Genomic DNA, 72,089 nt, shown 5'->3' on the forward strand with positions numbered 1-72,089 from the left:
ATTAAGAAAGTTGAAAACAAATACATGCATGTGCATTTGCATTTAGACTGCTTGTTGGTTTTATTTAGGACAGTGCATCTAGTGTGTGCTCTCTGCTCTATGTTGAAAGAATATCATCTCTCTTTCTTTAGTAGCTATGATTTTCATTGCAAAAAGAAGATTAAACGATTGTTTATCATCTTAGATTACATTTTAGGAATTATATCTACATCACACGGTGAACCTGAAAGGAAAATTTCTTAAGAAATATCAACTTTATAATAAATTCAATGAACATAAAAACACTTTGGAACCTAACGCACAACATCTAGAAGTCTAGGCTAGAGACGTATTCCAGCGTCGTAAAGCCTGGTAACTGTCGCTTTCACTATTGGTTGGGTGATTCCTCCTCTTTGAGACGAAAAGTGCCAGTACGGATTTGTGCTCCCATGTACCATCGAGTATATATTGGGAGACCACAATAGGCTATATCCTTTATCCATAGGAAGCCATGTCTGCCGCCCTATCGATCGCAATGCACTGAACATAGCATTCGGGAAGATTGACTGCCGTACCGTAAAAAGTATTCTGTAGTTTTGCGATTGGTTTGGTAATCCCTTTGTCTAGATTTCCAGAGTAGTCTCTTTCGTTCCTTTTCAGACTCCTTAAAGGAAAAGGTCCATCTAAGCACTTGTCACTTCAGGCTCATTAAAAATCGAAGGCGACTAGAGTCATCTTTTGTTTTTTCTCGACTCTTAAAAATTGAAAAAACAAATTGTGTCAAAGCTTCTAAATTTATTTTAATCGGAATAATACCACCATTCCTGCGTTGGTCTTAGGTTGAGAAGAATGAAGTCCACTAACCAAGGGTTTCCCCTCGGAGGGAATCCTAGTCCTTTCTCCTCTTGGGGAGATGTTAGTGCACCTCATATGGCCACATTGTCGCTTCCAGGATTGACTATTGGCTTGCCAATATGGCTCTTCTCGACCTCCGTCGTTCAGAACACCGTAATTCCTGAGCAATTGAGTCGGCAAATAGATGATACTAAAGTTACCCCCCAACCTTCTACTTCGTCTGATTCTCCCTCTCCTCCTTCCTCTTCGCTTGATAAAGCTGGTAAAGCCAAAAGTCAAGTAACTAAGAAGGAGAAGAAGGGGAAGGAGAAGAAAGAGAAGAAGAAGAAGGAGCCAAAGGCGAAAAGGGGTAACCGGGCATCGTCTAGTGAAAATCCGCACACTGCACCGTCCAAGCCTAAATCTCCATGTGTCATTTGCAAAGGAGACCACTATCATCGAGATTGTCCTTGCATCCCTCGGATATTAAGGGACTGGTCTCCTCGTTTGCACAATCCAGTGTCATCAACCTCTGAAGATCATGTTGAAAGTACACCATCAACTAGTGAAAGCAAAGCATTTGGACATAAAAGGAAATGTAAATTTCCTTGTAAACTATGTGAAGGCGATCACGTCATCCACCATTGTCCCTTCCTAGATGAAGCGAAAAGAGTTTTGGATAACCGTCTGGCTTCACCACTACGGCTTCCTCCTGGATATAAGAAACTCTTGCCGAGTCCGTCACTAGTTGAAAATCCGGCCGACATGCCATTGTGGTCGGTCGAAACATCTGTCATTGAAGATAAACCCGCTGAATCCATACCAGACGAAATTCAAAAGGTTGAGGTGGCAGTCGACCCAGTCTTGTCTTCGAAAGGTCCATCTTCAAATGACACAATCACCGAAGAGAATGAGAACGACACCGTTCAAATTCTTTTCGTAAACACAGACTCTGATGAACATGGGGGCAAACTACCCGTTCCTTTACCGCAGGAAGGAAGTTCGTTAGAGTCATATCCGACTGTCTATTCGGTCCCACCTCCAAGCAACCTAGTTGTTCCCTTCGATTGGAATCTACTAGGCAGACCCCATGTATCGGCTAATGTACCATTCTGAATCATTGTACAAGCTTACAAAATGATCATGGTCGGTACCATCATAGATGAAGGGGCTTCTGTGATTATCCTTTCCTCAATTGCTTGGGAAGTGCTTGGTTCACCAACGCTTCTGCCGGAGATGAGAAATCTGACAGGCTTTGACAAAGGAACCAGTCGACCGTTAGGGATCCTTCCCAATGTGCCCATAACATTGAGAAGGAAAACCATTTACATGAACGTAATGGTAGTCCAAGGACCTCTAGATTATAATATACTCCTTGGACGCAACTATATTTATAGCATGGGAGCCATTGTCTCCTCACTCTTTAGAGTAATGTGTTTTCCGCATGAAGGCCGAGTGGTCAAGCTCGTAGACCAGCTTTCGTTCCCCGGCTCACACATAGCTAATAGTCAAATGCCATCCCTAAATGGTCTTTTCACGCAAGGAATGTCTCATCAATCTCCATTCCATCCACCTGAAGAGCGCGAGTGATTCGGGAGGACATGACTGAAACCCAAGGGGCATGCACCCTGGTATGTTTCGGCAGGAAAACCTTGGGTATAGGGTAGGTTTCCGCGGAGGATATATGACTAGTCTGACACACCCGTTCGTTTAGGAAAATGGGATTAGACTGGAATAAGATTCCCTCGTCAAAGTTATGTGAGTGGAGGCGACCGCGCCACTCACCTTTTTCTATTTCGGTAGACATCGCCAAGGAAGCATTTTGTCTGCAACGCGGATGGAGAGCTTTCATATGGTAACCTGGAAACTCTATTTCGCTATACCTGGGGGCATGCAAACCTTTTTGCATGCAAGCAAAGAGCGACCATTTATTTTCTTAGTTTGTAGTTTCTCAACCCTTTAAACTCGTAGGATTGGTTGTTCCTAGCTTTCATAATGAAAGGATCCGAAGCAAAGTTTCGAATGGTGCAAGCTCCCTAAAAATTGAACCTATCGATGAGACATCCTTATTATACGACTGGCACAAGCAATTTTTATGCGAAGTTCAAGCTCGTTAAAAATTAAACCTTAGCAATGAGCAAATGTTCCCCCAGAGTTTAAGCTCATTAAAAAAAATGAACAAATTTCTGGTAAATAACCATTGTGAATGCATTATCATCAGCTTTTGAACCCTGGTCGTGTTCTTACCATCACCTCCACTCTGTTTCAGCCAATCATTCACCTCCATTGGATTGTTTACCCCTTTTGAGGAACAACTGCGAAGAGTGATCCTGTTAGCCATCCTTGTGACACTGACGTGGTTGGAAAATTCCAAACCTTACCTGGAATTAGCTACTACCTGAAATTATCACTCGTTCCTCAAAAAACGAGTCTCCTTTAAGTTCTTTTCATCTGACTCGTAAAATATGAAAATATTGCTGAGCAATTGGCCTCTCCATCTCGTTAAAGCTACCGGAAGTGCTATCCCTCCTCTAGATTTTAATCTTTTTGGACCTGAGGGATTATTACACAAAAAGATCGAGTGCTTGTTTTGTTCGGCTCGTTAAAATTACCGAAAATTCATCCCTTTCGTATTATTTTATAATTTTTCGAACTTAAGGGATTATATGACGAAAAAGGATTATTGGAGTTTCCTTTACGTCCCTTTCAAACTCTCTAAAATTGAAAAGGACCGAGTTATCTTTGTCGTTAAACTCGTTAAAACCGAATAGCGACAAACTTGTCCATACAGACAAGAACGAGTTTCACTATCGCTAGGCTCATTAAAACATAGTGACAGGTTTGCCCGAAGGGAAAATATAGAACAAGCATATATTATCCTCGTCAAGCTTGATAAAAATAAAGAGGTACTGTTCAGCAATGACTGGGGAAAATTGGGAAGAAAAGTTGAAGAAAACTTTATCGGTAGCAAGTCGCTCTTGAACATGACACTTTCACTCCGCATCCGAGTCGGGTTGGGTTGTTTCGTTCACTGGTTATATCACCATTGGTCTACCGCACCATCCATATTTGGGGTTAATGCTACCAATCCATGTCAGTGTTGCCAGTATGTTCAAGAGAAGTCGCTCAGAGAATTCACCTATGTCTCATCCGCTGCAATACATTCACGCTCCATTCTTTCATGACCGCCACCCTGAACCCTGTATCATCAGATTGTTTTCACCTCCAAAATCATTTACTCCATTCCATGTCATAGATGTGGGACTCATTAAGGCCCTCCTACGACGGGTCGCTTCTTATCGACATCAACTCATTATCTAAGAAGTCGACTTAGGAACAACCCTTTCAGTACTTTGAAGCTTGCATGCCTCAATGGCAAGTTTCTCACTTCCGGTGACAGGTTTACATCAATGGCCTTCAACCGAAAGATTTTACATGGTGTTCGACACCAAGTCCCTTTTCACACCACGCAAATTCTACTGCAGTACCTTGAGGTTCATCATCATTATTGGTGATTCCTCTCGTGCTTGTTAACAACTTACATCATTGGCTAGTAATCAGACGATGTCTTTCCATGTTCGACTCTAGAACATCTTTCACATGGATCGACTTGTACTCCAAGTGAATATTGAACGAATTTGAAGACCCTGGATCTAGTTTCATCCATTCGGGCTCTGATGTATTCAGGAAAATAAAAACATCAAATGTACATTGGTGCTACACAGATGACCATCCGAACCAAAGGATGATGACTCTATCAGAATCATCAGTCTACCACACAGACGGTTGTCTGTCTTATGTACATAAAAATGAATTTATAAAGCTAAGCATGGGAATGCCCGCCTCATCTAGATCATGAAAAATATTATAAAGATAATGTATTGTATTGTATCTTATTACAGGTCACCTTCCAGCTCGAAAAAACTTTGGATCCTCATGATAAAGCATTTCACCCGACATCAAAAGATTAACGACCTCATGCTTTAGGGGGCAACTGTTATAGATGTTTTTGGGCACTGCAACTCCAATCAAACATGTCCATAAACCAAGGGCTCCTAATTCCCTAAAAGTGTTGCTTCACACCCTAAAAGAACAAGGTCAGCTGATTACATCATCTCCCAGAATTTCTCCACAAAAAACTGCTCAGAACTAGTCAAAGCTGGGCCATACAGACTGCCCAGTGTAGAGGGTGCGATGCATCTCACCTGCCCAGTGAAAAGGGTGCGATGCATACTGAAAAGCCCTTCTGTAGGGTGTGATGTGCGAGAGTGGACAAATGGAAGAGACAGTTTGTAGGGTGGATCGTCATGGAATCTTCCAGAAACTTCTCCTGTGACACTTGCCTCTCTGAATTCGCCTAGGGATGAGTAAGAGATCATCAATCTCCAAGTGGAATCAAGAACTATCAGAGAGAGGACACTAATCAAAATCCTAGAAGCTGACTCACCCCCCTGCAATAATCTATATATGGATCCCTCATCCCAGAGATCCAGAGGCTGGAATTTTGTATCTTGTAAGGAAGTGTTGTTGGTTTCTTGGTGGAATATCATAGTGTTTGGTGATCTAAGCTTTTCATGAGGTGAAAGAAGGGCTTTCATGCTGGAGGATAATGCTGGGACAGAACAATTGGTTTTAATCCTCTTTTCTATTCTTGATATTAATAAAGCTATTCAAGTTTTCCTCCACATTCTTATATGTTTGATGATATATGCATTTGTGTGGTCAATATATATCTGGTCCTATATTGTTTATGATTGTAGATCTCTGTTCTTCGATAGTATTATGTTGCTTTGATTCCACAGGTGCTCTTTAAAGCTGAGTAGACAAAAGAGAAGCGGCAAGGATTTGTCAGAAGGAAGAGGAACTGAGCAAGGAACCAAGCGCAAGACTGAGGTTGGTGTCCTTCATTCCCCTCTTATCTACTTCTCATAAAGGAAAACGAAAGTAGTTTTAGTTTGTTTGTTTCTAAGATAGCTACCAGTCTTAGTGGGACTAGCAGCTCTGAGTGGACACTAAATTTCCCGATAACAAAGAGGCAGACAAACTATTGAAAGAAATGCAATTCAGCCTTAGTTTCACATGGTCATATGACCCATTAGGGATATCTCCAAGTTAAGGGTAGCAAAAAAATCCATTGCTTACTTTCATACATCGAGACCTGAGATTGAAAAGTATAAAAACCATCTAGAATGGATTGAGAACACTCTACAAGAGGCAAAGGATTAGTTGGTGTCCACTTCAATAGTACAAATTACTATCACAAAGGAGAAAACAGCAAAGAGAAGCAGAGAATAAGAGTCACCTTCAATGACTGATATTTCTGGTGAAGGCTTCAAAATCATGTACAGGAAGAAGGCCAAGCTACATTCCAAACTAAGCCTAAGAAAGGAGTCAGATCAAGAAAATATTTTTACCACCAAAGAGCCACTAGTTTCCTCACTAGTGGGTGATTAGACTATACTTTCTCCCACTACCTTGACAACTTCACAAGATCAGTAGCAGGTTATGAAAACTAGCACATCTACCGCAGGGGAGACAGAAAAGAGTATATTTGATATATTCAAGGAGATTAAAGTAAGAAATTAGGCCTTGAAGATCAATACATACAATCCGTTATGGAAGCAGACTTCCAACACTCAAAGCAGACTGTTGTTAGCCTTTGATTCAGAGAAAGGAAAAATGCAAATGGCCTTCCTTCAAGCACAGATCCCACAACCTAAGGCAACATTAGATTACAAGAAGACATCATTTGAATTTGATGTGAAATACATACATCCCATTGACCAAATGGATATGCACAAGTAGATTGGACAAATTATTTCATCTACTCTCACTAACACTGCTATGAGTTTGTCTAAATTGTAGGTTACATTAGCCAATGTTCAATCATAATTGATGATGGAGAAAGTCTCTACACTAGACAAAGACACCAAGATCAAAGATTTGGAGGACTCGGTGAGCAAAGTAGGTTATAATCCTGCAAATATCAATGTTGCAGAAGAGATTGTAAGGAAAAAGAATACAAACATAGCAGCACTAAGGAAGAAGTTAAAATTACCAGCTACAGAAGATCCTCTGGCCAAGGACATTGAAGAAACAAAGTCACAGAAGGGAGACATTATGAAGCTCATCAAGGAGTAGAGTGCACAGTTGAAACAAATGGAGACAAAGATGGAAAAGATAATCAAAGAAAAGGAGCAATATTCCAAAATGGCCATTGTCCCTTTGGAAGCACTTCCTATCACAACAATTCCTACAGCTACATCTTCTACAACAAACAAAGGGGTTGTTGTAGATCATTTGGCAAGTGCAGTGCAAAATATGTCTCTCCAAACTGAAAAAATCAAAATATTTCACGCACAAGTCAATATTGTACAAGACCTAAAGGCAAAGATTAAAACTTTCCATGCAGTAGAGCTATAGAGAGCTCAAAACCAGATAGAAGTATGGAGGAAATTAGCAACTGAGTCCTCTATTGGCCACACACTGGCCCAAGTTAAATAAATTATCTGGAACAATATTATTGAAGCAATGGATGAAATATGTCCTTGTATCCAGATTTTATTTGAGCAGAAAGAGTTGATGGAGATAGCCAAGCAGGGCATTTCCACTATCAACACAGAATTGGGAGAAATGCCTACCACAGCCAACCACATTACCAAATTTCTCAACTCTAAAAACAGATATGAATTGGATGATTTGGGAGTAGTTGACAGTACAAAAACAATCTTAGAAGTAAAGAAAATTCTGACAAAGAAGAATTTGATTGTGCAGCTGACAGAGAAATGTCACAGTTTAGAGGTAGCAGTTAACATGATTCACCAGAATAGAAGCATTAAATAAGAAGGGCTTGCCTTATTTATTCATAATCAATGACAAGCTGATGACCAGGGAAGACTATATGAAGAAGCTGAAAGACATTTCAAAGGATACTGCCAAGTCTTCCCACATTGAAGTTGCTATGACAGGGAGAGTTTTTTACGAAGCTATCAGCGATATGAGTTTCATCCAGCATGAGATAAAGCACATTTTTGTACTAAAACCCACATTTTCTTGGTATACCGAGGTAGATAAGATCTACTGCAAGGTTACAAAAATTACCATTCCAGATTAGGAGCAGTGGGATAAACTGTGTGAATTCCATGATTAAAGAAAATATCAGTTTGACCAGTGCAACACCCAAATAATGGCCACTCAGCAACTGTTCTCCACCAAAGCAGTGCCAGATGTCCAGATAACTTCGCCAAATTCACTTCTTTTGGTCACATTATTTCACTCTGTTAGTTTAAAGTTAATAATATAATTCCATGTCGATGAGGCATTAATTGTAATAATTTTTGGAAATTATGTTTAAATACTTCATTCATTCGATGTATTGAGGGTCGGTTCCTGATCATTGTAACTCTTTTTATCAAGCACTGTATTTTTCCACATTGCTGGAGCATCATTAATGCAAAGACTTTTCAAAGGATTCTTATGTTGCGGTTTACTAGTGATGTTTTTCTTATTGTAGCTATTGTTTCCATTGTTATTCTATGTATGTTTATCATTTGAAATCGAATTGCAAAACATGATATGTGAAAAATAAGATATGTTATTCAACACCTTATTTGGACTGTTTTTACAATTTGTATGTTTTCTTATGAAGTCTGATTGAAAAATTCTTAAATTCTTTTCAATCACTACTGAAACACACTTTTTCTCCATTTCATAATTCAATTTAAAAGATCCAGTAAATGTAACTAGCTTGCTGTGTGATTACTCTTTTAAACATTTGGTGCAGCATCTAGCTTAATTTGACTCCATAGCCCAATGGAAAGAAAGTAATTTGATTAGATCAACCAACCAAACCAATCAAACAAATTCAAACAAACAACCAAGCATAATCATGACTAGCCTAAAATCAACTTAAAAACTAAGCTAAATCATAAAGAGAGATCCCTCTCTGAAGCTGGTGTTGGAAATAATACTGGGGGGGGGGGGGGGGGTGAATCAGTATTAGCAATTTAACAATATTTCATTTCCATAAACAGATTTATATATGCTACTTCTGTTAATGAAACTTGCGTGTATATGCAACTATGTTTAGAGCAACCAGCGTATACCTTGCAAACTTATAATTTAGTTAGTTGATCTTTAATCTATGTATCAGAACCATATAACCAGTAATCAGGTGCAGTAAACAGAATAGGCAATCACACACATGAACACAAGATATAAGGTGGAAACCCAATGTGGGTGAAAACCACCTGCTGCAATCGTCTCTATCTTTCTTTAATAAGAAACTTCTTTTTACAAATTTTGTACTGGTGCAGCCTTATACTAGTATGCAGACTTCTACCTACAGAAGGCTACAACATTCTCTTTTCTTCCAGGGACCACGTTTCATAAATTTTCAGATTGGATCCATTAATAACATCAATCAAACATCAAATATATCTGCATCAAGCAATCTCTTTTGCACCAACCAAAACTGAATCAAACAATCACTTTTCTGAATGTTGTAACCAGAACACAGTAACAGTAACGAGAACCCAAGCCAGAACCCAGAACACTGCAACAACAAATAGAAGTAGCTAAAACATATTTTATGAGGTGTACACTACTTCAATGTGTCGAACCTGCATGCATATGCACTTTCCTCAAGACGGACCTGCGTATACGCAGTTTTGAAATGTCGAAACAGTGTGTATACGTGCCTTTGCTATACTAAACCTGTGTACAGATCTATAAAATATGATTTAACCTTTACCACTATTCAGACATTAGTTATACCCAGATCATCAAATTTATAGATTACAACATGTGCCAATTATTCAGATAAAAGATCAAAACCACACAAAGATACTTCTCTTCAAGCCTTAAGATCTTGACCCATCAATAGAACTTATCCTTCTTCAAGCACTCAGGTTCCTCCTTGATTCAGATCCAGCTATGCACCATAACCCAATGACCAATATTCTAGATCTTGCTCTTCATTAGATATTCAATACTTGAGTGCACTTGCCTAATGATCTCCTCCTTTTATAGTCTTAGGCCTTACTCAATACCATGGTCCAAAACCACTTAGAATCAATACCTTGGACCAAATACCTGGGGTCAACACTTCGGACAAGATACCTTGGACCAATACCATGGGTTAAAATACCAAGGACCAAATACCATGGACCAAAACCAAGTTTTCCAACATGTACATGCTTTTCCTTGCGTGAAAGTGTGTGTATACGCATACACGCCTTTTGGTCTGCGAACCTGCGTGTATATGCGGTTTGGTCAAGGGGAACCTGCGTATACCTCTTTTTCCTTCATTTTGTGATCTTGAACTGTGATCTGTCATCTGAGTGAGTTGCCATCAAGGACAACACCTATGTCATAGCGCCAAACCTGTGTCATAATGCCAACAATCTCCCCCTTTGGACTTGATGGCAACCCCAAGTCATTCTCGCCCTTTGTCATCAAGGGCAAAGGGTTATGCTCCCCCTGAGTACATGCTGAATTCTCTGATACACTGAAGTGTGTTATTCATGCTCCCCCTGACTGTAAGAAAGGTCTGTAAAAGGATGTTATACAAGAAGAACATGACGCTATACATCATAAATGACCTTCCTATCACCAAAGACTCATACATACATCCATCTCCCAACCAAGTGGGGATATACCAAAATTTTATACATGATAAAACATGAACATTACATCATCCATCCTAGGCTTAGTGGGGAAAAGAAATAGGTCATTACATGACCTTGATAATAAAATATATACATGACATAGAGACAAAATATCTAAAACAAGATAGTCATCAGCAACTATCATCAGGATCATCTGTCAAACACCATTAGCAACCATGATCTCCCTCTGTACCTGTTCCACCTGAATAAAAAACAACTGTGAAATTGTACCAAGATTTTCTAAGATAATGCCAACAATGCATTATTAGAAGTATATGCTCCCCCTAAACCTGTCCTGTTGGAAATAATACTGAGAGGGGGGGAGTGAATCAGTATTATCACATCAATAAAACTTTTTCATTTCCATATTCAGATTCATATATGCTACTTCCACAACTTCTTATGATTCAGTTAGTTGATCCTTAATGAGTGCATTAGAACATTATCAACCATATTAACAGTAAACAGGTGCAGTAAAATAGAACAGATCATCACACATAAGCCACACACATGAACACCATGATATAAGGTGGAAACCCAATGTGGGAGAAAACCACCTGCTGCAATATGTCTCTATCTTCTTTTAATAAGAAACTCCTTTTACAATGATTTTGTACTGGTGCAGTCCTTTACCAGTACGCAGGCTACAACCTGCAGAGAGCTACAACTCTCTCTTTCGTTTTCCAGTCTCTCCTGGAAGGGAGCTACAACCCCTACTTCTTTTCTTTCAAGGACCACTTTTCATAAATTTTCAAACTGGATCCAAGAACATCAAAAACCCATCAACTACACTTGCATCATCAATCTCTGATTTCACCAAAGCCAACCCGCATACAGATCTGCAAATATTTCCTTATAACTTTGCAGTTGTTACATCAGACATACCCAAATCATAACATGTGTAAAATAAAACATGCATCAATAATTCAGACCCAGATTATTAGATTTATAGATCAAGCGTATGCCACATATCACAGATCAAAATCATATAGAGATACCACTATTCCAGCCTTAAGATTTTGACCCATCAATAGAACTTATCCTTCTCCTTACGCTCAGGTTCCTTCTTCATTCAGATCCAGATCTGCACCAAAACCCAATCACAATATATTCCAGATCTAGCACTTTATCAGATATTCGATAATTCAGAAGATGCTTTGCCAAATGATCTCCTTCCTCTTTTATAGTCTTAGGCCTTTCACAATACCACGGGCCAAAACCATAGGATCAAAAAACTGTTGGACTAATACCATGAACCAACCATGAAAGTACGTGAGATCAACACTTTTGACGAGGTACCATGGTCCAAAACCATAGGTTCAAATACCAAGGACTAACTACCATGGACCAAAGGTAAGTTCTCCAACATATACGCGCTTTTCCTTGCATGAAAGTGCGTACCATGGTCCAAAACCATAGGTTCAAATACCAAGGACTAACTACCATGGACCAAAGGTAAGTTCTCCAACATATACGTGCTTTTCCTCATAGGTTCAAATACCAAGGACTAACTACCATGGACCAAAGGTAAGTTCTCCAACATATACGCGCTTTTCCTCATAGGTTCAAATACCAAGGACTAACTACCATGGACCAAAGGTAAGTTCTCCAACATATACGCGCTTTTCCTTGCATGAAAGTGCGTGAAATTTTTCTCTACATGAAATAAACTTTTCTCTGCATAAAAGTGCGTGAACTTTTCTCTACATGAAATAAACTTTTCTCTGCATAAAAGTGCGTGAACTTTTCTCTACATGAAATAAACTTTTCTCTGCATATAAGTGCGTGAACTTTTCTCTACACTATAATTTATTATCTGAGATGAGTGGGTTGCCATCAAGTACAACATATGTATCATAATGCCAACAATCTCCCCTTTGGACTTGATGGCAACAACAACCAATCACTCTCCCCCTTTGACATCAAGGGCAAAGGGTTATGCTCCCCCTAAGAACATGCTCCCCCTGACTATAAACCAGATCTGCAAAGAAGAACCATAATCCATGACCATGAAAGAGATAGAGACGTATTGCAGCAATATTCAGACCAGCATCCATGATCTCCTTCTGTACTTCCTCCATAATGCCAACAATGCATGATATGCTCCCCCTGAACCTGTGCCATTCGATCTTTGACCAATCCGCAACCCAGCACATGTATGCATATACTTTAGATGAACCTTGCGTACAACCAACAATCAGAAGAGATTCAACAACAAGATGATGCATCAACAACCCCCAGCTTTTGCCTGAGGTATTCAAAGGTCTCCCTAGGCAATGGTTTGGTGAGTATATCAGCAACCTGTTCCTTAGAAGGAACATACTCCAACTTGACCTTTTGTTCAAGCACTTGTTCCCGGAGAAAGTGATACTTGATTGGTATGTGCTTGGTTTTTGAATGCATGACTCGGTTCTTTGAAATGCTGATTGCACTTGTATTATCACATAAAATGGAGATGGGTGGTGTACAAGTGATTTGAAAATCCTGCAAGGTCTGCATCATCCAAAGGAGTTGAGTGCAGCAAGATGCAGCAGCAACATATTTTGCTTCAGCTGTAGACAAGGCAATCGAACTCTGTTTCTTGCTGAACCAAGATACCAATCTGGAGCCCATAAAGAATGCAATACCACTTGTGCTCTTCCTGTCATCCACGCTTCCTGCCCAATCTGCATCTGTATAAGCATGAAGTGTGAGATCTGTATCTCTAGGATACCATAAGCCATAATTTTGAGTCCCTTGAAGATGTTTAAAGATTCTCTTCACTGCCTGAAGATGAGTTTCCTTCGGATTTGCTTGAAATCTTCCAACTATTCCCACTGCATGCATGATGTCTGGTCGGGTACCTGTCAAATAAAGTAGACTTCCAATCATAGATCTATAGGTTGGTTGATGCACTGCTGCTGATTCATCATTTGCACTGAGACTACATCCTGTGACCATGGGTGTACATACTGGTTTTGCATCTTCCATGCCATATTTCTTCAAAATCTGCTTGAGATACTTGGTTTGAGACAAAAAGATTCCTCCTTCCTTTTGTTGGATTTGCAAACCAAGAAAATATGTCAGTTCTCCCAGCAAGGACATTTCGAATTCTTTCTGCATCACCAAGGCAAAGCTTTGACTCATAGCTTCTTCATTGCTGCCAAAGATAATGTCATCTACATACACAACAAGTATTAGCAATTTGTCATTTTCAACTTTTATATAAAGATTGTTGTCTGCTGATCCTTTTGAAAAACCTTGTTGACGAAGATATTTGTCCAAACAATAGTACCAAGCCCTTGGAGCTTGTTTGAGACCATAGAGAGCCTTTTTCAATCTGCATACAAGATTTGGATCATTTCCAAGAATGAAACCATCTGGCTGCTCAATGTATACTTCTTCTTCCAAGTCTCCATTCAGAAAGGCTGATTTCACGTCCATTTGAAATACTTTGAAGTTTTGAAAGCTTGAGAGAGCAAGGAACATTCGGATGGCCTCAAGTCTTGCAACAGGAGCAAAGGTTTCTTCAAAATCTATTCCTTCTTTCTGCGCATACCCTTTACAAACAAGTCTGGCCTTGTTTCTAATTACTTCTCCATTTTCATTCAATTTATTTTTGAAGACCCATTTTGTCCCTATAACATTCTTATCCTTTGGTCTAGGAACCAGCTCCCAAGTGTTGTTCTTTTCGATCTGCTCAAGTTCTTCATCCATTGCTTTGACCCAACATTCATCTTTGCATGCCTCTTTCACATTTTGTGGTTCAGTGGAAGAGAGTAATGCCAAATAGCTTGAAGCTTCTGCAATTGTTCTTCTTGTTTGTACACCTGCTTCTTTCTGTCCCAAAATCTGAGATTCTGGATGATTCTTCTGAACATATCTGGATGGAGTCTTCTCTTCTATACTTATCTGCTCCTCTGGTTCTTCTTGAGGTTCTTCTTCTTCATCATTTTGTCTTTGAGGATGGCCTTCATCTTCTTCGATATCTTCATGATTTACTTGCCTAGGAATGTATCCCTTCTCATCAACCACTACATCAATGCTGTCAATAATTCTTCCAAGTCTTTTATTGTAGCACTTGTATGCTTTGCTGTGTGGAGAATAACCAAGAAGAATGCCTTCATCTGCTCTAGGTTCAAGTTTACCAAGTTGCTCATCAGTATTTTTAATATAGCATTTGCTCCCAAAGATTTTGAAGTGCTTTACCGAAGGAGTCTCACCATACCAGAGCTCATGGGGGGTTTGAGTGTTGTTCACCCGGACATTTGTTTTGTTGAGAATAATAACCGCAGCATGTGCTGCTTCACCCCAGAAAGTTGCGGGAGTTCCAGACTCATCAAGCATAGCACGAGCCATTTGTTGGACAGTTCTGTTCATTCTTTCCACCACTCCATTTTGCTGAGGAGTTCTAGCTGTAGAGAATTCTCTTCTTATCCCATGTTCTTCACAGAAATCGAAAAATTCATTTGAGGTAAACTCCCCACCTCTGTCGGATCTAAGGCACTTAATTTTGTATCCTGATTCATTTTCAACCAAGGCTTTAAAGGATTTGAATTTTTCGAATGCTTCACCTTTGTGGTTCATAAGTCCTAACCAAACAAACCTGGAGAAATCGTCAATGAATAATATCAAGTATTCTTCTCCTCGAGGTGTCCTTTTCCGGAATGGACCACATGTATCTGTATGTACTAGCTCAAGAGGCATGCTAGCTGATCCTTCCTTCTCCGGAAAGTTAGTTCTGGTTTGCTTTCCAAACTGACATGATTTGCATATGGTGTTGTCTGGAACTTTGATATCTGGAAGACCACGAACTGCCTGATATTTGCATGCTTTCCTTATTTATGAAAAGCTTAGATGCCCCAACCTCCGGTGCCATAACCAGTGCTCATCATCCTTGCTCAGATAGCATTGTTGTTGTCCTTCTTCAAATATGTATAGATTATTTGGAGTTCTTTTACCTTTGATCACTGTTTTACCTGTATCAAGATCACGAACAAGACATCCATTTGATCTGAATATCACCTCGGTTCTTTGATCACACATCTGGCTGACACTTAGAAGATTATGCTTCAATCCATCAACATACAAAACATTTCCAGCTTTAACCTTTTCTTTTAACTGAGCAGTGCCTTTTCCTTTTATAGTTGCAGGAGTATCATTTCCAAAAGAAACTTTCTTTCCTTTTTCTAGAGCAGAATATGATTCAAGTTTTTCTTTATCACCTGTCATATGCTTCGAATATCCACTGTCAATGTACCATAGATTTTCCTGTCCCTCTGCATAAAATGCTATCCCACATCTTTCTGTTTGTGGTTCCTTTATTCTCCATGTTTTGGTGCTTGAGGCTTGTTCCTTTGTCTGCTGAAACCTGCTTCTGCATTCAGAATCTTCATGACCAAAGTTATTGCAAATAGAACATTCAACTTCATTTTCAAGAACCGAAAAGTTGTTATAGGTCCTTTTTGTAATCCCGGTCATACTTCTTTGTTTTTGAGCTTCTCTAGTCATGATCGTTTTATATGCAACACATTGAGCTGCTTTGTGACCAAAGTTATGGCAAGAAAAGCATTGTCCATTGAAGAAATTTCTGCGGTTATCAAATCTTCCGGCCAAACGATTGTAATTTCTATTGTCATTCATTCTTGAAACAAATTGAGAGGATTTTACCTGTGGCTGGTTGTAGCTTTTGTTCATCCTTGAGACAGATTGCCCCTGATTTGCCTGATAGTCTTTGTTTGTAATTGGTCCCTGCTTTACCTGGTGATCTCCATTGTGCTTTTGCTCATTCCTTCTTGCTGCATCAAGATAACTCTTTGAGGTGGATGCTTGAGAAGTTTCTCCATTATAGCCCAGACCTGTCTTGTTTAGAGGAGAACGCTGTACATTGATGATCTCATCCAGAGTTTCAGATCCTTTGACAAACTTAAGATTAATAGCCTTTGTTTTCTCAATCTCTTTTCTAAGACCAACAATTTCACCTTCTAACTTTTCAAGATATTTTTCTTTTTCATCAATTTGAAGTTGTAGAGTATCAATGATCCTATTCTTTTCTTCTATACATGTCTTAAGTCTAGAAATTTCTTCACAAAAGCTATCCACATCTATAGCATCCATGTAATCATCATCTTCAAATTCCATTAAGAGTTTATAGTCATTACCTCGTTCATCTTCATCATTATTTGATAGACCATCACTATCTTCATGAGTGTAGTAGCTTTTCTTATTTCCAATCTGTTTCTTGTTCCATCTAGCAGGTTCCTTTCCTTTATCCTTAGGAGGACATTTCGCAGCATAATGACCTACTCTTCCACAAGCAAAGCATTTAAAAGGTAACTTACCTCTGAACCTTCGAGTACCCCTTTGAAGATTTCTGACAAAATTTGATTCTTCTTCTTCTTCTTCTGGCACGTGACTTGCTTCATAATAGTCTCCTTTGCCTGAAGCCTTGAAAGCAGCTTCTCTTCTGTCTGATGGTCCTCCCTTTCTCATTTCATAAGCAGTTAGAATTCCGTGTAGTTGAGACATAGTAAGAATTCGTAGATTTTCCTTTTCTTCTATTGCAGACACCTTAGATTCAAACTTGGGGGACAATGATCTTAGAACTTTTTCAACCACAATAGCCTCTTTCATTTCTTCACCCAAGTTTTTCATGCAATTAACAATTTCATCTACCCGAAGGAAATAGTTAGCCACACTTTCATCATTATACATTCTGAGATTCTCATACTGAATCCTGAGGGTTTGAAGTTTAGCACGCTTTACCTGTTCATCTCCTTCGTAGCTCAAGACAATCTTGTCCCATATTTCTTTTGCGGATTTATATTGCATAACCTTCACGAATTCTGTTTGAGATAGGCATCCCAGCAGAGTATTGACTGCTTTAGCATTTGTTTCATATTTCTTCTTTTCGGCCGTATCTATAGGAGTAGCTGAAGGAAAAGTGTAGCCTGTATCTATGATATCCCAAACTTCTGTACCAAGAGATTGAAGATAGGCAGTAACTCTTACCTTCCAATAATTGAAGTTTGTCCCATCAAAAATTGGTGGCCTGATTGATGCTTCCCTCTCGTAGTTGCTCATGATGTTAGATCTTCCTTCAAGCGATCAAGCTTCTTCAGAAGGACCTGCTCTGATACCAATTGTTGGAAATAATACTGAGAGGGGGGGGGGTGAATCAGTATTATCACATCAATAAAACTTTTTCATTTCCATATTCAGATTCATATATGCTACTTCCACAACTTCTTATGATTCAGTTAGTTGATCCTTAATGAGTGCATTAGAACATTATCAACCATATTAACAGTAAACAGGTGCAGTAAAATAGAACAGATCATCACACATAAGCCACACACATGAACACCATGATATAAGGTGGAAACCCAATGTGGGAGAAAACCACCTGCTGCAATATGTCTCTATCTTCTTTTAATAAGAAACTCCTTTTACAATGATTTTGTACTGGTGCAGTCCTTTACCAGTACGCAGGCTACAACCTGCAGAGAGCTACAACTCTCTCTTTCATTTTCCAGTCTCTCCTGGAAGGGAGCTACAACCCCCTACTTCTTTTCTTTCAAGGACCACTTTTCATAAATTTTCAAACTGGATCCAAGAACATCAAAAACCCATCAACTACACTTGCATCATCAATCTCTGATTTCACCAAAGCCAACCCGCATACAGATCTGCAAATATTTCCTTATAACTTTGCAGTTGTTACATCAGACATACCCAGATCATAACATGTGTAAAATAAAACATGCATCAATAATTCAGACCCAGATTATTAGATTTATAGATCAAGCGTATGCCATATATCACAGATCAAAATCATATAGAGATACCACTATTCCAGCCTTAAGATTTTGACCCATCAATAGAACTTATCCTTCTCCTTACGCTCAAGTTCCTTCTTCATTCAGATCCAGATCTGCACCAAAACCCAATCACAATATATTCCAGATCTAGCACTTTATCAGATATTCGATAATTCAGAAGATGCTTTGCCAAATGATCTCCTTCCTCTTTTATAGTCTTAGGCCTTTCACAATACCACGGGCCAAAACCATAGGATCAAAAAACTGTTGGACTAATACCATGAACCAACCATGAAAGTACGTGAGATCAACACTTTTGACGAGGTACCATGGTCCAAAACCATAGGTTCAAATACCAAGGACTAACTACCATGGACCAAAGGTAAGTTCTCCAACATATACACGCTTTTCCTTGCATGAAAGTGCGTACCATGGTCCAAAACCATAGGTTCAAATACCAAGGACTAACTACCATGGACCAAAGGTAAGTTCTCCAACATATACGTGCTTTTCCTCATAGGTTCAAATACCAAGGACTAACTACCATGGACCAAAGGTAAGTTCTCCAACATATACGCGCTTTTCCTCATAGGTTCAAATACCAAGGACTAACTACCATGGACCAAAGGTAAGTTCTCCAACATATACGCGCTTTTCCTTGCATGAAAGTGCGTGAAATTTTTCTCTACATGAAATAAACTTTTCTCTGCATAAAAGTGCGTGAACTTTTCTCTACATGAAATAAACTTTTCTCTGCATAAAAGTGCGTGAACTTTTCTCTACATGAAATAAACTTTTCTCTGCATATAAGTGCGTGAACTTTTCTCTACACTATAATTTATTATCTGAGATGAGTGGGTTGCCATCAAGTACAACATATGTATCATAATGCCAACATGTCCCAGATGGTCTCTATCAGACCCATATCAGACTCTTTTCATTCTGAGTCTGGTCCACTATTTTTCTTCAAACCAACATATATGCGATTTTATCCATAGAAACCACCATCTGTACACGGATATGCTTCATGAAACTCGCATACAACCACTTTTCTCTGAACCAGATAGGTTTCAACAGCAAGATGATGCATCAACTACTCCCAGCTTCTGTCTAAGATATTCAAATGTCTCTTTGGGCATCGGTTTGGTGAATATATCAGCAACTTGTTCTTTGGAGGGAACATACTCGAATTTGACCTTTTGTTCAAGCACTTGTTCACGGAGAAAATGATATTTGATAGGTATGTGCTTGGTCTTGGAATGCATGACTAGATTCTTTGAAATACTGATTGCACTTGTATTATCACATAGAATGGAGATGGGTGGAGTACATGTGATCTGAATGTCTTGCAATGTTTGCATCATCCAAAGGATTTGTGTGCAGCAAGATGCAACAGCCACATATTCTGGTTCAGCTATAGATAATGCAATTGAACTTTGTTTCTTACTGAACCAAGATACTAATCTGGAACCCATATAGAATGCACCACCACTAGTGGTTTTTCTGTCATCCATGCTGCCTACCCAATCTGCATCTATATATGCATGAAGTGTAAGATCTGTATCCCTAGGATACCATAAGCCAAAGTTTTGTGTTCCTTGAAGATATTTGAAAATCCTTTTGACTACCTGAAGGTGTGCTTCCTTTGGATTTTCTTGGAATCTTCCAACTATTCCCACTGCATGCATCATGTCTGGTCAAGTACTTGTTAGATAGAGAAGACTAACAATCATGGATCTGTAGGTTGGTTGATGTACTGCTGCTAATTCATCATTTGCGCTAAGGCTGCATCCTGTTACCATAGGGGTACATACTGGTTTAGAATCTTCCATGCCATATTTCTTCAAGATCTGCTTGAGGTACTTGGTTTGTGATAGAAAAATACCATCTTTATTTTGTTGAACTTGTAAACCAAGAAAATATGTGAGCTCACCAAGCAGGGAAATTTCAAATTCTTTCTGCATTACCAAAGAAAAGTTTTGACTCATGGCTTCTTCATTGCTACCAAAAATGATATCATCAACATACACAACAAGTATTAGCAATTTATCATTGTCAATTTTTATATATAGATTGCTATCAACCGATCCTTTTGAAAAACCTTGTTGATGAAGGTATTTGTCAAGACGATAATACTAGGCCCTTGGAGCTTGTTTTAGACCATAGAGAGCCTTTCTGAGTTTGCATACAAGTTTTGGATCATTTCCAAGGATGAATCCATCTAGTTTCTCAATATATACTTCTTCTTCTAGTTCTCCATTAAGAAATGTAGATTTCACATCCATTTGATATACTTTGAACTTCTGAAATCTAGAAAGAGCAAGGAAATTCTAATGGCTTCAAGTCTAGCAACAGGTGCAAAAGTTTCTTCAAAGTCTATACCTTCTTGTTGAGCATACCCTTTACAAACAAGTCTGGCCTTGTTTCTAATAACTTCTCCATTTTCATTCAGCTTGTTTTTGAATATCCTTTTGGTTCCTATGACATTCTTATCATTAGGTCTAGGAACCAATTCCCAAGTATTATTCTTTTCAATCTTCTCAAGTTCTTCATTCATGGCCTTAACCCAACATTCATCTTTGCATGCTTCATTTACATTTTGCGGTTCAACGGAGAAAAGCAATGCTAGATAGCTTGAAGCTTCTGTAATAGTTCTTCTTGTCTGCACACCTGCCTCTTTTGGCCCCAAAATTTGAGTCTCTGGATGATTCTTCTGAACATACCTGGATGGAGTCTTTTCTTCTACCCTTATCTGTTCTTCTGGTGCCTCATTGGTTTCATCTTTAGAATTAGTCTGATTTGATGTGGAAGGATAGTCCTCGTCTTCTTCATAATCTTCGGTTTTTACCTGCTTTGGATTTTTGCCTGCTTCATCAACCACAACATCAATACTTTCAACAATTTTCCCAATTCTTTTATTATAACACTTATATCCTTTAATTCAGGAAGAGTAACCAAGGAGAATGCCTTCATCTTCTCTAGGTTCAAACTTGCCAAGTTTTTCATCAGTCCTTTTGATGTAACATTTGCTTCCAAAAACTTTGAAGTATTTTACAGTAGGAGTATTAACATACCAAAGTTCATGTGGAGTTTGAGTGCTGTTTACCTGGATGTTTGTTTTGTTGAGAATAGTGACAGCAGGAAATGCAGTGTCACCCCAGAAGGTTGCAAGAGTTCCAAACTCATCTAGCATAGCACGCGCCATTTGTTGAATAGTTTTGTTCATCCTTTCTACCACTCCATTTTGCTGAGGAGTTCTTGCGGTATAGAATTCCCTTCTTATTCCATGTTCTTCACAAAAGTCGAAGAATTCATCCGAGGTAAATTCCCCTCCTCGATCAGACCTGAGGCATTTGATTTTGCGATCTGATTCATTTTCAACCAAGGCTTTGAAGGCTTTGAACTTTTTGAAAGCTTCATCTTTATGCTTTAGAAGTCCTATCCAACACATTCTGGAAAAGTCGTCAATGAACAATATAAAGTATTCTTCTCCACGAGGTGACTTTTTCCTAGATGGACCACATAAATCAGTGTGAACAAGTTCAAGAGGCTTACTAGCTGATCCTTCCTTCTCAGGGAAATGTGCTTTGGTTTGCTTACCAAATTGACATGATTTGCATATTGTATTCTCTGGAATGCTGATATCAGGAAGATCACGAACAACTTGGTATCTGCATGCTTTTCTTATTTGAGAGAAACTTAGATGCCCCAATCTTCTGTGCCATAACTAGTGTTCATCGTTTTTGCTTAGGTAGCACTGTTGTTGTCCCCCCTTGAGTATGTATAGGTTGTTTGGAGTTCTTACACCTTTGATCACTGTTTCTCCTGTATCAAGCTCATGAACAACACATCCATTTGATCGAAATACTACCTCATTTCCTTGATCACACATTTGACTGACACTCAATAGATTATGCTTTAGACCATCTACATACATAACATTCCCAGCTTTAACTTTTTCTTTTAAGAGAACGGAGCCTTTACCTTTTATGACTGCAGGAGTGTCATTACCAAATGAGACCTTCTTTTCCTTTTCTAAGGCATTATATGACTGAAGTTTTTCTTTATCACCTGTCATGTGTTTCGAGCATCCACTGTCGATGTACCACTGATTTTCTTGTCCTTCTGCATACAAGGCTATACCACATCTTTCTATTTACGATTCTTTTTTTCTCCATGTTTTGGGACCCAATGAAGCTTGCTCCTTCTGAGATGTTTGCCGAAATTTACTCCTACATTCAGAATCTTCATGACCGAAGTTGTTACAGATAGAGAATTCTATTTCATTTTCAAGAGCAGAAAAGTTATTGTAGGTCCTTTTCATGATCCCAGTCACATTCCTTTGATTTTGTGCTTCTCTAGTCATGATGGTCTTGTAAGAAACACATTGAGCAGCTTTGTGTCCAAAGTTATGACATGAAAAACATTCCCCATTAAAGAAATTCCTGTGATTATCGAATCTACTGACCTAATGATTGTAGTTTCCATTGACATTCATTCTTGAAGAAAATTGAGACTGATTTACCTGTGGTTGGTTATAGTTTCTGTTCATCCTTGAAGTAAATTGAACCCGATTTACCTAGTGATCTGCTTTATGCCTTTGCTGACGATTGTCAACCTGTTCACTTCTCCTTGCTGCATCAAGATAGCTTTTGGAGGTTGATGGCTTCTATACTTGAGATGCTTCTTCGGTATATCCAAGACCTGTCTTTATCAGAGGAGAACGCTGCACTTTGATAATTTCATCTAAATTTTCTGATCCTTTCACAAATCTAAGATTGAGAGCTTTTGTTTTCTCAATATATTTTCTTAGCCCCACAATTTCACATTCTAACTTTTCATTGTGTTTTTCCCTTTCAACAAGTTGGAATGTCAGAGTATCTATAATCATACTCTTTTCTTATAAACAGATTTTAAGTTTAGAAATTTCTTCATAGAGACCACCTTCATCTAAACCATCCAAAAAATCATCATCTTCAAAAGCCATCAAAAGTCTATAATCATTACCATATTCATCTTCATCACTATTTGATAAACCATCACTATCTTCATGTGTATAGTAGCTCTTCTTACTTACATTCTGTTTTCTATTCCATTTTGTCGGTTCCTTACCTTTATCAAGCTTATCTTTATGAGGACATTTGGCTGCATAATGACCGACTCTTCCACAAGCAAAGAATTTGAAAGGTAGTTTACCTTTGAATCTTCCAGAACCTCGTTGAAGGTTTTTGACATAGATTTCTTCTTCCTCTCCTTATGAAATGTGTCCCGATTCATTGAGCTCTTCTCTTCCTGAAGCCTTGAATGCAGCTTCTCTCATATCTGATGGACCTCCTTTTCTCATTTCAACAGCAGTTAGGATTCCATGCAGTTGTGTCATAGTCATACTCTGAAGATCCTACTTTTCTTCTATGGAAAAAACTTTTGATTCAAACTTAGAAGACAAGGATCTTAAAACCTTTTCAACTAAAGTGACTTCTTTTATCTCTTCACCCAAGTTTTTCATGCGATTAACAATCTCATCTATACATAGGAAGTAATGAGCTATACTTTCATCATTGTGCATTTTGAGAGTTTCATATTGAATTCTGAAAGATTGTAGTTTTGCACGTTTTACCTTATTGTCTCCTTCATAGCTTAGAAGAATCTTGTCCCATATTTCTTTGGCGGTTTTGAGCTACATAACCTTGACAAATACTGATTGTGACAAACTCCCTAATAGTGTATTGACAGCCTTGGCATTTGTTTCATATTGCTTTTTACATGCCGTATCTGTAGGAATTGTTGATGGAAATGTATATTCTCCTTCCACGATTTCCCAAACATTTGTTCCAAGAGATTGAATATAGGTTGTGGTTCTTACCTTCCAATAGACGAAGTTGCTCCCATCAAAGATTGGTGGTCTAATGGATCCCTCTCTTTCAGAGCTGCCCATGATGATAGATCTTCCTTCAAGCGATCAAGCTTCTTCTGAAGGTCCCGCTCTAATAATAATTGTTGGAAATAATACTGAGAGGGGGGGTGAATCAGTATTAGCAATTTAACAATATTTCATTTCCATCAACAGATTTATATACGCTACTTCTGTTAATAAAACTACGTGTATATGCAACTGTGTTTAGAGCAACCAATGTATACCTTGCAAACTTATAATTTAGTTAGTTGATCTTTAATCTGTGTATCAAAACCATATAACCAGTAATCAGGTGTAGTAAATAGAACAGGCAATCACACACATGAACACAAGATATAAGGTGGAAACCCAATGTGGGTGAAAACCACCTATTGCAATCGTCTCTATCTTTCTTTAATAAGAAACTTCTTTTTACAAATTTTGTACTGGTGCAGCCTTATACCAGTACACAGGCTTCTACCTGCAGAAGGCTACAACCTTCTCTCGTTCTCCAGCTTTTCCTGGAAGGGAGCTACAACCCCCTTAGCTCTTGTACTAGCTGATGTGTTTACTAGTACGTAGGTGTTGACCTACAGAAGGCTACAACCTTCTCTTTTATTCCAGGGACCACGTTTCATAAATTTTCAGACTGGATCCATCAATAACATCAATCAAACATCAAATATATCTGCATCAACCAATCTCCTTTGCACCAATCAAAACTAAATCAAACAATCACTTTTCTGAATGTTGTAACCAGAACACAGTAACAGTAACCAGAACCCAAGCCAAAACCCAGAACACTGCAACAACAAATAGAAGTAGCTAAAACATATTTTATGAGGTGTACGCTACTTCAATGTGTCGAACCTGCGTGCATATGCACTTTCCTCAAGATGGACCTGCATATACGAAGTTTTGAAATGCCGAACCACCGTGTATACACACCTTTGCTACACTGAACCTGTGTATAGATCTGTAAAATATGATTTAACCTTTACCACTAATCAGACATCAGTTATACCTAGATCATCAGATTTATAGATTACAACATGTGCCAATTATTCAGATAAAAGATCAAAACCACACAAAGATACTTCTCTTCAAGCCTTAAGATCTTGACCCATCAATAGAACTTATCCTTCTTCAAGCGCTCAGGTTCCTCCTTGATTCAGAGCTATGCACCATAACCCAATGACCAATATTCTAGATCTTGCTCTCCCTTAGATATTCAATACTTGAGTGCACTTGCCTAATGATCTCCTCCTCCTTTTATAGTCTTAGGCCTTACTCAATACCATGGTCCAAAACCACTTAGAATCAATACCTTGGACCAAATACCTAGGGTCAACACTTCGGACGAGATACCTTGGACCAATACCTTGGGTTAAAATACCAAGGACCAAATACCATGGACCAAAACCAAGTTTTCCAACATGTACACGCTTTTCCTTGCCTGAAAGTGTGTGTATACGCATACACTCCTTTTGGTCTGCGAACCCGCATTTATACGCGGTTTGGTCAAGGGGAGCCTGCGTATACCTCTTTTTCCTTCATTCTGTGTTCCTGAACTGTGATCTATCATTTGAGTGAGTTTCCATCAAGGACAACACCTGTGTCATAGCACCAAATTTGTGTCATAATTCCAACAGCTAGAAGGGCTAGATCTGAACTTCAAAAGTGGTTTGATGTTGTCCAATATATTTACTCCCTCAACCTCAAAAATATAGAATGATAACAAGTCCTAAGACAATTTTACACCTATCCATATTATCCAAACTACTTCTAAATTTGGAAATATGAAGTGAAATGTTGTGTTACACAACATTTTCTTACTGTCCCTGTACTCCCCATTCGTTGATCCTGGAGGACTTCTATAGTGAAACCCGCATTCTTTTCCTTCATGAAGAAACTCCCATTATGTCCCTCTTCATGAGTAGATCATTTCCCTTTTGCACCATTTCCCTTGAAACTTCTGTTTTGCCCAGTTTACAAGACCAGTGCTAATGGACTTTGTCTTCCCCACACCGATGTGCAGAGATTACAACTACTCTTTGCTTCGACCAAAGTGATTGAGTTGTGTTCCAGTCATGCCAGTCTTGTTATGGAAATTCTTTTAAATTAGAGTCAAAGATTCCAGCTCTAGAAGCTCTTTAATGGAATTCTGGTAAATGGTTTGGCCGGATGGGGTCGAGGATGACAGTTTGGGCTCCTTTCCACTATAATTATGGAACTACCTCAAGGGATAAGTCCTTCTCCCATGAGAAGAGGATCCATATCCCATCCATATTTCCTATATAAACCTCCCTTCTTCCCAAGCACAAACTAGTGTTATAGTTGCAGAGTTTTGGTTGAGTGTTGATGCTATTTTGGTTTGGAGTAGACAAGCAAGTTATTACTAGTTGTAGCTATCTATTTGTGTGAGGGAGAAGTGTGATTTGGTTTGGAGTGAAGCCTAGAGGGAAGAGCTTTAAAACTCTTGCTATCTGAAGCCATCATGGAATGCTAGCAAAAGTGTGTGGGAACCTGGTCTTGTCAGAGGAAGACTGTGACGTCAAGACAAATGGTTGTAATCTCTCTTTGATATTAATATATGAAACTATCGATTGAGTTCATACATGCTTTTTGTAATAGTAGATATTCATGGTTTAATGTTTCTTGACTTGTTAAGTAGGTTGAATTTCAATTTGTGTATTATTATGTTTGTTTTCTGTTGTTGTTTACTTGTTTCAGGAGCTTGACAAAGGAAGCGAGAGATTGTTGGAGCGAGCAAGTGAGGACATCATCAAGCAGGATAAGCGACCAAGAGGTAGTCCCTCTTGATTGATTCTAACCTAAGGAAATCTTCCATAGAATGTATCTGTTGTGGCTAGACCCATTATCGGGCTAGAGGAATTCGTTCATGTCCACACTTATAATTTTAATTCACCAAAAATTGGTGACTCTGCTGGGGATTCTTTTGTTTGTCTTGGATTTCATGATTTCGTGAGAACTTTTCTAGTTTCATGTTTTCCCTTTGGTTCTGTTTCTTTTCTCCTATTTACTGGTCTGAGTCTAAAATTCATAGTAGGAGTTCTAGTCCCTGTTTTCAATTTTTTTCCCCTTAGCTACCTCGATCAGCGTGCTTAATCCATTGACATTCGTACCGACCAACATGAGTTGTTGAGAAACAGTCATGCCGACCAGTGTGAGTTGCTGAGAAACAGTGGCGCTGACCAACCTCTGGTGCTTGTTGTCAATTAGGCAGTCGCGTCGATGCTTGTAAATGAAGATTAGGGCTTGACCCCAATCTGGGCAAGTGTGTTATCTCTCGTGGTTTTGACCTCGTAGGCCTCTTTTAGACTGTTTTCTCCTTGATTAGAGAGCTTCATTCAGCTTGGTTTGTGTGCTTGCTTGGTTTAGCCCACCCTCTGATGTGTTAAGTCTGGCCCTGTGTGAAGTTCTTTTTTATTTTTTCTTTGAATCCATCAATCGGTGCTAGTTGTCAGTTAGGTAGTAGCGCCGATCAGGCCATCAGTGCTAGTTGTAGTACTGGTCAGTCATGCCGATCGATGCTACTTTTGGCCCAAAAGTCACTCTAGTCTTAGGGGTAAAAAAAAATCATAATTTCTCCCATTCCAGTGCCAGTATGGCTTGACCCTCAGACTCTCTTCTTCCTCCCAGAAGTGACTAGGATGCTTTGTTTGCTTCATTTTAAATTGAATGAGTGAAAGAGTCTCGTTTGTTCTCTTATTTCGAGTGTCTCTTTTCTCATTCCGAGAATAGATTACATTACTTGGTTTGTCGATTGAAGCATTTGTGTCTTTGGTTTGTTCGATTCAAGGAAGAAGTTTCTTTTAGTTTTATTTATCATTCTTTGGATTTGATTGATGCTTATTTGTTCATAACTGTGAAATTTTCATTAAAGTGCTTTATGTGAAAGATTCATTTTGCATTTTATGAAAAGAAGAACATCATTCTAGTTTACTTAAGTGAAAATATTGCATTAGTAGTGTTATTGAAAGGCTAGAATTGCATCATCATAGGCATGGAAATGAAATGAAACTTATTTTGTTGTTAAGGGTAGATTAAGTGCATTTAGGACATATCTTAGTGAAAGATTTCATTCTTTGATTTTCGCATTTACTGTGTGCTCTCTATCCCTCAATTAGTGTTGATTTTCATCGAAGACAAAGATCTCTATTCTCATGTAGCTGCATGTAGGAGTTTTTTTCAGGTGACAGCAGTAGGGCCTTGTAATTGAAACTTAATTCAAGATAAACCATTAAAATTTATTGAATTAAGCTAAGGAAGCATTGAAACTTAACGCTCACATTTAGTGGTCTAGGCTAGAGAAGCGTTTCGACGTTTTTAAACCTAGCAATGGTTGTTCGCTTCAGCACTAGATAGCGCTAGTACGGATTTGTGCTCCCCATACCATCGAGTATATAATGGGAGACCCTTCTAGGCTACAATCCTTTATCCATAGGAAGCCATGTCGGCCGCCTTGCAAACGTGATACACCGAACACAACATTCGGGGAGATTGTCTGCCCGTACTTCTCAGTTTACCAAGAGGTATTCTGTAGTTCACGATTTCCTGGTAATCCTCTTTACCTAGATCATCCAGAGTAGTCATTTGATATTTTTGACTCATTAAATTTAAAAGATGATTCGAGCGCTTGTCCTTTTGAGCTCGTTAACTCTAAAAGCGGCTAGAGTCACCTTTCGCCCTTTTCTCGACTCTTAAAATATGAAAAGGCCAAGTTTTTTTTCAGTGTCTTAAAATTAACTGCCCACGAAATATTCCTGGTTAAAGTTATCTTCCTTAGTGGTTATTTAGGGTCGATTTCAATGGCAAAATTCCCAGAGTTTACCAGTCAAGGTTCCCCTCGGATGGGAATCCTGGTCCTTTTCCTTCTTTTGGAAATGCTGGTGCTCCTTATATGGCAGCGTTGTCCCTCCCTAGGTTAACCATTGGTTTACCTGTCTAGTTATTTTCGACAATGGTGGTCACGAGTGTCCCAACTCTTGCCCCACCATATCCTTCATTCGAATCACATCATGATGATTCTAAGGTTGATCCCTCGCCTTCTTCCCCCATTTCTTCACCCTCCTCTTCTACTTTGCTTGGTGAAAGTTTGAAATCTAGTAGCTAGGAGGCTAAGAAGAAGAAGAAGAAGAAGTCAAATAAGCAAGAGGCCAACCACACAGCTATTACTCCAAATGCACCCCCCATCGACAAACCTTCTGATCGTTCGCGAAAGGTAAATTCCCTTGCAAGTTGTGTAAGGGTGACCATCTCCTTCGAGACTCTCTTGGAATTCCTAGGGTATTAGAGGTATGGTCTCAAAACCTGAACTGGCCATCCCCATTGACCTCTGGACATCATGTCGATGTTACACCTTCAACTAATGATGGTAAGAAGATGGGAAAGATTAGATTCCCTTATAGGTTATGTGAAGGAGAGCATCTTCTTCACCTTTGTCCTCTTATGAATAAAGCTTCCAAACTTTTGGAAAACCTTACAGCTCCTCAACCCCAACTTCCTGTTGGTTATCAGAGGATTTCTTCTAACCCTCTTCTAGTTGGTAAAGAGATTGACTTGGATTCATCTCTTGCCCATCCTGCTCTTCTTGAGCATGATGCTATTGTGTCTGTTCTCGACCAATTATTGGTTGAAAAGAGTGTCAATTTGGCTCCGTCTTAAGTTGTTCTCTATGTTCCCAAAGAGCGTAGTGATCATAATGCTCAAGTTCTTCTCATCTCCTTAGATTGTCATGAATCAAAGAGTGACCCTCCCATCCTGGCTATTTAAGAGAGTCCTTCTTCTATTCTTGTACAACATGGGGGCAATCATATGATAACCCCACCAAGTAGTTTTTTCATCTCTTTCAATTGGGGTCCATTGACTGCTTTCCACCTCCCATCTTATGTGCCTTTCCAGATCACAGTACAAGCCTATAATATGGTAGTACCCGGCACTATATTAGATGAAGGTGTGTATGTTAGCATCATGTCTTCTACTACTTGTCAAGCTTTGGGTTCCCCACAACTTGTGCCTGTCACCCAGAATCTATTGGCTTTCAACGAAGAAAATAGTCAACCTTTAGGGATCCTTCCAAAGTTCCCTATTAATTTGGGAGGAAAGACCGTCTATATAGATGTGATGGTAGTACAAGGTCCCTTAGATTTCAATCTTCTCCTTGGGCACGACTATGTTTATGTCATGGGAGCTCTCGTTTCTTCACTTTTCCATGTGGTTCATTTTCTGCACGAAGGGATAATTGTGACTATTCATCAATTGTCATTCATTGGTCACTAGGCGCCTCCTTTGCAACCATCGTCCCCTATCGGCTCTTGTTTGCAAGAAGTTCCTTCCCCGCCATAGGTCAATTATGTGGCTACCTGTCGTGTCTCTGTGTCTGCTGATGATCACATAGATGGTATCATACATTATATACTGGGGGCATTGGAACCCAATCTATCTATGGTACCAATTGACATGTATTCCTCCCAGAGCATGGTTCTTCCGTCTAGTGAAGACATCTTGGGAGCCATGTTTTTATATGGTTCATGAATAGATCTCTGAGGATAGTTCCTGGTCCTATATCAACCTCGTTAAAAAATGAAACAGATGTCGAAGGATAGTTCTTTTAATGTGTCAACCTCATTAAAAAATGAAGCAACTCCCTATTCCAAATCAATTCTTTGATTAAGATCTCGTAAAATCCCAGTCGAGTCTTTCTAGGATCTCAAAAGTGAACCTTCATTCCATCCACCTAGTTGAATGAAATGAAGCTTGGGGGCATGTACCCCGTTTGAGTCATTATGTTGGGGGCATGCAAACTTATAGCAAGCATAGTTTTTCGTTTCAAGCTTGTGTAAACATGAAACTAAATCCAAATCCAAGCAGAGTTCTCCATGGTTCAAGCTTGTATAAAAATGAACCCATGCCCAATTTACATCTCGTGATTGTCATTTTAATTAGCTGATTTCTACTAGATGAGCCTTGGTTGTTTCATTCCATTGCCACCATTTCTTTGGCCAATCATTTTCTTTCACTTGGTTGTTATTCCTTTCCAGAGGGACCATAGTGATGAGTGGTTTTATTAGCCAACCTCTTGATCATTACATGTTTTTAGAAGTTCCCCAATTTCTGGAGCCAGTTGCTACCCTTTATACCACTCATTCCTCCAGGCTGAGTCACCTTTAAGCTATTTTCTCGACTCGTAAAACTCATATGAAAAGATCACCGAGTATTTTTCCCTTTTGACTCATAAAAGAGAATAAAATGGGGGGTCTGCTTTCAAGCTCTTTTTCGACCCTTTAAAAGCAAAAAGATGGCCGAGGCCTTGTCATTTCAAACTTGTTAATGGATGTAAAACGTCATGCACCTAGTATAATTTTATCCCTTTTTCAGGCTGGGAGACATTATTTACGAAAAATGTACTCCTTGACTGGAATGGTCAAGCAATTCTCTCAAGTATTGTTTTATACCTTTTTGGGCTCGAGAGACACAAATGTATGAAAAGGGACCATGTGGAGTTTTCTTTTACATGTCTTTTTCAAACTCTCTAAACATGAAAAAGATACCAAGTTACACCTTTGTCGGACTCATTAAACTATTAAACGACATCAGATTCATCATCATGATGGACATGAGCTTCTCCTTCCTAGGGCTCGTTAAACTTACTAGGTCGGATTCATCCGAAGCATGAACTTACAGTGCAAGCATATGCTATCCCCTTCAAGATTGTGATTAAAAAATAATTGGGGTACCTCCCAAAAATGATGGGGGGAAATTTGGAAATCTATCAGTTGTGCTAGCAGCTCACTCTTGAACATGACACTCTTTGCTTCGTGTTGGGTTGGGACATCCTCCTTTGTATCGTTGACCTTCTTGGGTTTGGGCCATTCATTTTTTGCCTTCCATTTGATCTCTGCTACATCATCATGACCACTGATCCTATGGATCCAAAAGCTACCAAAATTCCAGTTGTGTTGCCGATATGTTCAAGAGTTGTCCTTATGCAGTTACACTTACCTCTGATTCTCTGTATCATCCAAAATCATTTTGCATCCTCTCGTCTCACGTCGATGATGTAGGATTCATTATGGCCCTCCTTTGACACGGTCGCTTTCTGTCGACTTCAACTTATTATCCAAGAAGTTGGCCAAGAGACTCCCTTCCAGTACCTTAGAGCTTGCATACCCTAATGGCAAGTTCTTCGCACTCAATGACAAGTTCACATCATTGGCTTCGATCGAGTGATTTCACGGGTGTTTGACTTCAGTTCCTGTATTCACATTCCGTGAATTGTGCTGATAGTCCCTTGAGGACCATTGTCATTATTAGTGGTTTCTCTTGCGCTTGTTAACAGTTTACATCATTGACTAGTAATCAAGTGACTTTCTAACGTGTTCGACGTCAACACATCTATTCACATGGTCAGATCACAAAAAGTTCAGGTTGAGAAGTGGTGTGACATGGTTATGATGATATGCATGTCTCTTTTAGATGGCTGGCTGTGACTAGACCATGAGTTATCATATGTGATCCTTCTCATTATTGGATGGCTGCGACCATACCTTGGTTTCATTATGATCCTCTTTGATGGATGGTTGCGCCCATACCTGGATCCATTTACATGATCATTCTCTGGATGGCTGCGTCCATGACACGATTCATGTATCATTTGACAGCGATCTCAGTTTATGTATATATATATGTACTTTCTTGCAGGTTTTCTAATGGCAGATCAGTTCCCCGATTTATAAAGCATTTCATCCCTTACTCCAGTTCGGCCTTCATGCTTTAGGGGGCATCTATTACACAACATTTTGTCACTGTCCCTGTACTCACTATTCCTTGATCCTGGAGGACTTCTATAGTGAACCCCACATGCTTTTCCTTCATGAAGAAACTCCCATTGTGTCCCTCTTCATGAGCAGATCATTTCCCTTTTGCACCATTTCCTTTGAAACTTATGTTTTGCCCAGTTTGCAAGACTGGCGCTAATGGCCTTTGTCTTCCCTACACCGATGTGTAGAGATTAGTACTACTCCTCATGCCAACCAGAGAGACTAAGCTGTGTTCCAGTCGCGCCGGTCCTGTTATGGAAAGATATTTAAATTAGAGCCGAATCTTTGAGCTCTAGAAGCTCTGTAACGGAAGTCTGGTAAATGGTTTGGCCGGATGGGGTCAAAGATGACAGTTTGGGCTCCTCTCCCCTATAATGATGGAACTAACTCAAGGGATAATTCCTTCTCCCATGAGAATAGGATCCATCTCCCATCCATATTTCCTATATAAACCTCCCTTCTTCCCAAGCACAAACTAGTGTTATAGTTGCAAAGTTTTGGTTGAGTGTTGATGCTATTTTGGTTTGGAGTAGCCAAGAAAGCTATTACTAGTTGTAGCTATCTAGTTGTGTGAGGGAGAAGTATGATTTGGTTTGGAGTGAAGCCTAAAGGGAAGAGATTTAAAACTATTGTTGTTTGAAGCCATCGTGGAATGCTAGCAGAAGTGTGTGGGAAAGGGTCTTGTCAGAGGAAAACTGTGACATCAAGACAAATGGTTGTAATCTCTCTTTGATATTAATATATGCAACTATCGATTGATTTCCTACATGTTTTTTGTAATATTACATATTCATGGCTTAATGTTTCTTGACTTATTAAGTAGGTTGAATTGCAATTTGTCTATTATTATGTTTGTTGTTTGTTTTTGTTTACTCTTTTGAGGAGCTTGATGAAGGAAGCGAGAGATTACTGGAGCGAGCAAGGGAGGACATCATCAAGTAGGATAAGCGATCAAGAGCGACCAAGAGGTAGGCCCTATGGATTGATTCTAACCTAAGGAAATCTTCCATAGAATGTATCTGTTGTGGCTAGACCCATTATCGGGCTAGATGAATTCGTTCGTGTCTACACTTATAATTTTACTTCACCACATGGTGCTAACTGTCTAGTCTCACATCACATCAGCCAGATTCACAACAAGTTGAAGTAGCCCTCCATGATATGTATGGTTGCAGCCCTCCTCTGAAAAAATGGAGTAAATGGGTATCCTTAAATTTGTTTGTGGTGGTGCTGATCCTCTGAGATAGGCTTCATAGTGCTTGCAAACCTCCTTATTGACTAACCCGCACTTTGGCAACAAAATTGTCACCTTTCGTAGCGCCTTCAAAATTTTGAACATATGATGATTTTCTTGTGGTATGAATGTTGGAGGAATCAATATAAGTATTTTGAAATTCATATAAATCCTCTCATGACAATAAAAAATTCAAAACTCCACTATCTTATCAACATCAAAGACTATATAAATAGTGCATCAAGTCCTTGTTGCGTTTTTGCAGGCTCCACTAAAACTGAATTCTTTTCTGAGCAAAAAGAACAAAACTTTTAGAGATGAGTGGTACCCTCCTGATGAAGATTTATCTTTGTAATAGCCTTTGATATTATGTCCAACTTTCCTCTCTTCCTCTTTGTTCTAGATTTCTTAGCCTCAATGAGCTTTTGCTTTACCAATCTGAGTCTTCTTTTTAACACCAAATTCTATATACAAAAACGTTTCACTTGCCTATGCAGAGGAAAGGGCTACTTTAACTTATATCTGGACTTATCAAGGATAGGATAAACAACTTTTACTTTCTTAAAAAAAGTCAATTTATCCCTATTATCATTTTCTCTAACCTTATCTACCTGTTGTTGAATTCCTTCAAGATGTTCCAATAGCCTTTCAAACTATTTTTTCTCATAAAAAACCACCCTCTGTTCTGGCTGAATAGTCTCTTTCATTTTCATTTTCATCTTGGCAACAGACCTAGTTTTAGGTCTCCTTGATCGTTCAATTATCTCCTTTATCTCTTAAACATCAATGACCTGTTTTCTTTTTCCTTTGTCAACATGTATCGATGTTTTCCTTGATGATTCTCCTTCACTGGTTTGAACAACTTCTTGTGATACTTTATGCCTAAGCTCTCTATTTTATTACTAGGGATAGGTTGTTGTTAAATGAGCCTTGTCCAATTGATCTTGCAAGTCTTTGTTTTTTTTATCCCTTTCATCAACTTCTATTTCTCCATGTGTGCTTTCTAATTCAACAAATTGAACAAGCGTAGGTGTTGGATCTATAGGAAACCTCTTGGCTAAAGCTCTTGTTCTTAGTACCATGGGCACATTTTCTACCTGAGATGAGAAGTAAAGTTTCTTAGCACTCCTTTTATCAACTAATTTGTTCCTAGTCAAGGGATTTTTGACTAAGCTAGCTACTGCAGGTGAGGCCTCTTTGACTACAATTGACGGGGTATCTTTCTTGATCCTCTAGCTATTAGAAGATTGTGTTACCCACCCTGAAGAAAAAAAATCTCCTACCATGACTCCTCCTTCTTTTCAAGCTCCTTTATCACCATCAGTTTAATTAATGAGAAATGAAACAGACTAGGTTCAATAAGACTCCCTTTGGCTTGAACCCTATCAACCATTTTGAAAAGACTCCTAAAGAAGTAAAAAGTAAGATTCAAAGAATTTTAACTTGCAAAATGAATTTGGAGCCTACTATGATAGTGATAAACTTTAGTGAACCTCCCTTCACATCTGAAATACCTTTGAATCACCTCCAACGGTTTACCATGGTGGTCTTGTAGATAGCTTCTAGAAACAAAAAAACCATACCCTTTCCTGTGTTTTGGTTTGAGAAAATATTTAAAGTGAACCAGATAAAACTCCATACCCTTAAAACATTCCTCACCATTCAAATGGATCTCATTGGCCTCAACAATTGATTGGGTTGTGACTGGAAAAGTAAGTGTCCCTGCATTTGCTTGCAAACCATCAAAACCCTTGGCAAACTCCTTAGTCAATTGTAAATGATACCCCTGAATATTTTCACAAAACTTCATACACCCCACCTACTCAAAAGCCACTCTGATGGTTGGGTTTGCATTGATAACTGTGATATATTGTGGCTCAAATCGAACAATGGCACCTCCCTTGTGCTTTTTGTCTTCTGGAGTTGTCATGATTTTTCTGTTACAGTAGTAAATAGTTTAGGGTTATAAGTAATTTGTTTTTTGTAATAGTGGAGGAGTTATGATACTTTAAACCTGTGATGATGACTTAAGAGACAAAAATAAAGTACACGTGATACTAAACAATGTATACTTTCTCAGGAAACCCCTCAAAATACTTTCAATTTCACAACAATTGACAAATAACCTTAATGGGACAATCTCAACGTAAAAAGAAGAAACGTAGCAGTCAAGGTATTTGGGTTTTTAAGACTTTTAACTATAAACACTAAGGACACTAAGCTTCAATTTAGTTTTAATACCATAGCATACATTGCATGTGGAGGCTACATAAAGAAAAACACAGATTTGGTAGCAGAAAATGTAAAATATAGACCAATGTGTGGAATTGCAATGACTAGGATAAAACATAGTGCAAAAGGTAGAAACACAATGATTAAAAAAAATATAGCGACGATTAATGTATCTCTCTTGTGGGATTTTTATGGTTTTTTCTAGCTCCTACATGTAGTTAGAGGATTCATCTAAGGTTGAGGAAAAAAAATAGACTTGGATTTGCACCTGTGAAGAAGGGTTGACCACCGGTATGTGAGAACGACAGTGCTATGTGGATTTGTAGTGCCCCTACCTCCCTTTCACGGCTAATCAAAATGATCATACCACGACTTCTAATGGAAATGGAGAAAAACTGAGTGATGTGGGATGAAGAGGAAAGTTCAAATAATCTTGCAAAACAGTCTGGAATGGAAATAATGGTGATAATCGTGAGTGGGAATGAAAATCATGAATGCGCAACACCTCTTGAAAGAAAAATGCTTAGGGAAAAGGAAAGGAATGCCCTTCTGACCATTATCTTCCCATTGAGAACATAACCTGTCATTGAAATGAATTCAAACTAACTCACCACAACCTCCAAATATTTGCCTAATTTATCTCATGATTGCTTTAATGCATACTAAATCTCTAAAATTAGGTGACCCACTTATGATGGCCAAGGATAGTGACTAAACTATATCAACCAAGGACTTTATGATATGATCTTTGTACTCTTTCCATGGTGACCAAAACTTACTTATGATTACCCTTTAATAAGGATACCTCATGACTTTATACATTTGGACCTTTAGAAAAATAAACAACTTTACATGACACTTAATCTAAATCTAAACCTCTTTGAACCATAATAGTTAGGTCATAGTGACTAATATTTTCATATTAACCTTTGATAAATAGAAAGAATAGCATGACCAAGCTTCCTTGACATAAGACCCTAACATAGGATCCAATGGGGATGGTATCCTCCCTGTGAGGTGCCAAGAACGTTGTAGACTAGTAGCTTTATCCATTGGGTGCTTTATTGACTCTCAACCATCTAAAACTGACTTAAATGACTGTAATTTTTTTACATATGGTAGAAACTCATCGAAAACTTAGGGCCTTCACTTTGGGCTTCAATTTCTAGTGGCATCCACCCACACCTGTAGTACTAAAAATTAAAATGGTATGTACAATGATGTGTTCAAACTAGCTAAATTTAGGTAAAATATTGCTTGATTAGCCTGCCATTAAGAGGCCCTCCAGTAAGTAGTTCCCTTGTCAACTCTTTCAGCAGATAAACATTATTTCCATGGAAGGTTGCAAATTTATAAGGTCCTTTCCTCTTAATTTTCAAATTTTCCATGCTTCCCCTTTTCTTCATCCCTACCATCCCATCTCAACACAAAGTCATCAATATTGAAAGTATCAACCTTTATCCTTTTATCATGAATCCTCTTAATCTTGTCCTAGATCAGTTGAGTGTTATTATAGACCTCCTCTCTAGTATGCTACAACTGTATCATCTGATTACTCCTCATTTTCATATCATTATGTTCCACCTCTGCTTCCTGCAATAATTTCATTACTGGAACTCTTAGGGAAGTAGGAAAAACAACATCAACTCCATAAACCAATTGGAAAGGAGACATCCCAATTTTTTTCTTGGTACTCACCCTATCTTCCCATAATGGATTGATTAATTTCTTATGCCAAGTATTTTTTCTCTGTTGCAACAATTTCTTAATGATATTTACTAAGCTATTGTTAGAGGACTCTACCAAACCATTGCCTTATGGATAATAGGCAGTAGAGTGACCAAGCACTATGTTATTCGATTGTAGAAATCAATCATTCTTTTAGATTTAAATGCAGTAGCATTATCAGTAATAATCTTATGAGGACAACCAAATCTCGAGAGAACATTACCTTCGAGGAATTCCATAGTTACTGTATCTGTGGCCTACCTAGTCGAAATCGCTTCAATCCACTTAGTGAAATAATCAGTAGCTGTTAATATCCATTTGTTATGAGATGTTGAAATTGGATGAATCTCCCCGATGCAATCTAATCCCCACTTTTGAAAAGGCACCTCTACTGAAATAGGATTTAGGGGTAAAGGTAAAACTTTCTTCTTCCCTTCAAATATCTGACATTCATGACGACTAGAAACCCTTTTATGAACATCCACAAACAATGTAGGCTAGTAGAAGCCAACTCTCAAGATTTTATTAGCTATGGTTTTCTAGAAAATATGCCCTCCACAGTCATCTTTATGAAACTCATCCATTATTTTATCTACCTCATCTTCTAACAAACAATTCAACAATATTCTGCCTGCATCTTTCCAATATAAAGACTCATCTAGAATGAAAAATTTAACAACTTTCAACTTAAGAAAAATTTCTCTTTTTTTGTTAAACTAGGTGGAGCTTGTAGATGCTGCAAAACATAGATGATATCATTGTACCAAGGGGTAAAGAGGAACCTTTCTAACACTTTTTGAACAACTTCTCCATCATTATCTTCTAATTGGGAAGCAATGAAATTAATGTCCAATGCATGTAGACTTGACTCAACCATCATTTTTGCTAGTCCTTGACCCTTTATTAGTTTAGTGGGCTTAATTTGAACATCATATTCTAAAATGACTGATATCCACTTACCTCTCCTTCCTTCTGGGTCAACTTGAGTGAGAATCTCCTTCACTACAACATTAGGAACAAAGGAAATTACATGAGAATGAAAAATGTAAACCCTGGATTCATTCAAAGCCTTTACCAATGCAAAATATTGTTGCTCCATTATGTTAGAGAATCATCCCTTAATCCCCTACTAAAAAATGCTATAGGCTGTTTATGACCCTCCTGATTTTTTTGCATCAATACTGTTGCAACAGTGTGCTTCCAGGCAAATGAGAAAATAATGAAATCTTTCACATAGTGAGGACTAGCCAAAACAAGCGAATGAGTTAAGGTTGATTTTACATCATTGAATGACCCCTTTTCTTAAGCAGTCCATTTGATTTCACTGTCCTTTCTCAACATATTTGTGACAACCCTTAAGATTTCAATAATATTTGGAATGAACCGCCTCAGAAAAATAATCCTGCCAATAAAAGACTACACTTCCTTTTTATTCCTAGGATTATCAATATTTTGAATTGCTTCAATTCTTCTTGGGTCAATTCTGATGCTATCTTTTGAAATTATATGTCCAAGTATCTTACCTTCTTCCATTCCAAAAAGGGACTTATTTGGGTTCAAAGAGATACCATACTTCCTGCACTTCTTAAAAACAATTTTTAAATGCCGCAAATGATCATCCTCATATTTAGAATATACAGTAATGTAATCAAGATATGTATGAATAAACTTATCTTTCTCATTAGAAAAGGAAATGTCCATCACCCTCTAGAAGGTTGCCCCTACATTCATTAGTCCAAAAGGCATATTTACATACATAAATGTTCCCCATGGCCCGGTGAAAGTTGTTTTATCCTAATCCTCCGGATGTACCAAAATATGATTGTATCCAGAGAAGCCATCAAGCAATGATATTCTACTAGAACCAACTACTCGCTACAATATGTGATCCATCTTTGGCAAGCGGTAATTATCTTTGGGAGATAACTTATTAAGGTTTCTAAAGTGAACACATAGTATTAATCTCTTCAGTATTTTTCCTCACTAGAACTAAATTTGACAAGAACTTAGAAAACCTCAAAGGGATAATAATCTTTGCATCAAAATTTTTTCTTACCTCCTTCTCAATTGAGGGCAACAAAATAGGGTTAATCCTCCTTAGCTTCTTCTTAAATGGTTTTTGTCCTTCCTTGATAGGAATGGTGTGCTGGATGATGCTCATATCATAGGCCTTCAAGTATTCATACCCCCATGCAAAGACATCAGAATACTCTTTCATGAGATCAATATATTTCCGCTTCTTTTCAGGACCCAAAGATTTATAAAGCTTCACAATTTTTAGTCTGTATTTGGTTCCTATGTTACAGTCTTCCACCTCATTCTTAGTAGGTAGTATATTAGGTTTATGAGCCACATCATTGAAATCAAATAATTCCTCCAGTGGAACTAAGCCTCTCAGGATCACATTATCTTTCAGCTACAAAAATTCCAGCTCTGCTTCATGCTTTTCAAGACTCTCCCTAGTCTGTGTTATGTCAATTGCCTCTTCACCAATATCAAAACCATTTCCATCATCAATGTTCAGATTTGAAAATTCTCCTTTCACTTGCAAAAAATTGTCCAGTTGTTTATCATTATCAAAAACTTACCAATAGCTTATGTTTTCTGGTACAACTGGCCTGTGCTTAGCCTCAATTTCATACTTCTTGTTCAAATGGATAGGAACATTAAATGTAATTGTTGAGGTAGCCAACGCATTAGCAATTGCATTCTGATCTCTAGGAATCATGGACAAATTGTATTCTGGAAAACATTGCAGAAAATATAAAACAACATTTATATATGCCCTCATTCTATGATGCTTGGTTGAATACTCACCTTTAGTTTTATTTATGATCAGTTCTCATTCCCCATGGACTAAAATTCTTTTGGCTCTCGACCTTTTCAACAGATGTAGTCCCAAAATTAGTGCCTCATATTCAACAACATTGTTTTTTCATTCGAAAGTAAGTTTATAAGAATAGATCTTTGACTTGCCTATTTTCAGGCTCATAATCCATACACTAGACCCAACTCCCTCCTTACTAACTACACCATCAAATTCCATGTTCCACATTCCTTCTTCATCATCATCAGACTTTGATTTTGCTTCCAACATTTTACCTTCATTCTTTTCTAATTTTTTGTCCGTGTTTTGAGCATCTTCTTCCAAAAATATATCATTGTATAGTATGAATGGATCCATCCCTAAATGCACAAAATAAATAAGATAATTATTTGGTTTGTCTTGACTTCTTTCCATGTACTTCATGAGAGTTTCCCTATACAAATTCCTAGGTTGTCCAAACACCAGGATAGTTGCATATGACATGTCCTTCTGTAGAGATAACTTCAATTTTTCACCCCAAGATCTCGATAACATCATACCATACTTTGTTGGGATGTCAACAACAACCACATCCATAATTACATTTTTTTCTGGAATTTGTGTGAGAGTGATACATAAATATTTGATCAAACCAAGACACTTTACCTTGCTTGAGTCGAAAGAAAAAAGGTCTATGTATGGCCTGGTTATATCCAAGCCAAGCTTGTCCATGATAGATTTAGGCATTAAGTTATGTGAAGCACCTGAATCTAACATGGAATTATGCAATCTCAAATCATGTCTATTAAGGCTAACATAAAATGTTGGCATGTTACCTTCCTATGAACCTCCTTCCACTTATGGACCAAAACGCAATTCCGTGTGATCATCATTTAAATTGATAGCTGTCAGGCGGAAAGAGTCGATAGTGCGGACACAACCAACCTCCCTAGGAGTCTAAGACTCTCTAGTGACAAACAAGACAAACAAGAGCAATCCTTCTCTAAACATGCATTTACCATACAAGAAATCAAGTGTTTAGATCCTACCTGTAGTCCAACGCTGTTGTAGTAGTCCAGCCTCGCTGATCCGGATGAGCTCCTCCTTCACTTCGAAACCTGCATTCACTAACAATCAAACGATTAAATAGCACTTGATAATCTCATAAAATAAAACATATTTAACATATAGACCAAGGAGTACATGAAACAACTCATAAATAACAAGTTATTGAGAAGAATGGACTCATTTGCATTAATAGGAAACAAAAGGAACAATTACAACCTGAGCCTTGGTGTTGTGCAAGTCCCTCCCAGGGTCCATCAAGAGTTCTCCTTTACTTTGACAAAGCTCACCCACTTCCAAATGAAACAAGAAAGGATGGGAATCTCTCCTCACAAGCTTCTAAATGGGAGTCCTAATTCTAGCAGCATCTACCCTTAGAAATGTTTAGCTTTCAACCTCCCCTCCTTCTGGCCCAATGCCTGTATTTATAGTGCTCAAGAGGAAGTTAATCAGGTCCACCATCAATGGGATAATCCCCTCTTTGGATGGGATAGCTCCTCTCTTGATGGGATAAGTTCCTCTTTCATAGGGGTACATGAACCATCTGGAGGCGCTCAATACACGTCGAACAACCTTCTAGAATGCTCTAGAAATGACCACAAGTAACTTTTTAAAGATGAAACTCGCGCCTTTTGACCTTTACAGGGGTACGCACCTGTCCCTTTACATACAGAGCGTACAAGTACGCAATTTTTGTGAACATTAGGTGTGTACACGCAGGTAAGGCCGAGAGAATCTGCGTACCCAGAGATAAACACATTTACAAAGACTTTCTCTCTTTTTGGAGTTTGACATGGAGAGCAGAGGCATAAGACTTGCCCAGGAGGATAGCATGACTGTTGATAGAGCCATACTAACTGTAAGTAGCCATGGTGACATTTTTTAGTGTAACAGATTGCCCCCTAAAGTGCGAAGCCTGTAGTAGATTAGGGTTTTGTATTATCTAGGAAGGGTGAAGCGCTTTATCATTTCAAGGATTATCTCGTGGAGAGCCTGGTCAGAACCTGCAATTTTCAACACAAAATACATGTATAAGATTATATCATCGCTGAGGTAGGCATTCCCATACTCAGATCAAAACTTTAACTAACAGACTAACTACTCTGATACAGGAATGATCTTGCAGTACATCATAATCATAGACTTGCGTAGACACAGTATGGACGCAGCCATCTGTTCATAATTGGTCTACTATATAATGAATACAAAACTCCTCGCAGCCTGGATGGTGGGAACTAGATCCAGGGTCTTCATTTCTACTTCCCGAATTGGTACGATTCTAGCCATGCGAATAAATGAGTTGATGTCGAACATGGTAGAAACCACTTGATTACCAGTCGATGATGTAAACTGTTAACAAGTGTGAGAGAGACCACCAGTAATGTCAATGGTTCTCAAAGTACCCAGTACAATCCATGAGATGTGAATGAATGAGTTGATGTCGAACATTTCACGGAATCCTTCGATCGAAAGTCAATGATGTAAACTGACGTCAAAGGCGAGAAACCTGCCATTGATGCATGCAGACTTCAAGGTACTGACGATTTCTAAGTCATCTCTCTAGATAATGTGTTGATGTCGATAGAAAGTGACCCGTTGCAGGCAAGCCCACAACACGAAATCATAGTCCAAGTTGGAGAAAATGTTGCTGTAAGGACTGACTCAGGGATGGTCCAAATGGATGACAAGTATTTTGCAGATGAAAGTTTTGTTTGCAGACCTCTTGAACACATAACGACACAACAGATGGCTTGGTAACAAATGACTCAAAGTTAATCCCCGGAACCCGGCTGAAGACTTTCAATGTGGTTTGATCAACTGTGAGGCAAAGGATTTCCCAACCCAGGTGAATGAAAAGTGTCGTGTTCAAGAGTGGTAATAAGGTTTCTTCTGAGACAAAGGATAACAAATAGGCTCATTCTTCTCTCTTTTCCCCCACCACTTCTGGCAAGTACCTCTTTATTTTTTACAAGCTTGAGGAGGATAACATATGCTTGATTATAAGCTCATCCTTCGGATGAGTCCAACCTAGTTTTGATTCGAACCCTAGGAAGGAGTGGTTCGTTCCTGTTTGTAATTGAACAGGCCCTTTACTGTGAAATTTTAACAAGCCCAGTATAGGAGAAACTCGGCGTTTTTCAATTTTAGAGAATCTGAAAAACTTAAGAAGACTCCAGGTTGAACTTTTTCGTAAATTTGTGTCCCCCAAGCCCGAAAAAATATAAAATAATACCTGGGAGAACCGCTTGATCTTGCGACCAAGGAGTACTTTCATGATTAGTGCCACTGATCTGAAAAGTAAAAAGCGATCAAGGACACGTCGTTTTATTTCCAGTATCGAGTTTGAAACGACAAAAACCCGGCAATCTTTTCCTGTTTTTACGGTCAGAAAAGGGCTATAAGGGGACCGTCTTTTAATTCCATTTTAACGAGTGTAAAAGAAACGCTCGGCAATCTTTTCATATTTTAGGAGTCAGAAAAGGGCTTAAAAGATGACTCCGATGTTTTGGTTCATGAAAAATGACAATTTTCCCTCTAAATCCTCTTGTCCTGCACAAAAACAACACATTACTCATACCTGTTTAAGATAGGCAAAAATTACATTGAAAAATATCCTTTCATGGTGAAAAATAAACAAACTTAGCATTCATTCATCCAAAAAACCTATAAAAAGACTTTTTACCATGTCATTTTTACCATTTTACTGTTGCGGTTGAGAAAAGGGGCTTTTGGCAAGAAACTTCCCGTGGACATTGCGGAGAATCCGACCGTCAGAATCGAGCGCCGTCTCTTTCAGGTATTCCACAACATCCTCCTCTTCAATTTCATCCGTTTAGAATTTCATTTCAAGTTTTAGTTTGATTTTTTAGGGCGTTTAGGGTTTTAGGATATGTTTCTCGGGGTACGCAGGTGCCCCATGGGTGACCTGTGTACCCCGACCTTTTTCGTATATAGGAAAAAGGTCGGGGTACGCAGCCCGCCTTCAGACCAGCTACGTACCGCCGCTCTGTGTTCTGAACGCGGGGTGCGTACCCCGTGAAACACGCATTTTGAAACCCCAAACTCCAATTTCAACCAACCAAATTTTATTTAATGAATTCTAACTATTGTTTTTTGGTGTGTAGGGCAGTCACCATGCTAGATTGGAGAGAAAGAGAACACGAGGACGTTGATTTGGCCGCAATAAATCATCAACCTTCTATTGATGCGTTAAAAGCATGCGGTCTGTACAAATACTGGGCCATACCTGGCATGAGGGGCCAGGTGCCATTCCTTGAGTGGCTGGTTGAAAGGTGGAACATTCAGGATCAATGCTTCTACATCGGAGAGAACCAGCTCGAGATAGAGTCCTCCGACATATATTTTCTCACTGGCTTGCCTAACAGGGGCGAGCAACTCTCTCTATTCGGGACTAGGCCGAGTGGCCAATCCCTTACTAGTCTCCGGCTAGAGTGGTGCAACAATCAAAACCAGGAGAAGGGGATAGAAATCAAATACATATCCCGACCTGAACTTATGGTGATAGCCTTTACTGTTACCAGACTTTGCGGCGCGGCCGCTTTGCACCATGCCACCGGGTCCCAAATGCGGATGGCTATAGATTGCTTCCAATATGAAGGGCCAACTGACTAGGGCAAAGACCGGACAATTGAAGACCTTTGGATATGGGCCTTTGGTTGTGAGCTTTGCCCTAGAGAGAGTTCCAATGCTGATCCCCCAGCATCTTACTGTTCCAGTTGGGGCTCCTCGGGAGCCTAAGTTGACGAGATGGGTTGCGGTAATGGCCCGGCATCCTGATGAGGGCGCGACAGTTGTTCGATTTCCTGATGGTTACTTTCACTGGCTAGAGGGCCAGGTCTTTGCTATTCAGGATTTTCCCTATGCCGGAATGGATTTTCGGAAAGATCCGGACATGGTTCTTCCACAGGGAGAACAGTGGGATGACAGAGGTACTTCATTTTTCACAAGTTTTTAAATTATATATTTTTTTTTTGTTTTTTTTTTATATATATATATCGTCTCAAAACTGACAGTGGCAAATTTCCAAAATGCAGATGTAGGTCCACGGCGTCCGGCCAATCTCCGGGCTTTTGAGAGAAGAGTACCAGCTGTACCAGCACCAGCCCCACAGGATGCGGCCGCAGAGACCTTAGCCGAGTTGGAACAGGATCTAGAGCGTCTGACGGTGGATATACCAGAGACCACCATAGATGACATTCCTATTCGACTTCAGCGCTATGTGGTCGCAGTCCCAGGACCTTTCAGGAGGTTCTTGTGTAGGGTAGCGCGGGCAGTGGTCTCGTATAGAGAGCACCATCAGTGATTGGCTAGTCACTTTTGTAGACACATATGACATTTTTGGTTTTTGTACTTATCATTTTTGCCGATCATAAGGTGTTTTTCAACCTATGATCGAAGACGATGTATATTTTTGACACACTCCTATCTATATATATATATCATTATTACCGGCTTATCTTGTTTAACATATGTGATGAAATGTTTTTTAAATTTACTTGCATGATTATCGCAAATGTCTGTCCAACATTCGAGAAGCAATTGCATCTGCTAATGTATTTAAAGACCTTGGAATATGCTGATATTCAATGTAATCAAATTCACGTTCCAAGAGACGCACTCTCAAAAACAACCTTAATAACACAGGATTTCTAATGGCATATACTCTATTAAGCTGTAATACAACGAGTTCAGAATCTAACCTCACTATCAAACGTCGAATTCCAAATGAAATAGATTCAGACAATAATTCAACCACTGCACTGTATTCTGCAATGTTGTTCGTTGTTTGACCGAGGCTCACCCCATGCATAGAAACTAACTCGTCAGAGGGCGAATAGATAACCCAAGCTGCGGAAGAGATATTCCGTGTACTACGACAAGCACCATCGGCAAATCCAATGTACGTTTGGAGAGGCGTCGACATCTGCAATATCAAGAGTAAAACCAAGATAAGCCAGAATAACGACGAAAAAACACACTTTCTAAGCTAAGCACACTATCTAAACTAACAAACATACTAGCTAGAAAGAAAACCTAACCTAACTAAAAATTCTCCATACCCATCATTTTAAGCATAATACCTCTTAAGGTAAAGTCCATTTCTGGGTTTACCCAAAGAGTCCCCATCAAAATCTACCAGCTCATAGGCCCCTTTTGCTAGCTTTCGCTTTACAATGTAGGGTCCATGCCACATAGGAACGAATTTTCCAGCACCTAGCTTATCGTTAGCTTGATCATATAATAGCACTAGGTCTCCCTCCGAAAAACTTCGAGGGGTCACATTTCTATCATACTGAGCTTTCATTCGCTTCGCGTGAGTCTCGATTGCCAATGCAGTGTCACGTCGAGTCTCATCTAATTGAGCTAAGTATAATAAACGTTTCTCCTCTTCGGAAGTAGCTGGGAGTAATTCGACAGCCATTTGAAGTGATGGGATTTCGCATTCAATGGGTAACACAGCTTCCAAGCCATAAACTAGCTGGAAAGGAGTGAACCCTGTTGAAGTTTTCACTGAAGTTCGGTATGCCCATAGCGCTGAAAATAACATGTTGTGCCAATTCGACCGATGAATACCAATGATTCGTCGGATCATGATAACCAGAACTTTGTTGATAGACTCAACCAAACCGTTGGCTTGCGGATAATAAGGAGTAGAGCTATCGTGGCGCAAACCAAGCTGGCTTGTAAGCTCAGTCATCATGATGTTTCGAAAATGGCTCCCATGGTCAGTGATGATTGCTTGCGGGACACCAAACCTAGTTATAATGTGATTGAATACGAAAACTGCAGCTGTTTTGCCGCTTGCGTCGAATGTAGGCATCGCCTCGGCCCATTTAGTAAAATAATCAACCGCGAGGATGATATACGCATGCCCCCCGGCCGAGTGAGGGTTACAAGTAATAAAATCGATACCCCATTTGGCGAAAGGACCAACGGCAATTATAGGATGGAGAGGAGCAGGTGGTGCGCGCATCTTACGATCAAACACTTGACAGTTGTGGCATTCTCGGACCGCAATGATACAATCTTTAAACATGGACGGCCAGAAATAGCCAGCACGCAACACCTTCTGAGTTGTGGCATACCCAGACATATGACCACCACACGCTCCAGAGTGACAATCATTCAAAACCCTCTCAGCCTCTTCGTGAGTTAAACAACGTCGAAAAACCGAGTCTGCCCCCCGGCGATAAAGTGTATCTCCAATAATTCTGTATTGCTGGGATTGAAACCGAATTTTTTGACGCTCCGACTTTGAAGCTTCAGGCCGAAAGGTTTGGGTTTGGAGATAGATGATTATATCCCCATACCACGGATATAAATTACTGATAAGAAACAAAGATTCGTCCGCAATGGACTCCTCTGCCACAGTTTCTGTGTCAGCACGCGGGAAATCACACATCAATTCCGCAAAAACTAAGGATTTCTTAGACTTGGACTTCTCGAACTCCAAGTCGAACTCTTGCAGGATAATGATCCATTTAGAGTACTTGCCCCCTAGCAGTTGTTTAGTCAAAATATAAATCATAGGGTTGCAATCTGAAATAACTGTAGTTTTACGGAGAAGAATGTAGTGACGAAAACGCTGGACAGCTTGAACGGCTGCCAGGGCCAATTTCTCCACATGCGAATATTGTAGCTCAGTGGGGTTTAATGTCCTACTAAGATAATATATCACATGTTCCGTTCCGAATTCATCTTCTTGGACTAACACCATTCCAATAGTGGAATGCGAAGCTGCGAGGTATAAGAAGTAGTCCTGGTTGTAGTTGGGAGGATGCAACAACGGTGCATGGGTCAACGCGTGCTTAAGTGCATCAAAAGATTGTTGGGCAATCTCGTCCCAAAAGAATTGAGCGTTCTGTTTCAACAACCGTGTAAAACCCTTAGTGACCTCGGCGTAGTTTGGAATGAATCGGCGTAAAAAGTTTGCTTTCCCTTGCAAACTTTGGAGTTGGCGCAAACTCGAAGGAGGAGGCAATTTGATGATAGCTTCGACCTTCGAGGGATCGACGCGAATGCCGGCTTTTGAAACAACAAATCCCAGCAATCGACCCGCTTCTATACAGAATACACACTTGTGCGGATTCAACCGAATACGATAATGCCTACACCTCATAAAGATTGCTCGTAAGTGGACAAGGTGATCAGCTCGATGTAAAGAATGAGCAGGCAAATCATCGAGGTACGGTTGCACAATGTGCTTGATGTCATGAAATGCATAAGACATCGCCCGTTGAAAAGTGGCTCCGGCATTCTTAAGCCCAAAAGGTAATTTGCAGTAAGCAAATGTCCCCCATGGACAAATGAATGCCGTTTTCGGTTGATCGGCAGGTAGAATATTGATTTGATTATAGCCCGAAAAACCATCCATAAAGGAAAACATTTCACTTCCGGCACAATCATCAATTATTTGATCGATATAGGGCGTAGGATAGTTGTCTTTTGGACAAGCTCGATTTATATCCCTATAGTCGATACAGATTCTTATTGTTCCTTGTTTCTTGTTAACCGGAACAATATTCGATACCCAATCCGTTAACGGGATTGGATAAATGAAACCTGCTTTCAATAGCTTTTCGACTTCTGCTTTAATCGCAGCTGCTTTTCGAGGGTGAATCTGACGCAACCGTTGCCGGACGGGTTTAGCGTCCGGGTAGGTCTTTATTTCATGAACAACAATGGCAGGATCGATTCCTGGCATTTCCTCGTAAGACCAGGCAAACACATCGCGGAATTCTTGGAATAGGGCCTTGTAAGTTTGAATTTCATCTTCTGTACATGAGGCACCTATATGAATGTTTTCCTCAATTCCGGGCTTCACTGAAATGTCAATGGGAATAGTGCGAGAAATATTCCCTAAGTTCAACTCTGAATCAGGATGTTTCGTTGGATTCTGAGCATCTTTGACATATTCAGCGGTAAAAATAGATGAAAAATCGTTTTCAAAAGCATCACCCTCAGGTAAAAACGAAGATCTATGATGGAGATCTTCCCATGGTAGATCGTCTACACTTAGGATTTCGCGAAGTCGCTCGTCAGATGACACGACTTCAGGAAACGCTATCCGTTCTGAGGTTGATGTGAAAAGTGATTCCTCACTGACCACATTCATTTGGTCGATTTGGGTTGAACGCGAGTCGGTAAAAGACACGACGGCTTCATAAGCAATTTCATATGGACTCAAAGTCATAGCATCACCGAATGAGTCTATCTCAGATTCAGATGGGACAATCCAAGGATCGTCGTAAATAATGGTGTCTGATGTAATCATATGAATTGATGCAAATGAAGGGTCTGCGTTGATTGGAGGGAAAGGAAAAGTTCCCAGTAAACCGGAATCTTTAACTAAACCTATGCCAACGTCCCTATAAGGGATTGTCGTCTTACCGACATGCTGGATACTCTCTGAAGAGGCTGGGTCGGATGAAAAGTATGTCAGCTGATCAATTGTCACGATCTTGCCGTTATGTGGAAACTTTATTACTCTGAAGACCGATGAAACGACTGCTGTCATAGCATATGACCAACTTCGACCCAAAAGAAGGTTGTAGTCTAGAGGGGCATCAACCACCTCCACATCCAGACTAACGGTTTTACCTTCTACCCCTATAGGCAATTCCTGTAGAATACCAAACGGACGGAACCCACGGCCATCAAAGGCCTTAAGGATGGTCGGGGATTGGTTCAGCGAAGGAGAACCAAGCGATCTCCAACACTGAATCGACATAATACACGTGGAAGCTCCCTCATCAATTACAGTCCGATGAATAGGCCTGTTTTTGACTATCACTGGAATCTGGAAAGCCAGTTGATGGGGTAGGCGCGGTGTACTATTTTCTAGATCGAAGATTATCAGATTCGGGTCCTGAACATCAACAGCTCCGATAGCCGACAAAAGTAATTTTCGTTGTGCTGGGCATGATTGCAGCACTTCGAAAGCCGACATTGCTGAGGGTGAAACAGCTAAGTCCTCAACAATGTTGTAATTCTGGGCCGCTCTTGCATGTGGATTGAAAGCAGACCTTCGAAGTACACCCTTGGCGGGTGGTTTGATTACTAAGTCCGGGTTAGGTTTTTCGATCTGTAGTGGATCGGAACCAGGAGCTGAGGTTGATGGATTAGAATGAGAAGATTCTGCTTCCTTACCATCAACATGATTCTTACTACCATAATCTTGCGACCGAGTCGCAATCCTCACATGAGACATCATCAAAATGGGTTCTTCACTGGCAGTCGAGGAAGAACCTATCATCTTACTCTCCTGCTTTGGAAAGGGATCTTTCAACACAACAGGAGTGGGAGAACCTTTGACTATTTTCACAACCTCGGCCCGATGAGGGCAATCTCTTGTAAAATGATCCTCTTCACAAATAAGACAAGGATATCGAGGTTTGCGCTTTTCGTCATTGGTTTCCGACTTTTTTGTTTTCTCCTTCGGAGCCTTGTCTGCTTTAGCCTTCTTCTTTCCTTTCTTCTTTCCACCGTTTTTTGATTTGGCCGTAGATGACTCTACAGCGTGAATATCGGCGGAAAGTTCAGGAGAAGACTCTCCTGTCGGGGAATCAGGCAAGGTAATTATAGGAGTAGTAGAATTCTTGGAAGACTTCTTCTTGCTCTTTGTGTTCACCGTACCAATCATACCATCAGCGGCATGAGATCCCGAAGGAGCAGCAGCGATTTGATTCGATTTTGGAAGATCTGGGATCTTCTCGTGTAACGTACCCGACTGAGTATAAACTAAGTCAAGGTACTGCGCCTGAGCAATGACTTGCTCCTCAGTAACTACTCCGGCCTTAGCTACATCTTCAGTAATCTTCGGTAATAATGATTTAACAAACCATTCAGCTAAGATTTGGTCCAGAATAAAAACTTTCACTAACCTTCTTCGACGTCTCCACTCATGAATGTGATCGGAAATATACGTGGACGTCGATTGTTTTAGTGAAGTTAATAACTCCGTGCCATTATCGTATCTGACCGGCAACTGAAAGTGAGTTAAGAACGAGGTAGCTAACTGGCTAAAATTGAAAAAAGAGGCCCGTGGTAACTCAATGTACCACTTGGCCGCGAGACCAATGAGTGTACGCTGGAAAAGACATAAGCGGATCGAATCATCCGAGATAGAATTTGAAGCACACCAGAGGTGGTAAGTCATCACATGATTCGACGGGTCCTCTCCAGACTTACCTTCGAACTTGGGTATATCACTGGGCAACTTATTTGGCATTGGCGGCCAGAACGGAAGATATTGAATTGGATCGTTCGTTAGGCGCGACAAGTCTGGTAAATCCAAAGTTGCGATAAACGGCAATTGCCGGTTTGGATCCCTAAAACTCTGAGTCATGACACCAGCCCCAGGAGGAGGATATCCAGGATAACTTGGAATAGGCATTGCATTCGGGATATTGTATCCTCCTGGAAAACCAGGATTAACCGGACCGTACTGGGGTTGTTGAGGTTGTTGATAAGTGTACCCAGGATACGGTTGATACTGGTAAACCGGCTGCTGGACAGCTTGCCCATATTGGTACTGTCCCTGGTACGGTTGATGAACAAATTGTGGTTGAGTAGTGACAACCGTACTTATACCAGGCTGACCTACAGGCATCTGAACCGTAGTTTGAATCGTAGATCCAGATAAGGGTAAAGATGTCTGAGGGGTAGTTATAGAGACAGTAGAAACAGGAGCTGTCGATACTCCAGAAGTAAGTGCGGCAGATGTTGCGGTAGTTGCAGCAGCCATTTGAGATGGAGTACTAGGTGCAATTGGCGGCTGAGTAACTACCGAAGTTACAGAAGTTTGAACATTTGACTGGACAGGTTGCGGTTGCTGGGGTGAACCAGAAACTACGGGTTGTCTGGTTTGAGTTAACAACTGTATACTTGGCTGCAACACCTGTTGACCGTGTGATGGATCCCACATTATCATTCCGGGGTATTGACCCGTAACAGGTTGAGGATACTGGGATCCATAACCGGATTGAGGATAGGATTGATAACTGAAAGGTACAGTTCCCATACCTTGAACATATGACTGACCTTGAGGTGGTTGATAACCTTGACTCAAGTATTGACCTTGAGGTTGATAACCTTGGGGTAAATACTGATACTGGGGTTGACCTTGACCTTGAGGTTGATACCCTTGAGGTTGATATTGATACTGAGGTTGACCCTGGGGTACATATTGAGGCTGGGGTTGACCTTGAGGCATGTATTGTACCATAGGTACATACTGGCCTTGAGGTTGCCCCCCAGACACAATTTGTGTACCTTGAGGTTTCCCCCCAGGCGTTAATTGAGGCTGCCCCCCAGGCGGTAATTGGCCACCTTGAGGTTGAGAAACGGGAACTGATCCTGACATCATGTAAATGTCCCCTACACCCAACGGTCTATTACCATTGTTTCCAGCTAATAACCCATGATCAATGGGTTGAGGAGATGCCCCCGCAAAGGTACCAGAAAGTGACTGATACCCGGTGGGAACAGAAGGACCGCCGTGTAAGAAAGATTCGGAAGATTGAGTGAACACGGACGACTGACCAGACATATTTACAGGAGTATAAATACCTCCAGGTGGAAAAGGAGTACGAGGTGGAGAAAAACTTAACCCTGAGTTGTCTAAATAGTTAGTTAACGAAAGGTACCAAGTAGTACTTCTAGGAGGACTGTAAAAGATAGATTCACGCTCCCTTAGATCAATAGTAAGTTGATCTTCAAGGTTAGAGACGCCGATTTCTTCCTCTGGAGCAAGTTCTTCAATAGCAATCAAACCAGTAGGAAGATTTTCGGTGATAACTCGTTCTACTCTTGGTGAATCTAGAACACTAGAAGTTGGAGTAACAGGCTCAGATATTTCAGGTTCCTCACCTAAATCACTAGTAGATGAAAAACTACCAGCAAGCTCAAAAACTGTAACAGCTTCGGGATTATAACCTATCTCTAGACTTTGGTAATCTGGATGGACTACCAAGGAAGACTCTCCTTCTTTAGGTGATCCTACTCTACTGCCACTAGGAGGAGTTACAAGGACCTTCAATCCTTCGTACTGACCTGGGACGTCTTCAGGAGGTCCACCCCGCGATCTACGGAGTTTCCTCAACAAATCAGTTCCGGTAACAATCTCAGGTGACTTGCCCCGAAGTCTACGGGACTGTCTCGGTAATTCTGCCACAGCTAAAAACTTTTAACTACTGCACACGAAAACAAAGTAAAATCTCAAATCAAACCACCTAAAGTCGCTAAAGAACCAAACAAACTTGAATCACACGCCTAAAGAATCTAGGGCGTCAAACCATGCACAAACAGTAGCCTTCCGGACCGAAAGCACTAGTTGGAGATGAAACCCAACATCGCCGAATTTAGTACAGAAGTGGAGGGTGGAACAGTTACCCCGGCAACCTGCTTAATGAATAGACCAGCACAAGTTCCTCCACTTTAACCGTCTCGAGTGAAGTGAACCCCCCGAAAAATCCAAGTGAGTCTAGCCGACGTCTGCTCCAGGTACAGTGGGATCTTCCCTCCACCGTCACCTTGGGTAGAATCCTAAGATTATGGCCACTAAGGTTACCAACAGCGGCAAATACACCTGGGGGAACAGTCTAAACTCCGACAGCACGCAAGGGCAGAGTATCAAGCTCAATCCCCTTACCGGCTCCTTGACAACAATCCAAGGTTTACCGATAAGTGACCCCTGGCTCCTCGACAATGGTTAATCCGAGGTTTACCGTTTGTAATACATGCGTGTCTGGCGTCGTTCCCAACGAGGGAGGATTGATCCCCTCACTGGTTCGGACACGAGCTCGTGCTTCTCCTTTAAGAGGAGCTTTCCCAGAGTATAAATGCAACAGTTGGATTTATTCTACCACAAGATAAGCTACTTGTTTGGTTTTGCTGTCTTGGAGAGTTAATTACTCTCCTACTCCAAGACACTAGCCTGATCTATATTGGTGCTTCAGAGCCCTAGTAAAAGAAAAAGTTACTATGTTGATTTTACTTTAAGCGTTAATTTTTTATGGTTTTCTTTAAAGACAAAAGGTAGCGGAAATGAAACCAATGGTGTGTAGACTCGACTCAAACCACTACAAAGATGCACTTAGGATGATTTACACTACTTTTCTTTTTCAATGAAATTCTTAGCTAAGAAAGTTTAGAGAATGCAAATTTATATAAAAACAACTCTCTTGGCAACGAAAATCAAAGAAATAAAACTCTTTATCTTTCCAAGCATACAAACATGACCACTCATTACGTGCACGAAAAATTCTTTCTCTTTCAAAATACTCCAAAAGCTACTTGAAGCAAAACTTTTCAAAGGAGATGTTTTTGTATTTTTTTTTTATTTAATAAAGCATATAAATCTATTTTAACAAAAATCAATCTCAAAATCTATAAAATCTATGAAAAATTGACTCACAAGCAAATCAAAAGGAAATTTACTCTAAAGCAAACCTAACGAGGCAAAAGCCTACAAGGATGATTCTAGGTTGTTTTACTTGACCACAATCAAGCCAAGGACCAGCTAATGCAGAATCAAAAAACCAGTCAAAACAAAACTCAAATCTTTTTGTTCTTTTTGTAAAATGGAATTCAATACTCAATCAACAAGCACTTCGAAATTCGCCAAAGAGACAACTCAAAGGTAAGTTGCTCTCACAGGTAGACTTTTATGACAGGTCCAACTCCTAAGAAGGCTGACAAAACCAAAGAGATCTAAGGCTTGACAACTTCTACTGCCAAAGTCACTACAGGACCTACTCAAAAATCAAACCCTAGGGCTTAAACTTCTATGAAATCCACTAAAACACTCAATGCTATCGAAACAAGTTCAGGTGAAGATCTTTGACAGGAGACTAATGGATCTGGGCAGTAAAAACTAAGAAAAAGCAAAATCTAAGAGGAAAAATGTAAAAACGGAAATTTCTTAATTTTTAGCAGGGTACGCAGGGAACCTGTTAAGACAGGTGCGGGCCCGCTCTGTGCAAACAGCAACAGCGCGTACAGGTACGCACTGTGCAATACTCAGAGGGTGCGTACTACTGGAAAAACCAAGAAAAACTAAATCTAATTTAACCCTAAGCTAGCCCACCCAAATACAAAGTCACACAGCCAAAAACTAGAAAATAAATGACTTTTCTCAGATCAAAGTTGCATACAAAGGAAAAAACTTTCACATCAATGGATTCCCCAGTGGAGTCGCCATTTTGTCAGGTGGAAAGAGTCGATAGTGCGGACACAACCAACCTCCCTAGGAGTCTAAGACTCTCTAGTGACAAACAAGACAAACAAGAGCAATCCTTCTCTAAACATGCATTTACCATACAAGAAACCAAGTGTTTAGATCCTACCTGTAGTCCAACGCTGTTGTAGTAGTCCAGCCTCGCCGATCCGGATGAGCTCCTCCTTCACTTCGAAACCTGCATTCACTAACAATCAAACGATTAAATAGCACTTGATAATCTCATAAAATAAAACATATTTAACATATAGACCAAGGAGTACATGAAACAACTCATAAATAACAAGTTATTGAGAAGAATGGACTCATTTGCATTAATAGGAAACAAAAGGAACAATTACAACCTGAGCCTTGGTGTTGTGCAAGTCCCTCCCAGGGTCCATCAAGAGTTCTCCTTTACTTTGACAAAGCTCACCCACTTCCAAATAAAACAAGAAAGGATGAGAATCTCTCCTCACAAGCTTCTAAATGGGAGTCCTAATTCTAGCAGCATCTACCCTTAGAAATGTTTAGCTTTCAACCTCCCCTCCTTCTAGCCCAATGCCTGTATTTATAGTGCTCAAGAGGAAGTTAATCAGGTCCACCATCAATGGGATAATCCCCTCTTTGGATGGGATAGCTCCTCTCTTGATGGGATAAGTTCCTCTTTCATAGGGGTACATGAACCATCTGGAGGCGCTCAATACACGTCGAACAACCTTCTAGAATGCTCTAGAAATGACCACAAGTAACTTTTTAAAGATGAAACTCGCGCCTTTTGACCTTTACAGGGGTACACACCTGTCCCTTTACATACAGAGCGTACAAGTACGCAGTTTTTGTGAACATTAGGTGCGTACACGCAGGTAAGGCCGAGAGAATCTGCGTACCCAGAGATAAACACATTTACAAAGACTTTCTCTCTTTTTGGAGTTTGACATGGAGAGCAGAGGCATAAGACTTGCCCAGGAGGATAGCATGACTGTTGATAGAGCCATACTAACTGTAAGTAGCCATGGTGACATTTTTTAGTGTAACAACAGCATCTGACACTCCTCCCACTTTCAATGCCTTTAAAATTAGACTTTTATATGCATCCTTCTTCATCAATTCAACTAATGGGACAAAATTTTAATCTTTGATATCTCATTTTCTAGACAAAAATATGATTGACTCCTTTCTACCTCCTGAATAATTATATCTTGCTTTTGAGGAATTTCTTTGGGAGGATCAACCTTTTTTTGAATAGTATAAGGTATATCAGCCTAGACCCTTTTTGGAGGATTTATTGGGACTTTCCTATTCCTCAAATTATATTGTTTTTGGATTTCCATAATAGCATTCTGATAACCTTTCTTATAGTCTTCTAATTCTGCAGGCATGACGTCCTTTTGTGATTGTAAGAACAACTCTTATTCTTCCTTTGTCAAGAAAATATTATCTACTTCTTCCTCACTAAAGAGATTAATCTGATCCTCTTCTTGTTCTTACGTTGCCTCATACTCTTCTTTTGCATAGTTCTCTTGAAAAGGAGGCCTGATATGTTGTTAGTCTGCTGGATTCCTTTGGTCCCTCTGCTTAATTTGAATTTGTTGCCTTCTAAAATTAGGATCTCTTATTTGAGTACCTCCCTATGATTCTCTTGCAACAACTCTGTCTGTCAGAGTCATTTTATCCATCATCATTTCCATGGCTTTCACCAAAGTATCCAACTTAATATTTGATGATGTAGAATTTTCCTCCTTGAAGGTTACCTTCTTTTTAGTCTTCATCTTGGCTTTCTTGGCTAGCAATTTTGCTTCTACACTAACAACAATCTTTTGCATGTCCTCTAGGGTAGTTGGGTTTCTTTCTCTTAGTTGGTAAGCCATTCCAACATCGAATAAATATGGATAGCGGAGTAAATACAAACCTCGTGGAGGCTTTATTTTTGTAGGGATAGAATTATAAACATTATTGAATATGTTTGAATAATCTTATATTGATTCACCTGGAGCTCTCTTCAAGTTTTTGTATTCTGCTAGAATTTGAAGAGGGATCCTTTTGAACTCCCACCGAGAAAGGAAAAGTTGATGAAACTATTGAAGATTATCAATACTTCCTGTTACTAATCCCCTGTACCATTTTATGACTTCTCTAGCAAATCTCTAGGAAAAAATCCTTATCTTAACATCATCATGATCAACTTCTTCCAGGTCCATAAAGTCATTGATTTTGTATACATGTTATTGTTCTGTAATAGGTCTAGTACCATCAAATTGAGGTAGGCAATGTTCATAATTATGTGGCATATCATTTAGTGGTGCTTTCAATACCAATGGAGCATAACGATCCTCCATGATGGTGATCTTATATGTTGTTGTTTCGGTTGTTTTACTTGGTAATGAAGGTGAAAAAGATGGAGGAACTATGATCAGTTGGAATGGAACTATAATCTACTTGGTTATTGAAATGGAAGGAGTAGGGACAACAGAGATAAGTAGGGCAGAACAATATGGAGGACGTAAAGTAGAGGTTAATAAAGGGGCATAAGAGGTTGGGAAAACCTGCTAAAATACATATGACTTTTCAGTAGCCTCGTGCAGTTGAATGACCTACTTTTCAAGCTTACAAAATTTCTGTAAAATCTCTCTATCAAATTTTGAGATGCCAATTTTTTGAGATGGAATATATGATTTTATTTCATATTCATCAATGAATGTCTTAGACAAAGAATATTCACATTTTGATCTGAAAAGACTTTGCTCAAATGGTAAGTCAAACTCATTATTTTCAACTGTAACAATGCTTTCAAGAATAAAGATTTACAGATGTACTGCACACTCCCACGTCTAAAGTACACCCTAGTACTAAAGGACCAACACCTTGAGTATGACCCGAAGCCATTTCAACCTGTGCAAAATATCTTTGCTTTGCTGCTATCAAAACACACCTTAATAAAGCATTAGGAGAAAGAAAACTTTCAGTGGCACCCGGATCCATCAAAAAAGAAATTAAAAAATTATTTCTTTGATCTAGAAAGGGTGTAAGATCTATGTAAAGGGCTATTACTTGCTTCACCTTCTTCAAACTTATTTTTCCTAAGAAATTTCTTAGGATCATTTAAAACTTTAGGGGGATCAAAATCTAGATGTGATCTATGAATCTTTCTAGAAGTCCAAATTTCCAAACACACTGGTTACAACTAGGCCAAACACAACTTCCAGGTGAAAATTTTCAGCTTAATGATTTCCTAACTCACTATCACCTATAATAACTAGGATTAATCTTCTCAAACAAAGGATATATGAGGGAATATTTAGCTTTCGCTCCCCAACAACGACGCCAAAATGTTAGCACACTATAAATTTCTATAGGTTGAGGAGAGAAATATCAAAGGTAACCACAAACCATTACTAAGCCTGAATTTAGCCCTTCTAGGCTTGGAGAGGGCTCTCTACTTAGTTTGCTCAACTGATCTGATACTGGGCTAGGTATAATGTTAAATAAGGTCTGCTTTTCAAAGTTTTGTTGATGAGAAAAGAGATAGATCCATTGGGCATGGAGTCATGTCAAATTAATTTTTGTCCAGTGATATGATGAAGAGAGAAAGGTTTTTCTCCACAGGGGCAAGGTAGGAAGTCTTGGTGATGAAATCAAGTTAAATAATTGTAGGAGGGTGAGTGTGAGAAAGATACAAGGAAAACTTAGAGCATTAAAACTATAAATGATTTCTAAATGTTTCTTTAAGAGGAAAACATAGATTACTTGGGAAACTAAATCAAAGCACCATTAAGATGAATTCCAAGTTAAACATCTGGTTTTTCCAAGCAAGAAGACATGTATTTAAGAGATGTAAATACACGAGATAAACTTACAAGAATAAAGAAGCACACATCATCAAGATCTGACACAGGAATCCCTGCAAATCACCTTCTGTCTTTCATTCATTCACTGGTAAACTTTTCAGAAAATATAATGCACAAAAGTTGGTTTCTCTCTAATATGACCAACATAGCCATTTACTATGTTTTTCATCTCTATATACATCATGAGGTTCGATCTACCACTCTAGGTGGTCGAAATTGTTGAAAAAAGAAAACTTCTAACTAGATACATCAAGGTTTTAGTGCATATACTAAAAAATATGAGTGGTTTTACTCATAACCAATCTATGCCTAAAACATCACGAACTTGGAATATTTTGAAAATAAACATTAACTACATCTCCTAAGATAATTTTCCACCTATCCACATGATCCAAACTCCTTTGAAAAACCCAAAATTCGAAATATGAAGTGAAATGGTGTTGACTATCCAGTTTTGCAGTGCATCAACCAGATTCACAACAAGTTGAAGTAGCCCTCCATGTTCTATATGGTTGCAACCATCCTCTGACAAAATGGAGCAAATGGGTGTCTTTAGAATTTCTATGTGATGGTGATGATCCTTTGAGATAGGCTTCATAGTGCTTGCAACCTCCTTATTGACTAACCCCCACTTTCGCAGCAAAACTGTCACCTTTCACAATGCCTTCAAATTTTTGAACATATGATGATTTTCTTGTGGTATTGTTGGGAACGAGTTCCCCAAAGAGCCAGTTTTGGGGCTAAAAGCCCATGTTTTGGGTAGAAGGCCAAAATTTTGTTATAAAGATGTAAATTCTCTGCATTTTGTGATCGCGGAGTGCGAAGAGGTCAAAGGGTTGTCCGCCCTTGTTTTGTGAAGTATCATGTCAGCTGTAAAGATCTACGCATGGTCTATGGACCATGGGATTATATAAAAATGCAGTCTTAGAAGAGTATAAGAGGGGGGTAGTAATAGGAGGAAGGATTTTGGGTAAGAATTTATAATTGTTCTCGAGTCTTAGCGTAGGTAGAGGCTCTGGAGCTGAGTGCACAGAGGCCTAAGGTGGAAGTCCACAGCTGAGTGCGCAGACCCCTGCAGCTGTGTGCACAAACCCCTACAGCTATGTGCACAGGGCAGATAGAGTCTGTACTGAACTTGAGATATCAATAAAGAGAAGTATTCTGCAACCACTATATATTTTGTCTTTGTTTAATGCATCTGATTATATTATGTTACGATCTGGGTTTACATTATAATGCTTATTTTATGTGCGAATGTATTTGATTATATTTGTTAATTGAATGCAAGCAAGAGTAAAGGTTTATGTGAAGGTAACTTGGGAACTTATATCGTAACATAGTCACAGAGGCATGTAACTGCCTAGACCTTAGGTTAGGACTGCGTAAATATCAGTCAAGTACCTTCGCGGAGGCACTGAAGGACGGAAGAGGAGGAACATGGATAAGCCCTAAAGGCTTGTCGATCTGCACAAAGGTAGGATTAGGAAGTATAGACTGACATCATGACCATCTCAGGGTGTGGAAACTTGGTTCCTGCATCCCCCCATACTGCTTCGAGTGAGACTTCGGTCTGCGCTCCGCAGGCTGATGCCGAAAGGGCCAGTAGTGTAGGGATTTGCTTGGCTGACTAACACTGAACCTAGGTCAAGGCCCATCAAGCCAACAGGTATAAATGTTGGAGGCATCAATATAAGTATTGTGACATTCATATAACTCATCTCATGACAATAAAAAATTTAAAACTCCACTAACTTATCAACATCAAAGACTACATAAAAAGTGTAGCAAGTCCTTGCTACATTTTTGTAGGCTCCACCAAAATAGACTTATTTATAAGAAAAAAAAAACCTTTTAGAGATGAGTGGTACCCTCCTAATGAAGATTTATCTATGTACTAGCCTCTTCTAGTATTTCTAAATTTCCTTTGTTCCTCTTTCTTCCAGATTGCTTGGCCTTAGTGAGCTTCTGCTTTACCAATCCGAGTCTTCTTTTTACCACCAAACTTTGTACATACAAACGTTTCACTTGCCTATGTAGATGAAGGGTCCACTTTAACTTATATCTGGCCTTATAAAGGACAGGCTCAACAACTTGTACTTGCTTAAACAAACTCAATTTTTCCATATGATCCTTTTTTGTAAGTTGATCTACCTGCTATTGAACTCCTTCAAGTTGTTCCAATAGCCTTTCAAACTATTTCTACTCATCAAAATCCACCCTCTGTTATGGTTGAATAGTCTCTTTTATTTGCATTTTCACCTTGGCAGCAACCTAGTTCTAGGTCTCTTTTATTGTCTCATTTATCTCTTTAACATCAATAACCTGTTTGATTTTTCCTTTGTTGTCATGTACCATGTTTTCCTTGATGGTTCTCCTTCACTAAGATGAACAATTTATTGTGATACTTCATGCCTAAGCTCTCTATTTTATTGTTGCAAATAGGTTATTGTTAAATGAGCCTTGTCCATTTGATCTTGCTAGTCTTGGATTTTCTGATCCCTTTCATCAACTTCTATTTCTCCATGTGTGCTTTCTGATTCAACAACTTGAAAAGGCGTAGTTGTTGGATCTACTGGAACCTCTTGGCCAAAGTTCTTGTTATCGGTACCATGGACACTTTTTCTACTTGAGGTGAGAAGTGAAGCTTCTTCGCACTCCTTTTATCAGCTCATTTTTTGTTAGTCAAAGGATTTTTGATCGAGACAGCTGTTGTAGGTGAGGCCTCTTTGACTACAAGTGATGCCACATCTTTCTTGGTCCTCTAGTTGTTAGAATATTGTGCTACCAACCTTGAAGAAATTAAGAAGTCTGGCCATCACTGCTCCTTCTTTTAAATCTCCTTTGTCACTAGCAGTTTAATTAATGAGAAATGAAACATATGAGTTTCAATAGGACTCCCTTTGGCTTGAACCCTATCAACCATTTTGCAAAGACTCCTAAACATGTAATAAGGAATATTTAAAGGTTTTTTTACTTGTAAAATGCATTAGGAGCCTAATATGATAGTGATAAACTTTACTAAACCTCCCTTCACATCCGAAATACCTTTTAATCACCTCCAACAATTTACTATGGTGGCCTTGTAGATAGGTTCTTGGAACAACAAACACATACCCTTTCCTAGTTTTGGTTAGAGAAAATATTTAAAATGAGCCAAATCAAACTTGATACCCTTAAAACATTCCTCACCATTCAAAGGGATCTCAGTGGCCTCAGAAATTGATTGGGGTGTGACTAGAAAAGTAAGTGTCCCCACCTTTGCTTTCAAACCATCAAAACCATTGGTAAACTCCTTAGTCAATTGTGAATGATAGCCTGAATCATTTCACAAAACCTCATACACCCAACCTTCTCAAAATCCACTCTGATGGTTGGGTATGCATTGATAACTGTGACATCTTGTGGCTCAAATCGAACAATGGAACCTCCCTTGTGATTTTTGTCTTCTGGAGTTGTCATGATTTTTCTCTTACAATAGTAAATATTTTAGGTTTATAAGTAATTTGTTTTGTGTAACAGTGGAGGATTTATGATACTTTAAACCTATGATGATGACTTGAGAGACAATAAGCAATATACAAAATACTAAACAATGTAGACTTTATTAAGATACCCCTAAAGAGACTTGCAATTTCACAACAATTGACAGAGAACCTTAATGGGACAGTCGCAACGCAAAAAGAAGAAACATAGTGCTTAAGGTATTTTGTTTTTTAAGATTTTTAAGCATAAACACTCAGGACAAGAAGCTTCAATTTAGTTTTAATACCATGGCATACATTGCACGTGGAGGCTGCACAGAGAAAAACGTAGATTTGGGTGTGGAAAATGTGAAAATATAGACCACTGTGTGGAATCAAAGCAACTAGGATAAAACACAACACAAAAGGTAGAAACACAAGGATTCAAAAAAAGGCAGCGACAATGAATTTATCTCTCTTGCAGTATTTTTATCGTTTTTTCTGGCTCCTACATGTAATTAGAGGATTCATCCAGGGCTGAGGAACAAAAATGGACTTGGATTTGCACCTGTGAAGAAGGCTCGATCACCAGTATGCGATAATTGTAGTGTTGTATGGATTCATAGCGTCCCTGCCTCCCTTTTACAGCGAACCAAATGAGAAAACCATGACTTCTGATGGAAATGGAGAAAAACTTAGCGATGTGGAATGAAGACGAAAGTTCAAATAATCTTGCAAAATGACCTAGAACGGAAATGATGGCGATAATCGTGAGTGGGAATGAAAATTATGAATTCACAACAGCTTCTAAAAATGTAACACTTAGGGAAAAGGAAAGGATTTTCCTTCTGACCATTATATTCCCACTAAGATCTTAACCTGTTATTGAAATGACATTCAAACTAAATCACCACAAACTCCAAATTCGTGCCTAATTTATCTCATGATTGCTTTGATGTAGACTAAATCTTTAAACTTAGGTGACCCACTTATGATGACCAAGGACAGTGACTAAAATATAATAACCAAGTAATCTATGATATGATATTTGTACTCTTTCCATGGTGACCAAAACTTACTTATGATTACCCTTTAATAATGACACCTCATGACTTTAAACATTTGGACCTTTAGAAAAATAAACAACTTCACGTGACACTTAACCTAAATATAAACCTCTTTGAACCATAATAGTCAGGTCATCATGAATAATATTCACAAATTAAACTTGGATAAATAGAATACTAACATGACCAAGATTCCTAGACATAGGACCATAACAGGTGCATTAAATGTGTTTTCATAAAAATATTTCAAGTTCAAGTAAGGCAGTGAGAGAGGACCCGCATAGTCACAATTTTCACAACACAAGGGACAATTTTGAAGGTTGGACAGTGAGAGGGAACACTTAGTTTCATTTTTGCATCTCAAAACGTGAGAGCACAAGTTATCTTGTGAAATTGCACTGCCATTACATCTCTAGTATGTACGTTGCGATGCGACTAGTCATGAAAAATTGCGACAAGGTGTTTTATTTAGAATTAAACAAGTAGATGAATCTCAGAGAAATCATTTAGTTTGGAGATTGAAAGAGGGGGGCTCCAAATTTTGGAAAATGTCGAAAATTTGGGGTTGTTGTAGTGACTACAATAGGTTTGAACAAAGTGTGTTATGCAAACAAAGATGATTGGGGAAAGAATTCTTACATTATTATGGGCATATAAAACCATTGCTAAAAAGTTATAGAAACAGACACATTTTTAGTTTGTGTATGGTGATGAGGATGTTATTCATATATAATTTATTATTCCTAGTCTTAATATTGCTCATGAAGAGTTAGCTACAAAATGATTAGCAGATTCGATGCAACTAGAAGAATCTTGGTTTATGGTTTATTTTCATCAATATATGGAGAAATAAATAAGACTAAGTATTTATAAAAAGGAAATTTGGATCTCTTTCTTAACAACAAATATTTGATGAGTCCTAGAAATGCACATATGCACTATTGGGGAGAATTTATAATTTAGAACTTAGAGACTTAGGGGGAAATTGCTTAGTCTAGCTAAATAATATTCTTAAACTTGGATGGGTGAATGGTACTTGCTTAAAGCACTATATTTCTGCTCCATGAATAATTTTGATACAACTCCTTTAATAGGGAGTTGTGTAGGCTAAGGCAATTTTTGGGTTTTGGTGTTAGCTTTTCTATTCTTTTCAAGTTTGGTTCAAGTTAGTGTGCTTAATGTAATATTTGGGGTTTTAAGTATTTCTTTAATTTCTTTAACGCTAGTAATTGCTCATGGTTAGCGTGGGTCGTGGATTTTATTTATTTTGTAAGTAGTTCTATAGTTAACCTTTTGTGGTTGTGGAAGGGGAAATATTGTCTAAGTCAAGCCATGTTGAAGGTTGGTACTAGGCTGATATTATGGTGTCATGGTAGTCTTATTAGTTACAGAATCCTTCGGGTCCCTATAAATAGTTATTCTACAAGTTGATTCAATCATTAGGGTTTTTATAGTCATGAAATAGAAAATGTTTGTTGTCTTATGCAAGAGTTCAGGTGGGTAAGGGTGAGGCATTAAAGGGAAATATTATGATTAGATTAGATAGGTCTAGATGGTTTCTCAATTGAATTTAAGAAATTGGGTAGCTTAAGCTATAAAAAATTTGATTTGTATTCCAGCATAGTCTTCATTATGCATGATTGCTAATGTCAATCATAAATGCAATTGGAATATGTTAGGATATTCTGACACATAGGAAATAGTTAAGTATAACTTGGTCTAGTGTAGAGGTAGGTAAAGTGTGTTTCTTTACTATGTACTTTTGTAGCTTACAATCTGACGGTCACGATATGTTCTAGACATAAAGTGATCTGACGGTTCATTCTCTCCTTGGTATTACCGACGCTTGATTCGTGGCTTAACACCCGATTGGTCCATGATCTCTATTTAAAGAACATGGAGGGTCATTTGTAGGGTGACCATTCATGAGAGAATCTTATGTAAAGTTTATTTCTTTTACATTAATAAATTACATGAAGTGGCCGTGTTGGCCTAGGCCGTGGACTGTTTCCTTCTTTGAGGGTTTTAACCACATCAAGTATACTGGTGTATTGATCTGTGATTTGTTTGTAAGTGGTGTCCTTTGGTGTTTTATCCGAGGAACTTAATCTGTAAATTCCTACATGGTATCAGAGCTATTTGAGGGCTGCATCCATTGGTGATCCAAATCCAAAGCTGGTACAAGTGCATGCGACTATCGTTTCCTAGATCTACTGTTTCTAACTACTTTCGGGCCTAGAGGACTGCTCTTTTGTGTTAGGAACATTTGTTCCAGTGAGGAACCCCTTTTGTTTCACGTGAAAAGGTTTCTGATAGCCCTAGCTACTTCATTTTCAAGATCTTGAGGTATACAGTTTTTATTTGCAGTTTTAGTTATTTATCTCTATGTTTATTTCGGTTTATTTAGCTCTTTGTTTTTTTATTACCGGATCTATACCATTCATTTTTTGTATGCTCTTTGCCTTGTGACTCTGTGCGATCTGGGAAAATCAAAAACAGTAAGGAAGGATTTCTCTCATGCATATGCTCTTTTCCGCCGCACCCTAGTGTGATCTCGAAAAATTAGAAACATTTAGGAAAATATTTAGTTTCTGGAGAAAGCTAACTTCAATCCATAAGGTTTGTTTTTTTTGTATGTCTGTGTTGGGTTGTATGGTTATTTTGTTTCGTAGGAAGAAAAATATTTTTCAAGTAAGCACGCACCCCAAAGCTTCAGTGATTAAAAAAAAAAAAAAAAAACCCTTCCTCTTTTCCAAAAATTACTAACCTTTTAAACTAGCTCTCTTGGTCCAAAGTTACTTTATGAGAATAGAGGTCTTGAGTTAATTTTTTTTTTGGTTGAGTTACTTTTTCAAAAAGCACATGTAACTTGTATTTTAAAGTTACTTTATGTAAAAGTGTTCTCACCCATTATAAAAAGTGAGTCACTTATAATTCTAAAGTCTCTTTATATTTTATTTAAATTACAATTTAGTGGGTAGCTCATAAAGTACTATTGTAAAAGTGACTTTCACTTATTTATAAAAGTGGGTCACATAATTTATTTATTTTTAAAGTGAGCTTATTAGATTAAGTTTGGAAAGAAGAGGGATTTATTTTTAAAATATAACATTATCATTCACTTCCGCACATTCACGCACTTCGTCAACATCTTCAACAAATTTTCTTCAAAAAGCCATAATTTCTTCATTTGGAAGTCATTTTCAGAGCTGTTTTTTTTAATTGACCTAATTTTTCAAAATCTTTCCATTGGAACACTTAGTTTCAGCATCTACAGCTTCAGTTTCTGTTAAAATGGAAATTTCATGCCAAGTTATCCTTGACAACACTAACTACTTCAAATGGTGGTCCTACATTGTGGATTTACTTAGAAGTAAAGGTCTTTACAGAATAGCCTCAAGCCAAGAAACTAAACCTAAAGATCAAGATAAGGTAACCAAATGGGAAAGTAAGCAAGATCAAGCACGTGGGTTGATAGGGATTTCTATTTCTCCAGACCTTAGATTCCATATCGTAGAACTTGATACCCCTAATGAAGCAATGAAAGAACTCACTAAAGCTTTTGGAATTAAAAATGAAATTAGATTCCATCAACTCAAAAATGAGTTGCTTACATTGGACCCCAATAATTTTTCTTCCATTGAAGATTTTTTGTTGAAGTTCAAGACCCTTAGACTTCTCTTGGAAGGTGTTAAGGTTAAGAAAGAAGATGGTAGCCTTATCTATTCCATTCTTACTAATTTGGGACCAGCCTACTCTATGTTTGTTTCCACCTTCCATTTTGCTAGGGAAACCTTTATTTCTCAAGGACAAGACTACAAGTACCCCTCTTTTGATGCTTTTTTTTTATTCTTTAATAAGAGAACAAGAAAAACTCTTACATGTTGGTCTTATTGATCTTGGAAACTCTTCTAAGAAAGCCTTATCCACCCAAAAACAACAAAATTCAAAGAATCCTAAGAAGTAATATCCTAAAAAGAATGGTCCTAAACCAAATGAGGGTCCTAAGCAATTTCAACCTCAAAATGAAAAATCAATCCAACAAAATGATAACGCAAATAAAAACAAAGGGAAGAAGACTCGTAGACATTGCAACTTTTGTAATCAATATGGCCACTTAGAATCCAAATGCTTTAAGAATATGGAAGCCTTGGAAGCAACAATGAAGAAACATAACATCCATTCGGAGCACTCCTCAACTTCAACTTCATCTTCACGAATAACACTTTCTGCATGTGGTTGTCAAGCATCTCAGTCTGGTTATGCACAAAAAATATCTTCTTCTTCTCATTCTCATGAGTGGCTCATTGATTCTAGAGCTTCTTATCACATGACCAAAAGCAAAGCGATGTTTTCTTCTTTAAATGATTGTAACACCAAAAATATATATGTTGGTGATGATGGATCTCTTAGTGTTGTAGGGCCTGGAACTATTCATCTAGACAATGGTCAATTTAATGGTGTATTATGTGTTCCAACCTTATCCTGCAACCTTCTATATTTATATCAAATAACTCATTTAGGTGAAGGTAAAACTGTTAAATTTTCACCTCACGATGTTGTAATTAAGGACCTAAGATATCCGAAACAGATTTTAGCTACTAGCATTACTAATGATTCTACGAGGTTGTTTAAGTTTAACAACTTTGGGTCGTCAACTCTTCCCTTGGTATTTGTTGCTCATAATGATGAAGTGAGCAAACTTTGGCATGAGTGATTTGGTCACTTACCCTATCACTCCCTTCAAAATCTATGTAAAGAAATTATGGTGACAGGTTTTCCTATGTTATCTTGCAGAGATGGTGTTTGTTTTGTATGTGTACTCGGAAAACATCATCAAGATAGTTTTGAAAAACATGCCTATTGACACGCCTCAACCCCTTTACAGCTTGTGCATAGTGATTTATGTGGTCCATTTACAGTTGTTTCATTCTCTAGCTACAAGTATTTCTTAACTTTCATTGATGATTTCTCCAGATGCACTTGGGTATACTTCTTGAAACTCAAGAGTGAAGTATTTAACATGTTCTTGGCCTTTAAGTCCTTTTTTGAAAAACATTTTGGACATCAAATTCTTAAGCTAAGATTTGATAATGGTGGAGAATATGTTAACAACAAATTCATCAACTTTTGCACTGAGCATGGAATTCAAATGCAACATACTATTCCATATACTCAACGACAAAATGGTGTAGCTGAAAGGACGAATCACGCCTTAAAGAAAATGGCTTATTGTATGCTTCAATCTAAAGGACATAGTCTTAATTTTTGGGCAGAAGCAATTAACTGTGAAAAATACATAGTAAATTGCACTCCTACTAAGGTTTTAAAAGAATATCACTCCAGAAGAAGCATGGATCTCAATTAAACCAGATGTAAGTCACTTTCACGTCTTTGGAAATGAAGCATGGACCCATATTCTAGATGAGAAACACAAATCCTTAGAACCTAAGAGTGGAAAATGTATTTTTGTTGGATATTCTGAAGATTTCAAAGCATATAGACTTATTCCACTTAAGTCCAAAATTTTTATAATTAGAAGAGATGTAAAGTTTGCTGAAAATATATCGGCCTACAAGCCTAGTTTGGTGGATGTGCCACCTCTCTCTATTTCTTCTACTTCTGAAAATATTTCTTCTTCAAATGATGACAACGAGGATGACAGTCCTCCCTGACCTTCTTAGGATCCTCCTTCAGCTCCTCATCTTCCAAAATGGGTCTGTGCTACTCGGGATGTAGCGGGTGCTCTTGCAGGTGATCCTATAGATCAACGTCGCACACATTCTCAGTTTGATAGAGCCTCTTCTTTTGTTGGCTCAAGATTCAACAAATTATGATCCTGACACATTTGCATAAGCTTCAGGCCATCCATATTGGGACATAGCTATGAATGAAGAATATCATTCATTATTGGCAAATGATACATGGGATCTTGTTCCTCTTCCAAGGGGATGAAAACTTGTTAGATGCAAATGGGTTTACAGAACCAAGTTTGGACCAGATGGAAAAGTTGATAAACATAAAGCTCATATTGTTGCTAAGGGTTTTTCACTAGTTGAAGGCATTGACTATACTGAAACCTTCTCCCATGTTGCCAAAATGAACTCTATCTGCCTTGTTCTTTCCCTTGCTGCCTCTTTCAAATGGGAAGTCCATCAGATGGATGTTAAATCTGCCTTCTTACATGGGGACTTGCATGAAGAAATCTATATGGAACAACCTCCTAGATTTATACAAACAGACTCCAGCCTTGTATGTCGGCTTAAGAAATCCCTTTATGGTCTCAAGGAAGCCCCTCAGGCTTGGTATGCCAAAATGGATAGCTTTCTTTTAGATACTACCTTTTCTAGGTGCCATTTTGACAATACTGTCTACACCAAGAAAGTGGGTAAGTCTCTTATAATTATTTTTCTTTATGTTGATGATCTTATCCTTACTAGTAGTGATCCAAACCTTATAAACCATGTGAAGTCCAACCTTAAAAAGTAGTTTGAAATGAAAGACTTAGGACACTTGCATTATTTTCTTGGTCCTCAAGTCTTGCAATCCAAGGATGGTATTTCCCTTTCCCAGTCCAAGTATGCTTGTGATCTTCTATGCCACTTTCACATGGAAGATGGTAAGCCAGCCGCTTCTCCCTTTCAATATGGAGCCAAACTTTCAGTAACTTGTACTTCCACTGAAGTTGATGCTACCTTATACCATTAGTTTGTAGGAAAAATTTTGTATCTAACCCATACTCGTCCTAACCTTTCCTTTGTTGTTGGCCTTATTTCTCGTTTTACGCAAAACCCACATGAAAGTCATTGGAAAGAAGCTAAAATAATACTTCATTATGTTCAAGGTACAGTTCAGTTTTGGATTCATTACAATGTAGAAGCATCTCCTCTATTGGTTGGTTTCACTGATTCCGATTGGGCTGGTGACCCTGATGATCGGAAGTCTACTGCAGGTTATGTCTTCACTCTTGGTTATGGACCTATTACATGGGCTTGCAAGAAACAAAGTGCCATTTCTCTTTCTTCAGTAGAATCTGGTAAGGAAGCCCGGTGGCTTCGTCAGAACCTATCAGAGTTTGCCTTTTAGTAGCAGCATCCGACTACACTTTGGTGTGATAATCAAAGTGCCATTCAACTATGCAAAGATCCAGTCCAACATTAGCGTAGAAAACACATTGAACTACACATGCACTTCATCAAAAAGCTCATTCATGACCATGTTATTGAAGTGCAATATTGTTCAACCAATGTTCAAGTTGAAAACATCTTTACAAAGGCTCTCATAGAGGCAAAGTTTACTAAACTTCAATTTATGGTTGGAGTTCGAGAAGTTATCACTAAGGGGGGATAGGATTTAGTGCCTCCTTCCTTCTCCTATTATGTCATATTTGTAC

Source organism: Pinus tabuliformis, chromosome 3_1 (assembly GCF_031772625.1).
Source record: "Pinus tabuliformis cultivar Carrire ecotype Pingquan chromosome 3_1, CPIR1, whole genome shotgun sequence".
Taxonomy (NCBI): Eukaryota; Viridiplantae; Streptophyta; class Pinopsida; order Pinales; family Pinaceae; genus Pinus; species Pinus tabuliformis.